Below are 70,339 nucleotides of genomic sequence, written 5' to 3' on the forward strand. Positions count from 1 at the left end.
CGATAATGGTGCTGTCACTGCACATCCACGGCCATTGGTGTGCCTCACCCTTTTGTCATTTCCATTATCTAGAGCTGCATTGCTGGACTTCATGATCTATGGTCAATATTCAAATCCTGCAACACCTTTGACTCTCTCTACTTCTATCTTTTATATCCAATCTCTATCATAAGGACCTTTGTGATAACAATGTGCCCATGTGATAATAGAGAATATCATCATAGTTCTCCCAGGTCAAGGATGTGTACATTGATTGAGCCATTATTCAGCCTAGCATACTTCCTTCCTGTCACCCAATCTAACCATGTATATCTCTCCTAATATCTATTATCTAAGCCTCTTTGTCTTTTCTCCCTCCTGCATAAAGTTCACAAAGTTGGATATAGTGTCTGTCTTTCCTTAAAAGGTGATGGAGGGATGGGAAAAGAAAAGAAAAACGTCCCTTCTGAGGTAGAAGATGATATCTGCCTGGCCAGACGCAGCCCACCCACTCCAAGTGGCTTTGTTCATGGGACCTTCTCATGTCACACAATTGCCCATTGGTTCCATGTAACTGATCTTAGAACTCCCTGGTAGTTCAGCTACAGAAATTCACATCTTTGGGGTAAAAGAATAGGCCTACACTCTATCCAAGGGTTAATACTCCTCATAATTGAATCTTCTAAATATCAAGACAGAGCCTGAAATGAGCAGCAGTGCCACATGGTGGTGCCTTGCACCCTGAATGGCCATCCCTCAGCCATTCCTAGCCTATGGACTCAAACCATAGACTGAGGTCTGTTTGTAGTGTGACACCACCTTCTATTCTCTAAATGGGCTTCTCCCCCAGTGGTGCCAGCAGCCAGGGTCTTCCTCCCAGGTTCCTGGCTGCCCAGGTCCCTGGACAAATTCAGCCCTGAACTAAGAAGGAACCAGAGAAGGCAGGCTGGACATGAAGTGCCTGGTTCAAAATGAAGGAGGAAGAGTGAGGTGGGAATGTCCTGGAGAGGCTGAATGGCAGTCTTCTGGCATCATGTGGGACAGGAGGGTTCATGCTAACCATGCTCAGAGATCAGAGGTCAAGGGGAGCTAACTACCATCATGACACTCAGTCCTGTGGAAGCAAAGGAGAAGCTGTACATGAGAGCAAGTGTCAATGTCTGAGTCCAAGAAGTCGAGACCTAACCCTGACCCAAGAGCAGGAGAAGGTTAGAAGAGGGAGAAATCTGAATGTCCACATGTAATGAGTGACTTGGGTACTTATCACTTCCATACACATAAAATAGCCAAAATCGATTGGAGAGTTAAAAGAGCCCACAGAAAGGCAGAAAATGTTTCAAATTAAATGAAGATATCAGAAGAACTCCTGTATTCAACAACAAAAACACAACCATCACATGCAAAAAAATAGGCACAGAACTTCAATAGACACTTCTTTCCTCTGAAGAATATGGGTATGTGGCCAAGAGAAGGACATAAAGATATGCTCAACATCATTTGTTGTTAAAATAATTATGTAAATTAAAGCCACAATTAGACACTCCTTGAGGTGTGCATTAAATTAAATTATTATATAAGGAGAACAAGAAATGTTGAATAGAATGTGCACAACTTTGGAAGTCTTATGCATTACAAGTAAAGGTGAGTTGGTACAGTCAACTAGGAAACAAGATACAAAAAAAATCAGAAAAAAAGAAAGCTTGAAATAGAATTAGTATAAGATTCAGGAGTTTCACTACCAGGTGTTTACCTCAAGTAATTGAAAGTGGCTACTAAAATAGATACTGGCAAGTTTATTGCAGTATTGTTCACAAGAACCTTATGCACACCCAACTGTCCATCAAAAAATAAATGGATACCAATAAAATATTGCCTATGCAGTTAAATATTATTCAGTTTTGGAAAGCTATATAGTCTGATACCTGGTATAGCATGAAGGGTCTTGACAAGACTATGCTCAGTAAAATAAGCAGTACACAAAAAGACAAATATTCTAGGCTTCCAGACATCTCTAGTAGAATAGGTAATTTCATAAAGCCCCAAAGAAAGTTAGAAAATGTAGATTAGAGATTATGAAGGATTGGGGAAAGGGAGAATGGGATGTTAATGCTTAATGATTACAATATTTCTGTTTGAGGTGATGAAAAAGGTTTTGAAATAGAGTTTATGGCTGCAAGACATAATGAATGCAATTAATGTCAGTGAATTTTAGAATACAAATTGACCAAATTATCAAAATTTCATTCTGTATATTTTACTATTAAAAATTAATGCCAGAAATTATGGAGTGATAAAAGGGTAAATTTTAGAGTATGCAAATTATATCTCAATCAAGATGTTAGTCTTAACCTATAAAAAGAGAAAAAACAAATATTTAAAATTAGTGATGAAAAAGGAGACATCACAACAGAGCCACAGACATATAAAGGATATTTAAGGTCTATCACAAAATGTTCTTGGGAAAAAATGGAAAATCTAGAAAAAATGATTACATTTCTGAACACACAGACCAAATTGATTGTTGAGGACACAGAAATCCTGAACAGATCAATAAAAATTCACAAGATGGAATTAATAATAAAATGTTTCTCTAAAAGGAAAAGACTTTGGATGTTCTCACTGATGAATTTCATCAAACTTTTAAGAATAACTAATGCAGTTCTTCTCAAACTATTCCCAAGTATTTAAAAAGAGGAATCCTCCCTTCTAATTTCATTCTAAGAGGAAGAATTACTGATACCAAAATCAGATACATACTTGACCAAAAAAAAAAAAAACAGAAAGAAAAATACACACCAATATCACTGATGTATATAGATCCAAAAATTTTCTACAAAATACTAGAAAACCAAATTCAACAGCATGTAAAAATATTATATATTGTGAGGAAATGGGCTTTATTCTTTGGGCACAAGAATGTTTCAAATCAATGTATGTAATGCATCGACAAAATAAATATGATTCATATAATTGTGTAAATAAATGGAGAAAAAACATTCAAAAAAGTTCAACTTCCCTTCATGACAAAAACATCAAGTAAATAGGGAGGAATGTGCCTCAGTACAATAAGGACTATATATTATAAACCAATAGCTGAGATCAAACTGAGTGGGGGAAAAGTTACAATTATTTCCTCTCAGATTAGAAATGAGACACAGATGTTCACTTTCACCACTGTTATTCAATGTGCTACTGGAAGTCTTGGCAAGATCGAAATACAAGAAAAAGAAATAAAGAGCATTGTAGTCAAATTATCCCTGCTTGCAGATGATACAACTTTATATGTAAAAAAAAAAATATATAAAGTCTCTACCCCAACACTGTCAGAACAAACAAATGGATTTGGGAAGGTTGTAGGATACAAAATCAAAATAGAAAAAATTAGAACCTTTTTTAATACATCAATTATAATCTTCCTGATAGAGAAATCTAGGAAGAAATCAGATTCACATTAGATACTAATATTAATACTAATAAATGCAAGAAGGAAATTTAACCAATGAAGTGAATGATTTCTACAGTGAAAAATGCAAGTCATTGTTCAAAGAAATTGAAAGCGAGGGATCCAAGATGGCAGAATAGAGGAGGTACTGTTTCTGGCTGCTCTGTGGAATTAAACCAAGAAAGCAGTCAGGCGGCGTCTGCACAAAGTCTCACCTAGATGGAATACAACATCTCAGAGAGTGTGATAGGACCCTTATACAGCGGATTTTCACAGAAACCATCAGAGCTGCGACCACCTGCACAGAAATCAGAGCCTCTGTGTTCCAGTAAGACTTCTGACTCCCGGACCCAAAGCCCGCAGTTCTAGTTCACACACAGCTCTCAAGCCACCTAGCACAACCACCTAATCAGCTGCGCTCAGCTCCCATGCAGGCCACACAGCTGTAATATAGCCATAGCACAGGCCATCCCAGCTCTCCCCACCTCACTAGACACCCCAGTGCTGGAAGCAGACTGACTCCATCTTGGAAAACCTTTCTTGACATTTTTTTGGTGGGTGTGGCTATCAGTGGGACCTCCTTTTGAACAGGTACCTGGTTTCCAGCTTCCTCCCCCTTCTCTCCTCCCCAGCTGTGATTCCTCAGCACAAAAACCATTTTCAGTTGAACAGGGAGCACAGTGTGACCAGGGCACTGCCCACCTGGCACGAGTCTGTGGGCGAGAGGTCCCGCAGTTGGGACCTGATAAGCAAAAGAGGGGAGGGTTCTAAAAACCTGAAGCAAAACAGAGAGATCAGGATTGGGAAGCTCCAGGCAGGAGAGGGAGACAATGTTGTCGGCGGGGTGGGGAGCTCGAATCTTCTCAACCTGATCCTACACCACCCTGAGGATAGAGACCCCAGCTTAAGATAGACAACCCCATCTACTGGAAGAGAAGAGAAGCAGGAAGGAAACAGAATTCTAAGTATTTCTTTTAAATTTTTTTTCCTTCTGATCCTTCTTCTTTCTCCTCTACCCTCTATCCTCTGGCCCTCACAACCCCAACATATGTGAAACTAAGAACTTTACATGAAATAGAACTTTCAGAACTGAGTCATCTGAATAATATAATATAGAGGAATTGCATAAGACCCCCTTTTATTCTCTTTTTTCAATTTTCTCTCTTTTTCTTTCTTTCCTTTTTTTCTTCTCCTTATTCTTCTTTCACCCTCTAAATTTTACTATTTTAACATCCTATAATTTTCTAAATACACATGTGTGTTTGTTTTTATGTACTTTATTGTCCTCCCATGTACTTGTCTACTCTAAATTACCTTCTTTCTATTCCCCTGCTACTAACCCTCTTCATTAGAGTTCTCCAAATTTCCTAAGTTATATTAACCCCATACCCTCACATCTTTCCCCCTTAGCATATTGTCCTATGCCTGACCCTCAGTTCACTGTCCACCACCAGAAACTGTACATCTTTTATGAAACTACTGATTATATTTTAAATGATAATTGAATCCAACATTTCTGGACATTGAGACTAATTATAAATGTCTTAATAACAATAATTTGTTCATAGGTGATGTACTGTTGATATTAGGATCTGTTAATATTGCCCTTCACCACAAAACAGAGATCTTGAACCATACAAGAGCACTACAAATCTATAGAGTTAAAAACAATAACACCAGTTCCACAGAGCTAGAAAGAAAAACACAAGCAACATGAAAAGACAAAGGAAGAAAGCACCACAAACAATTCAAGACAACACATCATTAGAAGAATTGACAGCCAAAGCAGAAAAAAATGACAGAGAAAGATTTCAGGATATACATGATTAAAATGTTTTGGGATCTCAAAGAAGACATTAGAGAAAAAATACAGGCAATGAAAGATCACTTTGACAATGAGCTTCATAAACAAATCCAAGAATCAAAAGGTCACCTCAACAGGGAGATAGAGGTTATACAAACAAACAAACCAACAAACAGAAATCCTTGAAATGAAAGAAATAAAAAAATTAAAAACTCAAATGAGAGCATAACCAATAGAATAGACAACTTAGAAGATAGGACATCAGACAATGAAGATAAGGTTAAAGTATATCATCTTGAAAAGAATGTAGACAGTACAGTGAAAATGATGAGAAATCACAAGCAGAAATCCAAGAAATATGGGATAGCATAAAAAGACCAAATTTAAGAGTTATTGGGATAGAGGAAGGCATAGAGGTCTAATCCAAAGGAATGAGCAATCTATTCAATGAAATAATATCAGAAAACTTTCCAGGCAGGAAGAATGAAATGGAAATCCAAATCCAAGAAGCCTATAGGACGCCAAATGTGCAAAATCACAACAGATCCACACCAAGACACATCATAATGAAAATGCCCAACAAACAGAATAAGGAGAGAATTTTAAAAGCCACAAGAGAAAGGAATCAGATTACAAATAGGGGTAAACCAATTAGGATAACAGCAGATTTTTCAACACAGACCCTGAAAACTAGAAGATCCTGGAACAACATATTTCAAGCTCTGAAAGATAATGGGTGCCAACCAAGAATCTTGTATCCAGCAAAATTAAGCTTCAGATTTGAAGATGAAATAAAAACCTTCCACGATAAACAAAAGTTAAAAGAATTTATAGCTAGAAAACCAGCAATACAAAATATCCTTGGCAAAATATTACATTAAGAGGAAATGAAAAAAACAAACAAACAATGAAAACCAGCAGAAGGAGATAATACACTAAATGAAAAACTAATCAAAGAGGAAAACCAAGTCAAGTTAAATAACAAAAATAAACAAATATGGCTGGAAATACAAACTATGTCTCAATAGTAACCATAATTGTTAATGATTTAGACTCACCAATCAAAAGACATAGGCTAGCAGATTGGATTTTAAAAAAAGATCCGACAATATGCCACCTTTAGGAGATTCATCTGTTAGGAAAAGACATACACAGACTGAAGGTGAAAAATCATACACTCACATTGACTATGGAAACAAGCAGGGGTTTCCATACTCATATCAAATAAAGTAGATTTTAAGCCAAAGTTAATCAAAAGGGATAAAGATGGACATTACATACAGCTCAAGGGAACCATACACCAACAAGACATAAAAATCATAAATATATATGCCCCAAACAATGGTGCAGCTATGTTCATCAAACTCTTCTCAAGTTCAAGAGTCAAATTGACCACAACACAATAATAATGGGTGACTTTAACACACCTCTCTCACCACTGGATAGATCTTCCAAACAAAAGTTGAATAAAGAAACTATAGAGCTCAATAACACAATTAATAACTTAGACTTAACTGACATATATTGAATATTTCAACTGGGTTCAAGCAGATACACTTTCTTCTCAGTAGCACATGGATCCTTCTCTAAAATAGGCCACATACTATGCCACAAAGCAACTCTTAGCAAATACAAAAAAGTAGAGATACTACCATGTATTTTATTAGATCATAAAAAATGGAATGAAATTGGAAATCAATGACAAAATAAAAATTTATGCATCACATGAAGACTGAACAATATGCTACTGAATGAACAATAGGTCACAGAAGACAACAAAGAGGAGATTAAAAAATTCTTAGAGGTAAATGAGAACAAAGACACAACGTATTGAAATTTTTGGGATACTATGAAAGCAGTATTAAGAGGAAAATTCATTGTATGGTGTTTGTTCCTTAAAAGAAGAAAAAGTCAACAAATAAATGACCTCACACTACATCTCAAAGCCCCAGAAAAAGAAGAACAAACCAGCAGCAAAAGTAGTAGAAGGCCAAAAATAATTAAAATTAGAGCTGAAATCAATGAAATAGAAATAAAAGAAACAATTGAAAAAATTGACAAAACAAAAAGTTGGTTCTTTGAAAAAATAAATAAAATTGACAGTCCCTTAACCACATCAAAGAACAGAAGGAGAGAGAGTACTCAAATTACCAGCATACATGATGAAAAAGGCAATATCACAACAGACACTACAGAAACACAGAGGATAATTAGAAATTATTGTGAAAACTTATACTCCAATAAAATAGAAGACATTGAAGGCATCAACAAATTTCTTAAGTCATATGATCTACCCAGGTTGAATCAGGAAGATATACACAACTTAAACAGACCAATATCAAGTGAGAAAATAGAAGAAGCCATCAAAAGATTACCAACCAAGAAAAGCCCAAGGTCGGATTAATACACAGCCAAGTTCTACAAGACCTTTAAAAAAGATCTAATACCAATACTCTTCAATTTATTTCAGAAAATAGAAAAAGAGGGAGCACTTCCAAGCTCATTCTATGAGGCCAATATCACCCTGATTCCAAAACCAGACAAAGGCACTTCAAAGAAAGAAAACTTTGGACCAATATCTCTAATGAACATGGATGCAAAACTTCTCAATAAAATTCTGACAAATCGAATACAAAAACATATCAAAAAGATTGTGCACCATGTTCAAGTGGGTTCACTCCAGGGATGCAAGGTTGATTCAATGTATGGAAATCAATAAATTTAATTCATCACATCAATAGACTTAAAGATAAGAATCATATGATCATCTCAATAGATGCAGAGAAAGCATTTGACAGAATACAGCACCGCTTTATGTTCAAAACACTAGAAAAACTAGGGATAACAGAAACATATCTCAACATTGTAAAGGCTATCTATGCTAAGCCTCAGGACAACATCATTCTAAACTGAGAAAAACCGAAGGTATTCCCTCTCAAATCTGGAACAAGACAGGGATGCCCTCTTTCACCACTTCTATTCAACATAGTTCTTGAAATTATAGCCAGAGCAATTAGACAGATGAAAGAAATTATGGGATGTATAAGAATAGAAGAACTTAAATTAGCTCTATTTGCAGATGATATGATTCTATAACTAGCTGACCCAAAAAACTCCACCAGAAAACTTCTGGAAATAGTAAAGGAATTCAGCAAAGTAGCAGGATATAAAATCAACACCCATAAAACAAAGGCATTTCTGTATATCAATGACAAATCCTCTGAGAAGGAAATGAGGAAAACCACCTCATTCACAATATCCTCAAAAAAAAATACTTGGGAATCAACTTAACAAAAAAAAGGTGAAAGATCTATACAATGAAAATTACGGAACTCTTAAAGAAAGAAATCAAAAAAGACCTTAGAAGATGGAAGGATCTACCTTGCTCTTGGATAGGCAGAATTAATATTATCAAAATGACCATATTACCGAAAGCACTATACAGATTTAATGCAATTCCAATCAAAATCCCAATGGAATTCCTCATACAAATAGAAAAAGCAATCATGAAATTCATCCAGAAAAATAAGAGATAATAGCTAAAGCAATCCTAAGCAGGAAGAGTGAAGAAGGTGGTATCACTATACCAGACCTTAAACTATACTACAGAGCAATAGTAACAAAAACAGTATGGTATTGGCACCAAAACAGGCTGGTAGACCAATGGTACAGAATAGAGGACACAGAGACTAACCCACAAAATTACAATTATCTTATATTAGACAAAGGTGCCAAAAACATGCATTAGAGAAAAGATAGCATCTTCAACATATGGTGCTGGGAAAACTGGAAATCCATATGCAACAAAATGAAATTAAACCTATATCTCTAACCATGCACAAAAGTTAACTCAAAATGGATCAAGGACATAGGAATTAAACAAGAGACTCTGCATCTAATAGAAGGAAAAGTAGGCCCTAATCTTCATCATGAGGGATTAGGCTCCAACTTCCTTAAAAAGACCCCTATAGTGCAGGATTAGGCTCCAACTTCCTTAATAAGACCCCTATATTAAAACCAAGAATCGAAAAATGGGACGGAAACAAACTAAGAAGTTTCTTTTCAGCAAAAGAAACAATCTGTGAGGTGAAAAGAGAGCCTACATCCTGGGAGCAAATTTTTACCCCTCACACATCAGATAGAGCACTAATCTCTAGGGTATATAAAGAACTCAAAAAGCTAAACACACACACACATACATACACACACACACACACACACACACACACACACACCAAACAACCCAATTAACAAATGGGCTAAGGATCTGAACAGACACTTCTCAGAAGAGGATATACAATCAATCAACAAATATACGAAAAAATGCTCATCATCTCTAGCGATCAGAGAAATGCAAATCAAAACACTCTAAGATATCATCTCACTCCAGTAAGAATGGCAGCTATTATGAAGACAAACAACAATAAGTGTTGGCAAGGATGTGGGGGAAAGGGCACACTCATACACTGCTGGTGGGACTGCAAATTGGTGAAGCCAATTTGGAAAGCAATATAGAGATTCCTTGGAAATCTGGGAATGGAACCACAATTTGACCCAACTATTCCTCTCCTCGGACAATACCCAAAGGACTTAAAATCAGCATAATACAGGGACACAGCCACATCAATGTTTATAGCAGCACAATTCATGATAGCTAAACTGTGGAGCCAACCTAGATGTCCTTCAGTGGATAAATGGATAAAAAAAATGTGGCATACACATACAATGCATACACATATACATACATATACTCAGCATTAAAGAAGAACAAAATCACGGCATTTGCAGGTAAATGGATGGCACTGGAGAAGATAATGCTAAGTGAAGTTAGCCAATCCCAAAAAACAAACGCCGAATGTTTTCTCTGATATATGGAGGTTGACTCATAGTGGGGTAGGGAGGGAGAGCATAGGAGGATTAGATGAATTCTAGATAGGGAAGAGGGGTGGGAAGGAAAGGAGGGGGGGCAGGGGATTAGCAAGGATGGTGGAATGTTATGGACATCCTTATACAAAGTACATGTATGAAGACTTGAATATACTTTATATACAAACAGAAATACAAAAATTGTTGGATATATGTGTATTAAGAATTGTAATGCAAACAACAACAACAACAACAACAAAGTACATGTATAAAGGCAAATAAAAAAAAAGAATAGCATTACCTTAGATTAGGTAGAGGGAAGTGAAAGGAAGGAAGGCAAGGGATATGGGGATAAGAAAGATAGTAGAATGAAACAGACACTATTAATTTATGTGTATATGTGACTGTATGACCAATATGATTCTACAATATGTATACTCAGAAAAATGAGAAACTATATCCCATCTATGTATGACATATCAAAGTATATAAGTGTATTCTACTGTCATGTATAACTAATTAAAACAAATATAAAATTAATTTAAAAAAGAAAGAAATTGAAAGAGGAACAAAAATGCATAGGCATCCCATGTTTGTAGATTGGAAGAATTAATATTGCTAAATACCTATACTACCCAAAGTATTCTGCAAATTTAATGCAGTTCCTATAAAACACCAGCCACAGAAACATAAAAATCATTCCTAAACTTTGTATGCAATCACAAAAGATCCAAACAACCAAAGCAACCTTGAGGAAAAAAAGCTGGAGGCATTATAATAGCTCACTTTATAATGTATTATGTTTTTTAAAAATTTTTATTGTTGGTTGTTCAAAACATTACATAGTTCTTGACATATCATATTTCACACTTTGATTCAAGTGGGTTATGAACTCCCATTTTTACCCCGCATACAGATTGCAGCATCACATCGGTTACACATCCACAGTTTTACATATTGCTATACTAGTGTCTGTTATATTCTGCTACCTTTCCTATCTTCTACTATCCCCCCTCCCCTACCCTCCCCTCTTCTCTCACTACCCCATCTACTGTAATTCATTTCTCCCCCTTGTTTTTTTCCCCCTTTCCCCTCACTTCCTCTTGTATGTAATTTTGTATAACCATGAAGGTCTCCTTCCATTTCCATGCAATTTCCCTTCTCTCTCCCTTTCCTTCCCACCTCTCGTCCCTGTTTAATGGTAATCTTCTTCTCATGCTATTCCTCCCAACTCTGTTCTTAGTTACTCTCCTTATATCAAAGAAAACATTCGGCATTTGTTTTTTAGGGATTGGCTAGCTTCACTTAGAATAATCTGCTCTAATGCCATCCATTTCCCTGCAAATTCTATGATTTCGTCATTTTTTAATGCAGAGTAATACTCCATTGTGTATAAATGCCACATTTTTTTATCCATTCGTCTATTGAAGGGCATCTAGATTGGTTCCACAGTCTTGCTATTGTGAATTGTGCTGCTATGAACATTGATGTTGCAGTGTCCCTGTAGCATGCTCTTTTTAGGTCTTTAGGGAATAGACTGAGAAGGGGAATAGCTGGGTCAAATGGTGGTTCCATTCCCAGCTTTCCCAGGAATCTCCATACTGCTTTCCAAATTGGCTGCACCAGTTTGCAGTCCCACCAGCAATGTACAAGTGTACCCTTTTCTCCACATCCTCGCCAGCACTTGTTGTTGTTTGACTTCATAATGGCTGCCAATCTTATTGGAGTGAGATAGTATCATATGGTGGTTTTGATTTGCATTTCTCTGACTGCTAGAGATGGTGAGCATTTTTTCATGTACTTGTTGATTGATTGTATGTCCTCCTCTGAGAAGTGTCTGTTCAGGTCCTTGGCGCATTTGTTGATTGGGTTATTTGTTTTCTTATTGTTTAATGTTTTGAGTTCTTTGTATACTCTGGATATTAGGGTTCTATCTGAAGTGTGAGGAGTAAAGATTTGTTCCCAGGACGTAGGCTCCCTATTTACCTCTCTTATTGTTTCTTTTGCTGAGAAAAAACTTTTTAGTTTGAGTAAGTCCCATTTGTTGATTCTAGTTATTAACTCTTGTGCTATGGGTGTCCTATTGAGGAATTTGGAGCCCGACCCCACAGTATGTAGATCTGAGCCAACTTTTTCTTCTATCAGACGCCGTGTCTCTGGTTTGATATCAAGCTCCTTGATCCATTTTGAGTTAACTTTTGTGCATGGCGAGAGAAAGGGATTCAGTTTCATTTTGTTGCATATGGATTTCCAGTTTTCCCAGCACCATTTGTTGAAGATGCTATCCTTCCTCCATTGCATGCTTTTAGACCCTTTATCAAATATAAGATAGTTGTAATTTTGTGGATTGGTTTCTGTGTCCTCTATTCTGTACCATTGGTCCACCCGCCTGTTTTGGTACCAGTACCATGCTGTTTTTGTTACTATTGCTCTGTAGTATAGTTTGAGGTCTGGTATCACTATACCATCTGATTCACACTTCCTGCTTAGAGTTGTTTTTGCTATTCTGGGTCTTTTATTTTTCCATATGAATTTCATGATTGCTTTATCTATTTCTACAAGAAATGCCGTTGGGATTTTGATTGGCATTGCATTAAACCTATAGAGAACTTTTGGTAATATCGCCATTTTGATAATGTTAGTTCTGCCTATCCATGAACAGGGTATATTTTTCCATCTTCTAAGATCTTCTTCTATTTCTCTCTTTAGGGTTCTGTAGTTTTCATTGTATAAGTCTTTCACCTCTTTTGTTAGGTTGATTCCCAAGTATTTTATTTTATTTTTTTTAGGATATTGTGAATGGAGTGGTTGTCCTCATTTCCATTTCAGAGGATTTGTTGCTGATATACAGGAATGCCTTTGATTTATGCGTGTTGATTTTATATCCTGCCACTTTGCTGAATTCATTTATTAGCTCTAATAGTTTCTTTGTAGACCCTTTTGGGTCTGCTAGGTATAGAATCATGTCACCTGCAAATAATGATAATTTAAGTTATTCTTTCCCTACTTTTATGCCTTTAATTTCTTTCATCTGTCTAATTGCTCTGGCCAGTGTTTTGAGAACTATGTTGAACAGAAGTGGTGAGAGAGGGCATCCCTGTCTTGTTCCAGATTTTAGAGGGAATACCTTCAATTTTTCTCCATTCAGAATGATGCTAGCCTGAGGCTTAGCATAGATTGCTTTTACAATATTGAGGTATGTTCCTGTTATCCCTAGTTTTTCTAGTGTTTTGAACATAAAGGGATGCTGTACTTTGTCGAATGCTTTTTCTGCATCTATCGAGATGATCATATGGTTCTTATCTTTAAGTCTATTGATGTGGTGAATAACATTTATTGATTTCCGTATATTGAACCAGGCTTAAATCCCAGGGATGAATCCTACTTGATCATGGTGCACAATTTTTTTGATATGTTTTTGTATCCGATTTGCCAGAATTTTATTGAGGATTTTTGCATCTAGGTTCATTAGAGATATTGGTCTGTAGTTTTCTTTCTTTGAAGTGTCTTTGTCTGGCTTCGGAATCAGGGTGATGTTGGCCTCATAGAATGAATTTGGAAGAGCTCCCTCTTTTTCTATTTCCTGAAATAACTTGAAAAGTATTGGTATTAATTCTTCTTTAAAGGTTTTGTGAAACTCTGCTGTATACCCATCCAGTCCTGGGCTTTTCTTGGTTGTTAGTCTTTTGATTGCTTCTTCTATTTCATCCATTGATATTGGTCTGTTTAAATTGTGTGTATCCTCCTGACTCAATCTGGGCAAATCATATGACTTAAGAAATTTATTGATTTCTTCACTATCTTCTATTTTATTGGAATATAGGATTTCAAAATAATTTCTAATTATCTTCTGTATTTCTGTAGTGTCTGTTGTGATGTTGCCTTTTTCATCCTGTATGTTAGTAATTTGAATTCTCTCTCTTCTTCTTTCGTTAGCATGGCTAAGGGTCTGTCGATCTTATTTATTTTTTTCGAAGAAACAACTTTTGGTTTTGTCAATTTTTTCAATAGTTTCTTTTGTTTCAATTTCATTGATTTCTACTTTGGTTTTAATTATTTCTTGCCTTCTGCTACATTGCTGTTGTTTTGCTCTTCCTTTTCAAGGGTTCTGAGATGAAGTGTGAGCTCATTTATTTGTTGTTTTTCTTTTTTTTTCTTTTCTTTTTCTTTTTTTTTTTTTTTGAGGAATGAACTCCAGGCAATGAATTTCCCTCTTAGAACTGCTTTCATTGTGCCCCATAGATTCAGATATGTTGTGTCTGTATTTTCATTTATCTCTAAGAATTTTTTGATTTCCTCCTTTATGTCTTCTGTAACCCATTGATCATTCAGTAACATATTGTTTATTTTCCAAGTGATGTAGGATTTTTCCTTCCTTCTTTTATTGTTGATTTCCAGTTTCATTCCATTATGATCAGATAAGATGCATGGTAGTATCTCTACCCCTTTATATTTACTGAGGGTTGCCCTATGGCATAATATATGGTCTATTTTTGAGAAGGATTCATGTGATGCTGAGAAAAAAGTATATCCACCTGATGATGGTTGATATATTCTATATATGTTGGTTAAGTCTAGGTTATTGATTGTGTTATTGAATTCTATAGTTTCTTTATTCAACTTTTGTTTGGAGGATCTGTCCAATGGTGAGAGAGGTGTGTTGAAGTCACCCATAATTATTGTGTTGTGGTCTATTTGATTCTTAAACTTGAGGAGAGTTTGTTTTATGAATGTTGCAGCACCATTATTTGGTGCATAAATATTGAAAATTGTTATGTCTTGTTGGTGAATAGTTCCTTTTAACAGTATAAAGTGTCCTTCCTTATCCCTTTTGATTAACTTAGTCTTGAAGTCGATTTTATTTGATATGAGTATGGCCACCCCTGCTTGCTTCCGAGGACCATGTGTGTGGTATGATTTTTCCCATCCTTTCACTTTCAGCCTGTCTATGTCTTTTCCAATCAGATGTGTCTCCTGAAGGCAGCATATTGTTGGATCTGTTTTTTTAATCCAGGTTACTATCCTATGTCTCTTTATTGGTGAGTTTAAGCCATTAACGTTTAGGGTTACTATTGATATATGGTTTGTACTTCCAGTCATGTTTGGTTATTTATCTTTTTTTAAATTTGGTTTGTTTCTCTATGATTAGCTTTTTTCCCCCCACCACTCTCACTTTACTGAGGTGCTTCCCACTGTTGGTTTTGGTTGTTGTTTTTCATTTCTTCCTCGTGTAGTGTTTTGCTCAAGATGCTTTGCAATGCTGGTTTTCTGGATGTGAATTTTTTTAACTTTTGTTTATCGTGAAAGATTTTTATTTTGTTGTCGTACCTGAAGTTTAATTTTGCTGGATACAAAATTCTTGGTTGGCATCCATTGTCTTTCAGTGTTTGAAATACGTTGTTCCAGGATCTTCTTGCTTTCAGCATCTGTAATGAACAATCAGCCATTAACCTTATTGGTTTACCCCTGAATGTAATCTGCCTCCTTTCTCTTGTAGCTTTTAATATTTTCTCTTTGTTCTGTATATTGGATATCTTCATAACAATGTGTCTTCACGTTGGTCTACTGTGATTTTGTATGCTCGGTGTCCTGTATGCATCTAGAATTTGTATATCCATTTCCTTTTTATATCTGGAAAGTTTTCTAAAATTATTTTATTCAACAGTTGCTCATTCCCTTGGTTTGGACCTCTATACCTTCCTCCATCCTGATGACTCTTAAGTTTGTTTTTTTAATGTTATTCCATATCTCTTGGATGTTTTTCTCATGGTTTCTTACCAGCCTTTCTGAGTTGGCTAGACTCTTTTCAAGATGATATATTTTGTCTTCATTGTCTGATGTTGTGACTTCTACTTGCTCCACTCTGCTAGTGATACTCTCATTTGAGTTTTTAATTTGGTTTATAGTTTCCTTCATTTCTAGGATTATTGTTTGATTTTTTAAAATAATCTCTATCTCCTGGTAAAGTTGCTTATATGCTTCTTGAATCTGTTTATGTAATTCATTTTCAATGTGTTCTTTCATTGTTTGAATTTGCTGTCTCATGTCCTCTTTAAGATTCCATTCCATCTGTATAAGGTATTCCTTGAGTTCTTTATTTGACTATTTTTCTGATGCCTCTAGGTTCTCCTGTAGATTTAGGCTTCCTGCATGGTTTTTTTTTTTAAGAGAGAGAGAGAGAGAATTTTTTAATATTTATTTTTTAGTTTTTGGCAGACACAACATCTTTTGTTTGTATGTGGTGCTGAGGATCAAACCTGGGCTGCACGCATGCCAGGGGAGTGCGCTACCGTTTGAGCCAGATCCCCAGCCCTTCCTGCATTGTTTGTACTCCTTTTCTTCCTTGCTTTTTCATACTGCTCATGTTACTTCTGGTTCTGTTTGACTGCTGAGTTACTGTTTAGTCCTACAAATTTATTTTGGTTTTGTGTATCTCCGGGGTCTCTCCTTTGTGATGGGAGACTATGACTAGAGATGATGAATTTTATTGCACTTTAAAGCAGATTCATTAATTTCATAAAATGTATATGGATTCTGATGGCATATAGCAATCTCTGGTTTGGTCTTGAGACTTATGTTTACGTCAAGTGATGTGATGGTGTAGAGGTTGGTATTTCTTGGCAACCTTGTAAGATTGCTCTACTGTCGAGGGATATTAACAGGAGAATGGTCCGGAGTATTTGGAGGTAGCTAGGGAATTGGTAGCACTATATAACGCCTTGGAACATTTACCTATACACATTTCGTAAATTACACATAAACAGCATCGTAATGCTTGGGAGGAAAGGTATTAGAAGGGGAGGGAAGAAGTCGCTAAAGAGAATGAGAGTAAATAGGTAGAATTCAAGAAAAGGGGAATAAGGAAATTGAAAAGAAATGAAAAGACAAAATAAAATAAAATAAAATAAAAAATAAATAAAAATAAGAAAAAATTTAAATAATGCAGTCTTAGAGTTCGATTAACTTCTCTTCCAGTAGGTGGAGCTGTGCCCACCGCCAAGCTTCTCCCCTCATTATGCAGGTACCAAACCCTATGAGGCGGCTCCTCCTCCCCCACTGGGCGGCTCTCCAATCCTGGGTGCCCAGGGCCTTTCCTGGTCTCCAGTCACTTCCCCACTTTTCCTCCAGCCAGGCCCCTCTCACCGGTGATGTTCACCATAAAACTGGCTACACGCTGAGTCTGCTGCTCCCGGGAGCCCTATTTTCTTGAATGACTGGGCGCACTCTCTCTGTTTGCCATTCCCCCAGACCCTAAGGTTGTGGAGCACTGGGCTGGGAACCCTCAGCTTATTCTGCTTGCCCTCTGGTAGCCAGGCCCCCGGGAGCTGGCCAAGAGACCTCGGTTGTCAACGCTGGTGAGAGTGGTAGCCAGGGGTCAGGCCCGCTCTTGACTCCCTCGGTCTGACAATCGCTGTGTGGAGAGGAGGGGCCGGGGGTCACACACCTGCAGTCGCTGGTTTGGATGAAGCTGTCCCCTCCGCCAAATTCTGGTGACGTCAGTTCTCTGCTATGATGGTGTCCAATGCGAAGGGCAGCCGTTTGTTCTCTTTGCCAGGTGTCTGATGCAAAGAGTGGGTCCAGTCTGACTCTTCCAGGTCCCGTCTCAATTCTGGGCCCGCTGCCTATGAAGGCTTGGTTGGTATCACCTCAAAAGGTTCACGGAGGAACCGAAGAGTTGTTTCTCTATTCCACGGGAGCTTCTGTATTGCTGAGTCACAGCGGTTTGGCGGCAAGACGCAGACAATCAGCCAGAAACTGCAAACGGGGAGCCTGAATTCACCCGTTCTGGGCTCAGTGTGGTTTCTGAGGGGCGCAAACTGCTCGCCTTAGGTCCACCTCAGCATTGCCATGTGATCCCGAGCAAACAGCATTCAGTCGGTCTAAGACTCCCTTTGCCCATGCAGCTGAAGAGAATTGATTTCTCAGCGCCCCGCCATGTTGGATCTCACCTGGCGATGATGCTCCTGGCCCTGCTCCCTGCTCCCTGCGTTGTCCATGCTCAGAGGGCACAGGACAAGGTGAACTCATTCCCATTATGACCCCTAGTCCTGTGAAAAGAGGAAGCTGAACCAAGTAAAGTGTATTAGTCTGCTTGGGATTCTATAACCAAATGCCATAGACTGGCTACTTACAAACAGAAATTTTATTTCTCACAGTTGTGGAGGCTGGAAAATTCAAGATCAAGTCACCAGCTTCTCAGCTCAGTATTAGTGTCTTCTTGTTGTGTCCTTATGTAAGAACAAGGGAACAAGGCATCTGGTGTCTCATTTGAGAGAACATGACTCCCTTTCATGTCCTCAGTTTCTATTTGCCTCTCATAGATTCTAATTCTCACTATTATTACATTAGTGATTACATTTCAATGATGAATTTTGGAGTGACATAGACATTCAGACTATCAAGCTAAGATACAGAAAGAGATTCTGGAAACAATGACATGTACTGATGATAGAAGACCATTGTGATGAGAATTCGCAAACAGCAGTAAACTATGTGCATATTCCCTTTGCAATAATGCACTGTTCCCAAATAAATATCATTATTATTTGGAGAATATCTCTCTGTATATAATTTAGGTTGACATATATGATGTCCAGAAATGGGACGAGAAGCAAGAGCACTCTTGGAGGGAATCAGCAACTCTAAGACCCAGCATAGTACTTATTTTGAACCCACCTTTTTTGCTTTGGTGAGCCTTCTCTCAGGTTGAGTGCCTGCTGGTAGAGTGAGATTATATGGGATCTGGTTTAGATAAGGCTGCACTGCACAAAGGACCTGGCATCAGTTTAGGGGATTATAAAAGAATTTTGTCTTTTTCAGCAAACCCTTTGTGGTATATAAGGACACACTCCTGGGTTGACTACTTAGATTTCACAGAACTGCCTGATATTCTTTGACAATCTCCCAGGTTTCTAGGTGCATAGTTTCATAGTTGTTTTGATTTTTGTAGTCAGCTTTTTCACTGCTGTGAGTACAGGATCTGACCAGAACAAATACAAGGAGGAAAAGTTTATTTGAGGGCTCACAGTTTCAGAGGTCTTAGTCCATAGAAGGCCAGCTTCATTCCTTGGGGCTCAAGATGAGGCTGAACATCATGGTGGGAGAGTGTGGCTGAGGGAAAGCAGCTCACATCAGGAAGCAGAGAGAGCAACTCCACTCTCCAGGTACAAATATACCCAAAGCCATACCCCAATTCCCACCCCTCCAGCCATACCCTTTCACTTCAGTTAATCCCATCAGGGATTGACTCACTGATTAGGCTAAGGCTATAACTCAATCATTTTTCCTCCAAACTTTCTTTCATTGTTTCATATGTGAGCTTTTGGGGGGCACCTCACATACAAACCATAACAATATTCATGCCTAATTTTAAATTTCTGTTAGCACCTTTATTTTGGTGTCTTAGATGTATTGATACAGTTTCTACACGCCAGAACAACCTCTCTTTGAGAGTCCAGTCAACTGTTATGGTCCATTCTTGTGTACATTTTTAGTGAGAAAATTACACTAAAGATAATTTAAGACCATTTTAGTGATCATTCCAACACCTTAAGCCTTTTCTAAGAACTCAAAATTTGTCTCTGCACACACTGTCTCAAGGCTTAGCTGAAATGTTCCCATTCTCCAGTTATCCTACTCCGAGCAGACTTCTCAACCCCACAATGCTCCTCAGTGGCTAACCTGATTCTGTGATGGATATGCTAGCTCTCAGTCTGCTGAGGTGAACAGAGTTAAAAAGTGGACCAGTCTTTAGGGCTATGGGATGAAGCAACTGAAATAACAATCAAGGCTCGTCGTCGTCGTCGTCAGAGAAAATGCCTGTTTATTGAGGAACAGCTCTACATATTTATAGAGCCGGGGGTGGTTTGACAGTTATGACAGTTTAATGGTTGAAGGGTTTGATAGTTGGCATGGGGTGCTTCCTGATTGGTGGGTAAGGATCATGTGAGTCAGCAGGGCTAGTCTGATTGGTGGGTAAGGATCATGTGAGCCAGCAGGGCTAGTCTGATTGGTGGGTAAGGATAGTGTGATCCAGCAGGGCTAGTCTGATTGGTGGGTAAGGATCATGTGAGCCAGCAGGGCTCACCATTGGACAGCTCTTCTTGGGGGATGGGGAAGTTAGTCTTTGGAGCCAGGGCGACTCCCAACAGCAACACTCTAGGAGATGGGGGGCTGGGAAGTCAGCTCAACCTCCTAAAGCTATGTGGTCAGCAGTAATACCAAGAAGCCAGAGGCGGAAGGTCAAGGCATAAAACATCAAACTCAGAATGATAGTCTGCCCTCTTCTGAAAATGATATACTTTATTTTATTAGCATAGTAAAATTCCACACCGTAAGTGGAGACTAAGATGGTAAAGAGGCAGGCATTGCTTGAAGAAGCTTCTTGAAGAATAATGTGGGTGCAACTAACTCCCCCCCCCTTCCATATGATGAAATCAAGGGACTGGGTTCCTGCCTACCCTCCAGATGCCATCCAAGCTGAACACCTTTGTCCTTTAAGCCAGTCTGATGCTCTTGGTCAACACTACATCTCCCTTACTGCTTCTGCAGAAGCCCCCAGTGAAGAGCCTTGGTCCTGTTACACTGTGCATGTGCCTGATTATTCTAGAAGAAAGCACAAGAACCCATCATGCTTGGGATACTTTGGTGTCCAACACCCACCCCTGCTTCAGAGACCCCAAAGGTGAGTCTCAATGGCAGACATAGTTGACCTGGACCTACCTTCAACTGTTTGAACAAACACCTAAACTTGTTTCTGGGTCCTAGCTTTGGTGGGTTTAGAACCCCAGCTATTCTGTCAGTGAGGTCATCCCACAAGAAAACACTCCCTCCCCTGCCTTTGTACTTTTGTGTCTCCTCCTTTCTACTGATCTCTTTTCAGCAACAGGGGATAATTTTCACCCACCCATTTGAGCTATAGCTCACCTCTTTGGAGGGTGACTGGGAGACTCCAGAACCACGTGCATCTAAGAGACCAGTGGGCAAATCCTACCCAGGATTTGATGGAGACCCAGATCCCCAACGATATGCAGGAGCCCATTTGGTCTTTCCTTTCACTTCATTTTTGCTGTCTCTTCCCTTTTTTTCTCTCCTTTCTTTCTGGAAAGGGAAACAGAGCATCTGATGGGTTATTCTCCCCACCCATCCTGTGACTTGGGTGTTACAGGTAGCAGGGGAATGAACTAGTCCAGCTTTGAGTCTCTTGCCTAGATGGTCCTTACTTTTCCAGTAATTTCACAGAATCAAAGTCCTCGAAGAATTTATGGGGTTGAAGTCTCTAAACCTCCCTGGGATTGAAGCCCCTATTGGAGTTATCAAATGAACATCTTGCATGCTCTGAGTCTTCAGTTATAACTACAGTCTGAGGTTATCAGTGTTGGAAACCCCAGAGGTGAGGTCTTAATTTGCAGGTGAAGGGTTGGAGGTCCCCATCTCTTTCTGGCCAGTCAGATGTCCTTTTCATTCAGTCTCTATTTCTTTCTAAAAGAGTTCTTTCTTCCTAATGTTTCTCCTTGTCCTATTCTGTATCTTCCTATGACCTGTCTCATCCCTGGGGAGTTCATAGTCTTGAAACCTTCATAAGCTTGAGTTCAACATCTTCTCTGGGTTTGTAATCTATTCTCTTCTTTGGTTTCTCTTTTCTACCTAGTATTTAAAGGATTTTGAGAGATTTGGTTCAAATGATGGGTTGGAATTTTTCTCACTGGGTATATAAAGGCTTGTACCCATCCCTGGGACAACTGAAGTGAGGCCACCACCACTATGAGCAGAGACAACATCTGACATGATAAAGGGTAAGTCTTGGATACAACATGATACATTAACTGTCGTTTTATAAACCGGATTTGTTTTACTATCCTACCCTGTCTTGTGATCAGAATTTTAGCATAAAGCCCTACCTTTTTCTGAGAAAGCCTTCCCTTCTTTTGGGGTCCTAACAGCTTGTAGCTACCTCATCACATGACTTCCCAAGTCTCTTCCACATGCCCTTTCTGTACAGTATGGTGAGCCCAAATAGATTTCAAATCCCCTCTTCTGGGAGCATTTGGAGACCTCTTTTACCTCCCCTTCTATTGCTCTTGCCCCAATCAAGATGTTAATGCTACTATCTGAACTTCACCTCCTTTAGGGCATTCTGAGAACCTATTCTTTCTTCTTCCCATTAGGAATCTATAGATATCCTATCTAGTTTAATCCTAATTTCCCTTTTTCAATGAGTGATATCCCCTATCTCTTGGTCCTTTAAAAGTCACTGGGGGGTGGTGGTGGTTAGTAAACATCCAATGGCTACCACTCCACTCTTCCCCCAATCCCTTGATGAGCCCCCTAAAAAATCTCTATAAAATCAGAGGCTTTGAGAGGCATTAGACTTGCAAACATTTCTTGGGTTTGGTTTAATCAAGGACAAGCCCCTCTGTGCAATCAATGCTTTAATTAAAAGGGAGCTCCCTTGTCTATGGCCGTACTACCCTGAACACACCCGATCTCATCTGAAAGAGAGCTCCCATCTGACACCATGGCTTTTTATTCCAGTGGGCTATATTGATAACTGCTTAATATGTTTTGGTTGTCTCTTGTGAATGCCTTTGAGATGGTTCTTATGCCTCAATTCAGGGTTAACTATAGAGGCTTACTTGTTCTATGACCCTCTACCTGATATTTTTCTCTCTTGTGTTGTCTTTACCAAGATAATTTGTTATTCAGGGTCATTTCGAGTGTCTCTTATATCTTAACTAACATTGACTAAAATGTAACATCTGCAAGTTAACTCTTAGATTCACTTGAGGACAAAGGGAAGGGAGGTCAAGTGCCTTTTTAAAATTCCAGCTGCTGTAGAGAGGCTTGAACAGGTAGCCTTCAATTATTTCATTTCTGTCATGAATATTATTTGGATTCAACTCTCTTTTTATAAACTGAATTTGTTTTACTATCCTACCCTGTCTTTGTGACCAGAATTTTAGCATAAAAGCTAGATAAACTTCATTCGTGTATGTATGTGTTTTGGGTACATGTTTTATGATGTGTTTGCATAATAAAACCTACCAAGATGTTCTATTCAGATTGACTTACAGATAAGTGAGGGCTCACATACACTGACACTGTAAAATTGATTCAGCAGAATTGTAGTTCACACACTATAAATCAACTTTTGGCAAATGGGTTAATTTAAATTTGTTGGTTAAATACAGAAAAGAAGATATCTTCAGAATTGTCAACATACATTTTTTGCCTGTTGCTTGTCGGCAAGGATTGTGTTGTCTTTGTTAGATGTTTAATATGTAATGCCTGTTGCTTTCTATATATTTCAAGTACAGTGAATTTTGGTTTTTTTTTTCACAAAGAAACAACTAAAAATAATATCTTTGCTTATCTGATATCTTGGTTTTCACAGGTAATCTAAATTTAACTGTTAAAAACAAATTAAGTAAATGTTTATAAGAATCCTTTTTAATATAAAGTCTAAAGTTATATGATAGAGATAAAACATCTCAGTTATTATAAGTAAGTTGAAATACTAAAGCATCAATGACTAAATACAAATCCAAGCATTCTTATTTTGTTAAAATCTCTAAAAGGATGATAAACTTTATTTATTTGGGACTGTTAAATGTGTTTTCATAAATTGTTGATATATGTAAAAACAATTCAAGACTGCTTTCTTCCTAGATGTTTACTGAAAAGTAAAGTTACCAAGAGTTAAAATTTTAGTTAGCATTCATAATCCCATATAGGAAAGGAAATTAAGCTGTGTTTTGATATAGTATAAAATAGAATAAAGTATTTTATCTTATTGAGTAAAAGCATGATTTATCTGAATTCAGAAATTTTGTGAGAATTGTTTCAAAATGTAAATTTAGGGAATCAATAAGTAGGAGAGAAGGAAATATGAAGAGAGTTGTGGGTATGAGGACAGATTTGTGGCAAGGAAGGTTAAAGAGAGAAGAATATTCTTTGGATAAGAAAGGATAAGAAAAGATTTTATCCTAAAACAGAATGTCAAAATGTAAAAATGAAGATAAGGGCAAAACCCCAGAGGTTAAAGCAAGTCACCAGGGGTCTGAGCACATCACAGAATGTTTATGAGCCTGACACTTAGGAAAGGATATTTTTTATGTATGATGAGGTTGGATCTCATTTTAAAGGTTATGTAAGGAGTTTTCTACAAATCATTTTTGATGCATAGATATAAAAACAAAAGAGAATTTTCTATGTTTAAAATAGTTAAGATTTTCTTAAAATATTGACCTGCTCTTAGATGCATTTACAAAGACCTGGCTTAAAGTACAAAGATTATGTTTTATTGAGATCATTTCTTGTGTCTTCTGCCATTGTTAGGCTTTAATTACTTAGGGAAAAGAACGTTAGCAAAGTCACGGTTTACTTAGATATCTGTTTTTTAAAGTTAATTTTATTAACACATTAGAGTTATACATAAACTAATAAATTTTGACATACTAATAAATGTATGTAACATAATTTACTCCATTGTGAACCCCAAGACTATTTCCTTCTTTCTACTGCTCCTTTCCCTAGTCACCTTCCTCTACTCTATTGGTCTTCCTTTTATTAATTTTTAAATTGTACATTATAACTTATATATAAAAGTGGAATTCATTGTGATATATTCATACATGCACACAGCATAGTTTAGTCAATTCTTTTTTTAAGACAAAATTAAAACATAGATGTAACTTTATTCACCATTATTATTTAAAGCTTGATTTGTAAACTATTTAAAATGTGTAAGAGTTCTGTATTACAAGAATTAAATAGTACAATTAACCATTGAATCATGGGTTTAAGTTATATATATATTAAAACCATTTTTTCCATGTGGGAAATATACGATATAACAAATGTCAAAGGACCCAATAAAGCAGTTTTTCATTACTTTCAGGATCTAAACAAAGATTCTGAATATCCAGAGCTCTTTTGCTGTATTATTTTATATTCAAATATCTCTCTATCTATATTCTGAGTCAAGTACCTTGACCAAAACATTTGGAATCATTAGCTTTGTAGCAAAAGATTTTCCATCTACACTATCATGTTCAGAGGAATTCTTGTTGCAACACTGATAAAATCTGCTGGCTGCTCTGGGATGACATTCAGTGTACTCACTACTTAACTCTGTGGCAGGTAACACAGGTACAAACATGAAATAGTTGTACACAGTTCATCCAGGACGCTGCTGCTCCCCAGCTAAAACTAACCAATGAAATACAACACATCCACTGAGGTTGACGTGGTTTTAGAAAAAGCACATTTGAGAATTATCAGACATTATCTTCTTCATCTCACCCCCAGTCACTGACAGGAGTTTTGTGGGCCACCATGCTGTTTACTTTGTGGATTGTGGTAGTAAATGAGCGGGGACTTCCTCAGAATTGGTAATGAACTGTGGTTCCAACTCTTCCCATTTTTCAGGTACAACCAGATCTTTGTATAAATCAGTAGATCAAATGAACAGGAAACTTCCCACAATGGTAGAAATGTCACTGTCACTGTGATCTGTCTGATCATTGAGCGAATTTCATCCTGGATAGCTTTCGGAGAATTATCTCTGGGAGTACTGTCATCTTTTGCAGATTTGTCACACTCCATGTCAAATTGCCACCTTTAGAGGACCTCCCCATTTTGAATTAATCAGATGACCACCAACAGCTTCTGAACTGAGCACTTGTACAGCCAATCTTTCAGCTGTTCCAAATCACTGTTGAGGTACTTTATGAGCTCAGGGTCAGTAGTTACCAGCAGGGTTAGTCCATACTTCTGAAGGTTTCAGAGGGATACATGCCACATTGATATAGAATAAAAAGAACTTGGCCATCATCTCCAAACTCCTGCACAGGGTGATGCCTTGCTTCTGGGACAGCTGTTGTGCCATGGTGAGGCTCCTCCCACAATGAGCTCCCAGTTTGATTAATTCTTTTTTTTTTTATCTTTTATTGGTTTTATTTTTTTAAATACATGTCAGCAGTGGAATGCATTACAATTCTTATTACACATTTAGAGCACAATTTTTCATATCTCTGTATAAAAAGTATGTTCTCGCCAATTCATGCCTTTATACATGTATCTTGTTTTTCATGTCTCTGTTTGTATATAAAGTGTGTTGACACCCAATTCAAGTCTTCATACATGTACTTTGGATAATGATGTCCATCACATTCCACAATCCTTGCTAATCCCCTGCCCCCTCCCTTCCCCACCCACTCCTCTCCCCTATCTAGAATTCATCTAATCTCCCATGCTCTCCCTCCCTACCCCACTCAGTTTGATCAATTCTTAAATAACATGTTCTAAATCTGGTTTATAATATGGTTAAATGAACAACTATTAATTTAGGTTACTATGATGTATTTGATACCTTATCATATCTCTGACTAAAAGGTTTACATATTTGAGGACTAAATATGCTATATATTTGGACTTTGTATAATTATTATGTAAAAGTTTGTGGAGTTAAAGCTATATAGGTATAATGCATGAAAATGACTAATGAATGCTCTTTTATGTAATGTGGATTATACTTGTATCTTAAATACATAAAATGCTCAACAAGACTTTTGGCATTTCTGCCATTTGTATTCAGGACCCTCAAATGGAAGGGAAAAGCCCTGCTGTTTAAAACCTGGTTTGCATCTGTTTGCTTAGATTAAATAAGCATTTTATTATTGTGTATATATGAGAGGCACTTGTACATCCTAATTAGTCTATTTGTGATCATGAGCACTATTTCTTAAACTTGTAAGAGGTCTAAAGCTATCCTTCGATTTTCTTTCATGCTGCAACCTTATGTAGACCTGCTGGAGGCAGAACCACATATTTGCAGGTATCTTTCTGAGCTATGAATTTTGCTTCCAAAGTAAAAGTAAAAATATATGAGAGGCACTTGTACATCCTAATTAGTCTATTTGTGATCATGAGCACTATTTCTTAAACTTGTAAGAGGTCTAAAGCTATCCTTCGATTTTCTTTCATGCTGCAACCTTATGTAGACCTGCTGGAGGCAGAACCACATATTTGCAGGTATCTTTCTGAGCTATGAATTTTGCTTCCAAAGTAAAAGCTAGGTTATTATATAAAGGACTTTTGTGAGGCTGTGATGCTAATTATTACTGGCTTCTTTGTATGCCAAATGTATTTGTGTTCCCAAAGCGTACAAGCCTTCTAAAATACAAAGCTTACAAGAATACTTCTAAATACAATTTTTCCTCTAAACACAAATTATCTTTTTCCAGGTTGGGTTTGTATGTTCCTAATTATATTATGACCATAATCTGAACAAAGATTAATTAGACTTCCTAAATATTTTGCATTATAAGGAATGCCACTCTGATAATTAAAAGATTGGACAGTATTTATCTAGGGAATCATTCATTAATAAGAACATTCTACTTCATTTTAAAAAAAAGTTTCATTTATCTTTTTTTTTTTTTAGTCTTCATAAATTTTTATTTGGCATGGCATTTAAGACTTTCCACAAACCATAGAGAAGAGAGTTCATTTGCATCAGTTATTACAATGGCTTCTAGAGCATTTTAACTTAGTTTCAATCTTTCCATCAGCACTTAACTATGAAGTATTTTGAAAGTAATTTAAGTCTATTAAGAAAATCCATATGCTGTAAGTTTTAAAACATAGCCATAAAGACTATGATTGTAGAAACAATGAATAATATTTTAAATAGTCCCTTCAAGGATTATGAGATCAAGAACTTGCTTAGGTCTAGTTAATTGGCATGCACCTGTTTCAAGCCCTGAACATTAACTTCAGCATGCTAGCATAGGACAAAGGAACATTGATGGAGGACCAATCTCCTTTCCCCTACTATAACTAGTGCTAAAATTAGGCAAGTTGTACATTTTATAGGTTATAGGACATTTAACCATCCTTTCTCTCAATTCTCACATTTAAGGAGTCTTTTAGATCTGTCAGTAATGTAAATATTCTGAAGGCAGAAGTGAAACATCAAAACATCCTTTGGGATGCCATCTCACTGAGGGTTGAGGTTTATAAAAGTTATGGCATCCTCATGTGATTCTTGGAGACGAGCCTAAAATATATCCACCATTTCTAGACACTTTGAAGAACAAGTTCAAATGGGGATGTATTTATGTCACTTAACATTTTGTAATTGGGTAAAAGTAGCCTGTTGTCGATAGGTTATATATAGAGGATTGTGTTATTTTTTGACTAGAATGAAGATTTGGAATATTTCTGGAGAGATAATAAGGAAAGTCTAATGGTTCCGGAATAATATTATCAATCATGATTATTATCTAAAATAACCAAATTTTCTTACATTTGTTGAACTTTCCTCAAAATTCTAACTGTGATGGTACTGTTTGTTAGTTTTCATCATCCACAGTTTTTTACGGTTTCTTTTTTTATTGGTTATATTAGTTATATATGACAGAGTATATTTTGATATATTTATACAAACATGCAGTGTATCTTATTCTAATTAGGATTTCAGTCTTGATATTCACTGTGGCATATTCATATATGTACCTAGGAAAGTTATGTCCAATTTATTCTACTCTTTTTCCTATTCCTTTTCCACTCCTTTCCCTTCATTCCCCTTTGTCTAATCCAATGAACCTCTATCCTCTCTCCCCCCAACCTTTGTTGTGTGTTAGCATTCACATATCAGAGAGAATATTTGACCTTTGGTGTTTGGAGATTGGTTTATTTCACTTAGCATGAATTCTTTTTATGGCTGAGTAATATTCCATGGTGTATACATATCACTTTTTCTTTATTCCTTCTTCTGTTGAAGGGCACCTAGGTTGGTTCCATAGCTTAACTACTGTGAATCAAGCTGCTATAAACATTGATGTGGCTGCATCACTGTAGTATGCTGATTTTAACTCCTTTGGATATATACAGAGGAGTGGGATAACTGGATCAAATGGTGGTTTCATTCCAAGTTTTGAAGAATCTCCATAATTCTTTCCAGAATGGTTTCACCAATTTGCAGCCCCACCAGCAATGTATGAATGTACTCTTTTCCCCACATCCTTGCCAACATTTTATGTTACTTTTATTCTTCTAATTGCCATTCTGACTGGAGTGAGAGCAAATCTCAGAGTAGTTTTAATGTGCATTTCTCTAATTGCTAGAGATATTGAACATTTTTTTCACATATTTGCTGTTTGTATTTCTTCTTCTGTGAAGTATCTATTCAGTTTTGTGCCCATTTATTGATTGGGTTCATTGTTTTGGTGTTAATTTTTTTAATTCTTTGTATATCCTGGAGATTATTGCTCCCTCTGAGGTGCAGGTGGTAAGGATTTTCTCCCATTATGTACATTTTCTCTTAACTTTCTTGATTGTTTCCTTTGCTGTGAAGAAACTTTTTAGTTGGTTAAAATCCCACTTATTGATTCTTGATTTTACTTCTTATGCTTTAGGAGTCCTGTTGAGAAAGTCGATTCCAAGCCAACATGATGGAATGTTGGGCCTACATTTTCTTCTACTAGGCACAGCGTTTCTGATCTAAGGCCTGAGTCTTTGATCCACTTTGAGTTGAATTTTGTGCAGGGTAAGAGACAGGGGTTAAATTTCATTCTGTTACATGTGGATCTCCAGTTTTCCCAGCACCACTTCTTGAAGAGGCCCTCTTTTCTCTAAATGTATGTTTATGGTGCCTTTGTTTAGTATGAGATAACTATATTCATGTGGGTTTGTCTCTGTATCTTCTATTCTGTTACATTGGTCTTCATGTCTCTTTTGGTGCCTATACCATGCTATTTTTGTTTCTATAGCTCTGTAGTATAATTTAAGCCTGGGATTGTGATGCCTTCTACTTCACTTTTCTTACTAAGGATTGCTTTGGTTATTCTAGGCTTCTTATTTTTCCAAATATGAGGAACATCATTGGAATTGCATTAATTCTGTATAGCACGTTTGATAGTATGGCAATTATATTAATAATGTTAGATATTAGAATAATGTTAGAATTAGATAATATTAATTCTGCCTATCCGCAAACATGGGAGGTCTTTCCATCTTCTAAGGACTTCTTTAATTTCTTTACTTACTGTTTTGTAGTTTTCATTGGAGAAGTCTTTTACCTCTTTTGTTGAATTGATTCCCAAGTATTTTATTTTTTTAAGGCTATTGTGAATAAGGATAGTCTTCCTAGTTTCTCTTTCGTCTGATCCATCATTGGTGTATAGGAATGCAATCGATTTATGGGTGTTAATTTTATATACTGTTACTTTACTGAATTTGTTTATGAGTTCTAGAAGTTTTCTGGTGGAATTTTTTTTTGGTCTTCTAAATATAGAATCATATCATCAGCAAACAGGGATAGTTTGAGCTCTTTTTTACCTCTTCTTCTTTAAATGATTTCTTCTGTCTCATTGCTCTGGCAAGAGTTTCAAGGACTATGTAGAACAGAAGTGGTGAAAGAGAGCATCCCTGTCTTGTTCCAGTTTTTAAAAGGAAAGTGTTCAGATTTTCTCCATTCAGATTAATGCTTTGGGCTAAATATAGATAGCTTTTACAATGTTGAGGTATGTTCCTATATCCCTAGTTTTTGTAGTGTTTTGAACATGAAGAGGCAATGCTTTTTCTGTACCTATTGAGATAATGTAATTTTCTTCAATTCTGTTGATGTGGTGAATGATGTTTATTGATTTCTGTATGTTGAACCAACTTTGCATCCTTGGGTTGAAACCCACCTGATCATGGTGTAGTATTTTTAACTTTGTTTTTGTATGTGATTTGCCAGTATTTAGAATTTTTGCATTTATGTTCATCAGGAATATTGGTCTGAATTTTGAAGTTTTCTTTCCTTAACATGTCTTTGGTTTTGGTATCGAGGTGATACTATCTTCATAGAAGGAGTTTGGATGGTTCCTTCCTTTTCTATTTCATGGAATAATTTGAGGAAGATTCACATTAGTTCTTCTTTGAGAATCTGGTAGAACTTGAATGAGAATCCATCCAGTCCTGGGCTTTTCTGTGTTGGTAGGATTTTGATGGTATCTTTAATTTCCTTTCTTGAAACTGATCTGTTTGAGTCTTCTACATATTTCTGGTTCAGTTTGGGTGATGCATGTGTCTCTAGAAACTTGCTGATAGCTTCAACATTTTCTATTTTATTGGAGTATAAATTTTCAGAATAATTTCTGATTATTGTTTGTATTTTAGTGGTATCCCTGGTGATATTTCCTTTTTCATCACAAATTTTAGTAATTTGAGTTTTTTCCTCTTCCTTGGTTAGTGTGGCTGAGTATTTATAAATTTTATTTATTTTTCCAAAGAACATAATACTTCTTCCATTGATTTTTTGAAGAATCTTTTGTTATTGTTTTAATTTCATTGATTTTAGCTCTGATTATAATAATTTCCTGTCCTCTACTGCTTTCAGTGTTGATTTGTTCTTCTTTTTCTAGGGCTTTGAGATGTAATTTTAGGTTATTTATTTGTGGCTTTCTAATCTTTTAATGAATGAGTTCCATGCTATCAACTAAGAATGGAAATTCCTCTTTCTTAAAGCTCTATAAGCTGAAGATGAACAATTTGATATAAATTTCAAGGAACAAGCCTCATGTTTGATGAGTGAGCCCCAAAGAAAACTCCTCAAACTGCCTGATACTATAGCCATAAATATTTGAACTGCAGGATGAGAAACTGATATCAAAACAAGACTCCATGTCTCAGTGAGACTCTTGCTCCTCTCAATTTTTCCTTGTCTTTTTTTTTCACTTGGCAGGATAATGGTGTAGTTAAAATTTCACAATATAGATTTTTGAACAAAAATGGCAGATTAGAGAAAGGCTGCACTCTCATGTTTCCCTGCAGCTTGGAATTGAAGCAGTGAGAAAACTGTTTCTGTGTGAGGTGGGCAACGGAGGGAATACCCTGAAATTCAATAGTGGACACTCAGAGACTCAGACCTATAATTTCTGGTGCTTCCAACAGAGGACAAGAAAGAATACATGAGAGTCAAGCCTGTGGCGTCAGTGTTGCTGAGTCACCACAGAAATGAGAGGTCACATGAAGGGAAAGAGAGAAGCATAGCAGAAAAATTTGGCACAGGACCCCTGTAGACCAGAATAGCTTTGTGACCTTAGCTGATACAAAGTCGGCTTGGTGAGCTGGTGGTTGAAAATTGCTCCATCCAATCAGTGTCAATCAAGAACCAAGTTCAACCACCAGTAGCACTCTGAGGGGAGGGAGTAACTGCCAGCTACAGAGGTAACTTAGGAACAAACTATAATCATCTATGTTTTAAAAAATGATTATTAATGATCTCTAAACTCTCTTAACCAATGAGAAAAGTGGCTGAGAAGTAATAGGGAATAGACTAAAAACGAAGGCGTTAATGATAGCATACTCAATACTAACTTGTATTGGAAGAAGAGGGAAAGTGAAGAAAAACAGAAAAATGCATGAGGCAGGGAAGGGAAACAGAAGGAAAGCTGAGAGAGGGAAGGATAAAAGAGAATGGAGTTGAGAAAGAAGAAAAAGAGATTGAGGCAAAAATCCAATTAATTGAAAAATACATAAAATTAGATAAAAACCATGAAAAAACAAATAATGAGAAAGACATTACAAAACACTTTACACAAAATGACTAATATAACAGCAATCATAGAAAGATTCAATTTCTCCACTGTGGATTTTACAGTGGGGCAACTTTTTTCTAGGTTTGCAATTTTAGAATCTTCAGATATGAGAATGTTTGTGAGATACAATTTTCATACTATTTGCTGGATCTTAGCTTTTAGCCAAACTTAGTAGGGGAGTCTTTTGTGCCGGGCTCTACCTGCTGCTTGCCTGCCTGCCTTTATTGGGAAAGTGTTGTACCTTTACAGGAAAATTCACCCTCAATATGACTGTGCTTTTCCATCAAGAGTTGGGAGTGTAACTTTATCAGGAGCTGTTGGCCAACCCTCTCACTGAGAGTCTGTGGTCAATCTTGATTGCATTGCAATCCTCATTTCAAAAACCTCAGACTATATACTAGAGACAGTGTGTTGAAGGAGCCCAGGTAATGTCAGCAGAGTTTACAGTTACTTCTGGCTATGGGAGAGGTGACAAGACCCGTAGTAGTATGCTGCAGGTAGAACTTTCTACCCAACTCACACCTGACACACTTTTACACCCTGTCAGTCCTGTTCTTAGAAAGTTCAGAACATCAGTTTCAAACGAATGCACCCTTTACTTCTCTTCACTCTGAGACCTGACAACTCATAGTCCCTGGTTCTGTCCCTTTTGCATTAGCTACCGCTGTACTTGGACTTCACTGGAAACCCTCCTGTCCCCAACCTTCTTTTATTCCTTTTTCTTTTTTTTAACATTAGACCAAGATTATATCTGTTACCAGCAACAAGAATTTCAACAAAGATTCATTCTTCCAAATGAATTGATTCCTTCATGCACTTAATTTCTGTAAAACTAAGGCATGATTACGTGAGCCACACTGTAAGCTGGTCTCTAAGAACATATAGATGACAGATAATGAAGCCAAGTTGCCAGCACAGGGCCAATGATTAAAACATTGAATTGAGATATTGTAGTACAGAGATATTGGGAGGAATGAGACCCCAGGGAAAGAACATTCTGGGTCAGCATGCTGGGGTTTAATTCAATCACATGGGCAGATCTTCTAGCATTAGTTTGCTCATTCTTTAGTAAAACAGGAAAAACTAACAATCCCTTCTTGACCACAGAATTGCCTTGAGCAGTATGTAATTGTACCAGTTTGTTAGGACTTCTGTGAAAAAGGATGCTTTATGTAAGAAATGTATTGTCTCACAGTGTGAAGACTGGAAATCCCATGATTTCCTGAATGAGGCACCTGGTTTTTTGGTTTCTATATGGCCATCTTCTCTCTATGTCTCTTCACATTGTCTTCTCTCCATGATTATCACCATAATGACCTGACTTTACTTTGATTACTTTTATAAAGATCGTCTGTTGAAATAAAGTCACATTCTGGGGAATTAAGGGTTAGCCCTTCAACATATAAATTTGGATACAACATAACCAACCCATAATTCTAAAGTAAATGTGTAAAAGACTTGTAAACAGGGAGGCCATCACTGAACATTTATCAGGGTAGTTCTGAGTATAAGCTTCTAGAAGTCCAGCAGGGTGAAAGAAACTGACCTTAGGTCAGGTTCTAGAATGCTAGCTGGAGTCTGGACCAGAATACAACAATGTGCATGATTGAACCTGAGAAACCAGTTAGGAGTGATGGAGGATTAAGAAATACACACACACACACACACACACACACACACACACACACAGATACTGAGGGAAAGCTAGGATCAGGTGGAACACTGTACTCTTCAGACACTGTTTCTGATGGAGAAACAGTGTATGGAGTGCTAGTCCAGACCCTATATTTATTTATAGGGTCTCCTAACCAAAAATTTAAGGACTATAGAGGCATTGTTCTTTATGCACTAGAAAGTTACAGGGCTAGAAACATTCTTGTAGCTATTTCACTGTTGCAATGCTTGGGGATTCCTGTGGCACCCAGGAAGTCCATTGTTCAAAGTATCTACCAAGAGGGCAGGCTTGAAGTTTACAGCACTTGTGAAACATTGTTGTTATCTTGCTGTGCTCAAAATCCTCTATTCCTAGGAGCTGGTGTTTGAACTCAAAGCTATGAGTTAAAGTCTTCTATTGCAAGCACAGGATGCTCCCTCTTAACAGGGGTCACCTTCAACTGGGCAGTTTTCAATCAGTGGCTTCCTGAGGAGAAATTCCCAGGAGCAGTGTGTCGCCTCTGTCCAAATTTTGATTCTTTTTTTTAAAATATTTTTTATTTTTTAGTTATCGGCGGACACAACATCTTTGTTTTTGTATGTGGTGCTGAGGATCGAACCCGGGCCGCACGCATGCCAGGCGAGCGCGCTACTGCTTGAGCCACATCCCCAGCCCCCAAATTTTGATTCTTGACTCAAAAATTAAGCACACACATTGACTTCTGTCTTCACTTTCATGTTTTTTGAAAACATTCTTTATATTTGATAGAATGTGTAGGTAATTCCATTGTGATACATGAAAGAGGACATACACATCAGTTAACACCATCATGACTCAATCCTCGGAACCTTTTCCACATGGATATTCCCAGTCTTGGGCTATGGTTTCAGGACTTGAGCCCTAAAATTCTCATTCCTTGAGAAGTCGAGGTTTGGAGAAAGAATCAGACAGGGACAGAGGGAGACATGGTTCTTTCCTTGGGGCAAAGCAAATGAGTAAAATCAGGAATCTCATGACATAAGTCAGATATAGTCTCATCTCTGAGGAGCCCTCAGGTGGTTGGCAGAGACCAGCTGATGGCTACATCTGAGTCCCCTCCCATAGCAGAAAGACACTATTGCCTCAACTACCATTGGGTCTGACCTCTGCCCTGACCCACCCTAGCTGAGTGGTCATAGAAATGTCACTCAGCATCTCCAACTCTATGGTCCCTCCTCTGAAAGATGAAGATGTAAAACAGCTTTCCTTTGTAGGCATTTGTATTGAGTGAATTCATTTATGTTCCAAAAGATTCATGGAAAGTATTTGATGAATGTGAGTGGTCAGTTGAGTTATTATAAACTGTGAGTCTCCAATATTCTCTTGTCTATCATTCCTGAATGGTAGTCTTCTGCTTCTAACCTTATTTACTTTGCCAAGCCCTCCCCAATTCCCTGAAACAGTATTGTTCTGCTCAAAGTCATGATTTATGGCCCCAGATTTTTAGGGCATGTTGCCCTCCTGCTGGCTGAGGGAACAGAGAGTTACTCCACGTGCATGATCCGTCTTTCTGTCTCCAACCTGGGCCACAGGAATTATGCTCACCCTCTTTATTTATGCCTTTCACCAGAACCTGAAGATGTGGCCAAACCCAGAGGTATGGCATTCAGGAGGGAATGGGATAATCTCTGGGATAACCCCTCATTCCATTCCCACCTCAGGGCCATGTCCCCTCAAGGCTTGGAAGCAAGGGATTGATCCCGACTTGTCCTGGCCCTGCTCCTTTCTCTGCAGGTGCTTGACCCTTCCTGATTTGCACCTGGTTCTGCTTGACACAGCCCCTTCTTCCTATTCTTCTCAGTAGGATGTATATAAGGCGTCACACATTGGTAATGCGGTAGGGGAAAGAGAAGGAGTCTCTGGAAGCATACTTGATGTTTGTCACCCCCTAGGTTTCCTTGAGGCTTCTTTTAGATGGTGGTTGTGGAAAAGAAGCCTTGGGTGGGTGTATTTGTGCCACCCAAAAGGTGACATTTCAAATTATGCCATGGAGTCATTGGCCCACTGCCCTTTCTAAGGGCCAGACAAAGTTCAGATCAGTGGGTGCTCCATACTTCAGTGTGTCCTGGTGTTTTCCTCACTTCAGGTGCATGACGTCATGAAGAAGAAATTCTCTTATATATTTATCTTCAGGTATTATGCCCCTTGGTTGCCAGGATTCTTATAGTTCTTCTCTCCCACACATTCTTAACCCCACCCACTGCCCTTTAAGTTAAATTGCTAATCCTCAGATCAGGGAAGCAAGGGATTAGTTGACTTGGGTTTGTTTTCAAAAGCTTGGCATGTGCCAACTGTGCAGATACCTTAAAGGTTACTGTTGCCCTTTGAAGACAGTTTATAGCCATAGGCATTCTCTCCACATTTGCAGTCTCTCACAACACAATTTGTGACTGCATGTGAGTGTTCATGTTCCTCTTTTCACTTCCCAAGTTGTAAAAACTTGAAAAGCCAAGCAAGCACTCACCTTAAAATTACACTTAGAGACTATATAATCTAATTTCAGACAAAAAGAATGAAAATTAGGACAATAAACTGCCTTTAAGGGAAAAAAAATCCACTATGTACTCTGACACGTTGCTTGAAAGGTTCCCAGAGAGTATAATATAAAACCCACCTGAAGCAGCTGCAGAGCTGGACAGGCACACTCCAAAAGGCCTACTGTGCTTATCCATAATGACTCATGTTCACTTTCAGTGTATTCTAATGAGTGATTTCAATTTAATTAAGACAATTCAAATAAGAAGATTGAAAAGGCATATTTCCCTGTACCAAATGCTATGCTAAGACATGGAAACTCAGATGTAGAATAATCACTCCTGGTCCAGGGAGAAGCAAAGAAGTACAGAATCAGATACCTATACCTGCAATGGACATCATACTTTCCTTCATTTTCCCCCTTACTTGTCACTCACCTAGTAGTTCGTAGAATATTTCATATTCCTGGCACCATAAGAGACCCTGAACTGTGGTGAGTGCTAAAATAATGACACCTTGGGGAAATGGGAGGGAGAGGAACAGCCAGCAGAGCGGTGAAGGTCAGCTGGTCATTGACATGAGCCTAGAGGATGTGCAGGCAAAGATGGAGAGAGGCCTCATCACTAACCTTAGGAACATGAGCTTAGCTTGGAAGAGGGGTGGCACAGACAAGAGGTGGGCAAAGCATTAGCATATAGAGTGTCTGCAGGGAGCTGAGGCATGGGAACACTATCCTAACTGCTTGAAAAGCATGGTAGTTGCTTCAGTGTGGAGGAGGGGAGGCGGAACACAAGAGAAGTCCAGGAGAGAAGGCTGAGTGATGGCAACTAGGGACAAACCAGAGTAGAATTATAAATGTACGTTCACTCAACAACTCCAAATGGCCAGCCTGCTTCTAACTGACACTTGACACCAACCACCTCTCTGCATTGCATCCAGGGAGAAGTTCCTTCTCATCATGGAAAAGTTTTCCATAACAACAATAATATTTGCTTATTGTGAACCACAGAAACCATCTAGATCCTCCCTTTTGTGTTATTCAATACGTGTTTAATAAAAACCTTAAAAAGACAAAGCTCAAGTTTAACCATCTTGAGAGGGAGGAGGATGAGAAAGACCAGGTCCTTCCATTTCATTTTATGTGAAAAGGGAAAAGAGACAGGTAGATAATTAAGTGTAATTGTCACAGACAGCAGGAAGCTCAAGAAGAAAATAAAGATGCTTTCACCAGAGAGGACCTCCTTGAGCAGGGTAATCTGGAAGGCTTCTTGATGGAGAGGATGTTTAAGGTGAACCTGGAAGATGATAAGGTCTGACTGGGTGAAGAATAAGGAGAGGGCATTCTGAGAGAGGGAAGCAAGCACAAAGGCTCTGGGGTGGGAAGGCTCTTGAAGTCTTTTAGGAGCTGCCCATGAGGAGATTCTCATCTGAGAACAGGTTGGAAAGACCAAAGGGGGGTCTCCGTGACAGGGCATCACTAAGGTGAAAGGAGATGAGATAGAAAAGCCGTCGTCTGCTGCCCAGAACATAGATAGTATTGCACAAATAAATGACAGTGCAATTATCGCAGAAAAAAAGGAAGTTCAGGAAGGAATAAAGAAGGTGTTACCAGAGAGGCCAATAGGGAAGACCTGCTTGGGAGGCCACCTGGGGAAGGCTTCTTGTTGGAGGGGGCATTTGACATGTTGAGCCTGGAAGGAGGATAAGTATCTGGCTGTGTGAAGAGTAAGGCATGTACACTGTGGGGGAGGGACAACAAGTTCAAAGGCTCTAAAGTGGGACAAACCATGGTATCTCACAAAGCAGCCCCATGATGAGACAGACACCTGAGATGAGGTTGTGAGGTCAGGGCAGGATGGGTGTGCTCCATGACAGGATATCAGCAGAATGAAGAAAGAAAATATATGACAGTTCTTGTCTCCATGCTCTGCATGTTGCTGGTGCTAAACTAAATAAATAAACTCAAGTAGTAGAAAATGAGGAGTTAGATTTGATATGATGCCCTTGACTCTGACACTCAATTCTTTTGTGACTTTGAGAAAATCAATTAGCATTTTGGAGCATGAGTTCCCTTGTCTACAAAACAACATTAACAACACCTGGTAAACTGAGGCATGGATATGTTTTGCAAAGTCTAAGCACTATGCAAATATAAAGGAGACATTTTTGAAGCTTCTCTGTGTGCCAGCACTGTGCAGGGTCCTGAGGTGAAGGAACCTTCCTTTCTCAGACTCACCTGTATCTGTCATGCCAAGGAGAAGCAAAGGTAAAGGACATCCCAGCAAAAAAAAAAAAAAAAAAAAAAAAAAAGAAAGAAAGAAAGAAAAAAAAGAAAAACAAAACCACAGAGTTCTGTGCCTTCCTTCAGTCAAGAAAAGCAGCAACCATTTAGATTTCAAAGGTGAATGTCTGGAACATTCAGCCTTTGTAGATGAATAAATGTAAGTGAGAAATGTAAAATGGTATCAGTATCAAACTCAACTTTGTGAAAATTCTGAAAGTAAGAAGGGCCTGGGGTAAACTACACACAGGAGTACCTGTTCCAAGCTGCCACCTCAGGATCCATGGCCTCTTCTCTAATTTCCCTTCACTTATAAACTGAAACAGAAAGCACCAAGAAATATTAAATAATATTTTAAATATTTCAAATGTTAAGAAATATTTAAAAAGTGGCATCCAAGCCTGATGTGGTCAGAGGATGTTGATCTAACCAGTACCAAGTTACTCACTCCCTCTTTCACTCATCAAATCAGTAAGTATTAATTGGGCATCATCAGTAGATACAGTTCTCTTCCTCATGCTATGGGGAAAACTAGGAAACGCAATGTCTAGCAACCCTCCAGGAGACTTTGGTTGGGGGTGTACATATACAAAAGCTTGGAAATAATATTTGCTGGTAAGAAATCTTGACATGCCAAACATAGTTCGACTAAACCATCGGCTCACACCACACACACAGCTCTGTATTCTGCTCTTGTCACTGTTTTGGTAAGCATTTCTCATATCCTGCTAAGTTCTCCAAAAGAATCGTTTCCATTGACTACAAGGATCTAGCCACAGGGTTGGCCCTGTGTATACTAAAAGGATCTTCCCTGGGTTTCATTTGTGCCAATATGTGGAGTAGATCATCTGTCATGTCTTCCTGCTACTTGGAAACACTGGATAAAACATGGTGGGCAAGAAATGCTCCCTGTGATGTTGGGACATGCCATAGAACTGCACCTCCAGCTAATCATTAATTCACATTAGTGGTCAACAGCAATGTTTCTGGGTCTAGATGGCCTGAGTTAGAATCCTGGCTATGCTTCAGACCAGCTGGTTGAACCTGAGCAAGCAGCTAAACCCTTTCTTCCTTAGGTTTCTCATCTATATTAAAGATGTTTTGCTTTAAAAAAAACTGTTTTGAGGGTAAAAGCAGGTAAAAGATTTGAGCATTGCCCTGAAAGAAAGCAGGTAAAGATTTGAGCATTTCCCTGAATATAGAGTGCTCACTACTCTAAAAAAGATCCAGGAATGGAAATTAACCTCAGAATGAAGAAAAAAGTCGAGAGAAATGTGGTGTAAATAGTTACATGCTCCTCTGCCCTTGGGTTCTGAGAGGACACAGGATCAGAGGAGAAGGAGAAGAACTCTGGCCCCTTCTTGATTAATGAATCACCCTTCGTGGGTGTCTGGCAATGAAGGAGGTGGTGGAAAAAACCATGTGGATGAGTGAAGGGGTCAGGCCAGAAGGAAACTTGCAGCCCCAGGAGAGCCAGCTTCCACAGAATTCTTTCGGAAGTATCTTTTGTGTTTTACTCTCTGAATTCTGCATGTTTGGTTTGATCTTGGAGAATTAGGTGAAGTAAGAGTGAGGATCTTCAAGATGAACAATCCCTTCTCTTATTCTCCATTGTCTGTTGGAGACTGACCTTTCATAGATCACCCTCACCTCAGGTGGTCTCCTATTCCTTCCCCACATCCCATTCTTCTTAGGGTTTTCCTCACCTGGTGGACATTTCATTGCTCCATGGCAGCTTTATCCCATTTTCCTATACTGATGTCATTTTCTACATTTACTCACAAGACAGCAAAACTGAGAAGTTTTCTTGAATTTGTTGAAAGATTGAAAGAATGAGCTGCACTCAAGGATAATTGAGAAAAGGATTAATAGCCACCTTAAAAAGAAGACACTGAATTCAGAGAGGATAAGTTACTGGCTACATAAGTAATTAGGCGGCTCTAGGGTTACAGGGTCCTGAGTCCCACTCCAGTGCTCCATACAGAGCATGGTCACCCTGTATCATCAGAGCACAATGGACAGGGTGTGCCCAGGGAATATTTCTGGGATCATTGGGACTCAGACATTGGAGTCCAACAATTGGGCTCAGATTTGGAGGCCAATAGGAAAGAATTCCAATCCCACCACCCACTTTCCCTGGACATTTTCCTCTGAATACCTCAATTTACCTCTTTGGATTAAAAAAAATTTCATCACTAACATCATAGTAGTAGTTCATACAATCACACTTACTAAATGTTTAATGAACTAGCTATGAATTTTTTGACGTCTGAGATCATGTGAGTTCTTCAAGCAGCTTTGCACCACTAACTAGAGTATTGCCTATTGTATAGTTAGTGCCCAACAAATATATGTAATCAATATGGAGAAGGAAAAATGGGTGTGTGCATGGCCATTGCCTTTGTCCGCTGATGATGTTTTGACTTTACTGTTTCCCAAGGTGAAACTTTCAGGTTAATCAATTCTGTACTCTGAGATCAAGCCCTGCTCTCATACTTCACGCTCCACCATGTGGGTCAGGTAGTCCTCTCAGACTTAGGCAGGGCTGGCTAGGTGCCCTTAGTGGCAGTGAGGGGAGAATGAGTAACCCAGAAGTTTCTGCAGCATAAGCATCTCTGCACTGGGCTCCAGTAAATTCCTTGACAGCAAATATGGACTCCTCCAAGTGACCAACCTGTTTGGCTTGCTTCTGCTGTTGTTCAATGCAGTCCAGTTCCTCCCGCGTAGGCAATGGCTGCTCAAAGCCCTCTAGCGGTTTCCATCCCCACCCTCTCATGGGTTCTTTGGCCACAAGGTAGGCAGTAATGGAAAGGGGAGTAGGAGGGAGGGAGGCCATAGCCCAAAGACTGGCCAGGTAGTCCACAGGACAAAGCCTCTTGCATGCACTAGGCATCTGAGGACTCCCACATTACCTTTCACTCCTTCAAAAGAAGCCTGTCCTGCTGTTACCTCTGTTGATCACTCTATCACCATGCAGATCTGAAATCTGTCCTGACAACCAGGCATTTAAGAGGACTATTATTTGTTTTTCCTGAGTCTTCTCAATTCAAAGCTAAGCCCACCTAGACCCTTCCACTTCAGAACCAGCCTTCTACATGCTTCCCTGCTCCAGTCACTGAATGTGATACTATGTCTGGTCCTGAGTTTGCTCTGAAACACAGATATCAATGTGCTGGAGTCACTACCCCGAGGAGATCATGCTGGGTGGCAACAAGAGACATGAGTATCAGGATGTGTCAGGACACAGTAAATCAGCTACCTCTGCTCAGGTGGAGGGACCAAATATCTAGGTTTGTCCCAAACTGAGGATGTTTACGAAATGTGTGTCATGGTATCAGAGAGGGAAATGGCAGCACATTTTCTGCCACTGAGGGTGACTGATTTAGAGTCGCTCCGTAAACAAAATGTTTGGCTCATTGTCAAAAAAACTTACACTATGAGGTCTTTGAGGTTGGGCACACCAATACTTTCTTGTACCTCAGTGTCCGTAGCAGAGCCTGGCACCTTGTATAGAGTCAGAGGAAGGAGGGAAAGGAATAGCCTGAGGGCATGGAGGGAGAGGGTCAACTTCCTGCAATTCCAGCCCTGAGGTGGGGCACAGAGCAGGTTAAGGGGCAGTAGGAAGGGAGCTCTGCAAAGGATTGTGTTTTGAACACACTTAAAAGGAGGTGGGGGATATGAAGCTCATGCAGAGAGCTGAGGCTCTGACCCCCACAGCTCTACTGAGGCACACAGCTCTATTCTCCAGGGCCACAGGATCCAGCTTAGGGAAAGTTCTGGGAGACAGCAAAGGTTTGGTTCTAGAAAAACACAGATAGGTTCTAGAAACACTCCAAATCCCTAAGTTCTGCTGAAAGGTCCAGGAATATGGACCCTGTGGATATGCTGCCCTTCACTGCAGTCCCTAAACCAGAAATAAATGATGGTTTTTAAAGATGTGTCTTTCCCAAAGGACCAGAAAGAGCAATACATTCTGACATGGGTTAATGAGTCCCCAAGTTGCTGCTCACTGTGACTATGGCACAGCAAAATGCACTTCCTTGTCTATGACCCTGACTAAATGAAGGTGATTCTGGGAAGAGTGAAATTCCATCTCAGAACTTTTAGTTCTTCTCTTCTAAGAATGGCATGTATGCCCTCTGACTGGGGACGTTCAGAAAAAAAAGGCGATTCATTAATAAATGTCTAAATGGACTATGTGCTGTTCCCTTTGCATATGGGCGTCAGCACTTACTTCATAGAGGACGTTTACAACAGCTGTGGGTCTGATTTTTTTTCTTTTATTTTCTTTTTTTAATTATTTTTATTGGTTGTTCACAACATTACAAAGCTCTTGACATATCATATTTCATACATTAGATTGAAGTGGGTTATGAACTCCCAATTTTACCCCGAATGCAGATTGCAGAATCACATCGGTTACACATCCACAATTTTACATAATGCCCTATTAGTAATTGTTGTATTCTGCTACCTTTCCTATCCCCTACTATCCCCCCTCCCCTTCCCTCACATCTTCTCTCTCTACCCCATCTACTGTAATTCATTTCTCTCCTTGTTTATTTTCCCATTCCCCTCACAACCTCTTATATGTAATTTTGTATAGCAATGAGGGTCTCCCTTCATTTCCATGCAATTTCCCTTTTCTCTCTCTTTCCCTCCCATCTCATGTCTCTGTTTAAAGTTAATCTTTTCTTCCTGCTCTTCCTCCCTACTCTGTTCATAGTTGCTCTCATTATATCAAAGAAGACATTTGGTATTTGTTTTTTAGGGATTGGCTAGCTTCACTAAGCATAATCTGCTCTAGTGCCATCCATTTCCCTGCAAATTCCATGGTTTTGTCATTCTTTAGTGCTGCGTAATATTCCACGGTGTATAAATGCCACATTTTTTTATCCATTCATCTATTGAAGGGCATCTGGGTTGGTTCCACAGTCTAGCTATTGTGAATTGTGCTGCTATGAACATCGATGTGGCAGTATCCCTGTAGCATGCTCTTTTAAGGTCTTCAGGGAATAGTCCGAGAAGGGCAATAGCAGGGTCAAATGGTGGTTCCATTCCCATCTTTCCCAGGAATCTCCAAACTGCTTTCCAAATTGGCCGCACCAATTTGCAGCCCCACCAGCAATGTACAAGTGTACACTTTTCTCCACATCCTCGCCAGCATTTGTTGTTGTTTGACTTCATAGTGGCTGCCAATCTTACTGGAGTGAGATGGTATCATAGGGTGGTTTTGATTTGCATTTCTCTGACTGCTAGAGATGGTGAGCATTTTTTCATGTACTTGTTGATTGATTGTATATCCTCCTCTGAGAAGTGTCTGTTCAGGTCCTTGGCCCATTTGTTGATTGGGTTATTTGTTATCCTATTGTCTAATTTTTTGAGTTCTTTGTATACTCTGGATATTAGGGCTCTATCTGAAGTGTGAGGAGTAAAAATTTGTTCCCAGGATGTAGGCTCCCTATTTACCTCTCTTATTGTTTCTCTTGCTGAGAAAAAACTTTTTAGTTTAAGTAAGTCCCATTTGTTGATTCTTGTTATTAACTCTTGTGCTATGGGTGTCCTATTAAGGAATTTGGAGCTCGACCCCACAATATGTAGATCTGAGCCAACTTTTTCTTCTATCAGACGCAGAGTCTCTGATTTGATATCAAGCTCCTTGATCCATTTTGAGTTAACTTTTGTGCATGGCGAGAGAAAGGGATTCAGTTTCATTTTGTTGCATATGGATTTCCAGTTTTCCCAACTGCCGCAGTCTTGGCTGGGCACAGAATCATGAGCCACTCAAGCAGGAACAAAACTTTATTTTGAAAAAGCCGCCAACACTCTCAGCGCCAGCAAGCCAAAACCGGTCCTCCCACGCGGGCGTCTGACCGGAACCGCGCGTCTCCCGGAACCGGGGTCCCCCGGACCTCCCCCGGAATTTCCTCCTACTATCCTTCCCCAACCAATGGGAACTCTCCAAGAGTCTGGTAACATGAGTCCGGTAGCAGGCCAAGGTGAACAGCGGGAGTCCAATTTCCATATGAATGTAAATCTTAACATAATCATCTCAGTGGCTAGCTGGCGTCACTTTACAACCAAAGATGCCATACATTGTATATTTGCTTGTGGCTCCTAGCATCTGCCCCCTTCTGTTTAATTAAGGAACAAGCAATGTGGCTAGGGACCGTGCCTGGTAGGTTGTCCGATTTAACATATGGTTCTTACCCGTCATGGGAGAACTGACCTTTAGGCGTCAGCTTCCTGTCTTAGGTTGAATCCACTGTAATCAGAGCAACCCGTCACTGACTACCGGTCCAGCATTCAGCCATGCTTGTGGATAGGCCTATGCACCAGTGGGGGGGTGAGGTTCTTGCCTCACCTCTGTTGGCCCCCAAATTTTGTCTTGGTGCCAGTGGGGGGGGTGAGGTTCTTTGCCTCATCTCTGTTGGCCCCCAAATTTTAGACCATCACTAGTAGAAGGGAGGAGGATACAGAAATGCCACGACACCAAGCCAATTGATGGCTCCTATGGAAAAATTGCGTCACTGGTGACACCATCAGCAAAGATATGCCAGTATTACCACAATAAACATGGGGTGAGCTGGCAAGGAAATTGCATCACTGGTGACACCATCAGCAAAGATATGCCAGCAGTACCATAATTCGGTGCACCAGATGATATTTTACAATGTATGCAACTGATATATAGTCCAGGCAAGTTCTGCAAGCAGTTCAAATTGGAGGAGTCTATCAATATGTCCATTTCCTCCCAAAGTAAATCAAGTCCTTGATTGAGCATTACTTGTTGAGTTATATTCATTGATGCATCAGTTTATACAGTTTACTGTGATAGCTATCATAGAAGCTGTAGTTTGGTTTTATCTCAGTCTTCACCGGAATTGGGATGGAGATGGAAATTCTGGCAATGATGTTAAAGAGACATTATCCTGAACAGAATTATTAAATATAATGAAAAGGAAAGGTGAAAGTAAACAAACAGATCTGTTAAACTCCTTTAAAAACAATCCTTAACAGCTGTTTACCTAATTTAAATTAGTAAACAAACAGATCTGTTAACCATCTTTAAAAACAATCATAAACAGCTATTCACCTAATTTAAATTAAACCATATAAATCACGTGAATAAAGAAAAAATTCGGATCCATTTTTTCATGAGCGCTCCTCATATAAGAAATATGGACATACACACATACAGACATACAACACAAAACAGAAGTGTGCACACAACATACAACACATAAGACAATAGTAAATAAAGGCCTTGTAACTATACTTAGATGAAATCTCCATTGCAATGTTTAAAAACTCCACAGTCAAAAAAATAAAACACAGTCAAAAAATAAAACTGATCAGAAAAACATTAACCTAGGTTTGTATGAGCTCAAAAAATAAATAAATAAATAAATAAATAAAATAAAATAGAACTTTATGATGTGGGAAAAATGCAATAATAAAATAGATATTGAGAAAAAAAAAAACACCTTGGTTAATCACTGTCGCAGATGTAAGAATAGCCAAGCTGGAGCTCTGGATGTCAGATGTTATGGATTTGAGTCAAATCATCTTCTTTTTCTGTAGAAATTGTTTTAGTTAATCTCTCTGGAATCCAAATCGGTTGCTATTCATCCTGTGGGAAAACACAGACAGCGCCCCGATTCCAGACTATCACTGGATCCGGGCCTTTCCATTGTCCTGTTAGAATATCTTTCCAAAGTACCTTAGGCTTATGTACATTTTTGGGGTACAAGTGTCTTTCGGCAGCACTAAGTCCCGATGAATCTAAATTTAAAAAGTTTAGAGTAAAAAGGGTTATTTTAAGTTTATCTTTGGGGGATATATACCCCTTTCCAATTCCCTCCTTTTGTTTTAATAAGTACATTTTAATAGTTTGATGAGCTCTTTCAACTATGCCTTGTCCTTGTGGATTGTATGGAATTCCTGTTATGTGAGTAATGCCAAATGATGAGCAAAATTGTTTAAAAGAGGTGGAAGTATAACCAGGACCGTTGTCCGTTTTTAACTGTTTTGGAACGCCCACAGTGGCAAAATTTTGTAAGCAATGAGCTATAACATCTTTAGTTTTTTCTCCGGCATGAAGGGAGCCCATCAAAAATCTGGAAGAGGTATCAACTGTAACATGTAAATATTTTAATTTTCCAAATTCTGGCAAGTGTGTGACGTCCATCTGCCAAATATGGTTAGGTATCAGTCCTCTAGGATTGACTCCAAGATTAACTTGTGGTAAAAATGTCACACAATTTTGACATTGTTTTATTATATGTCTGGCTTGTTCTTTAGTTATTTTAAAACGCTTTTGTAAAGTATTAGCATTGACATGGAACCTTTTATGAAAATTTATAGCTTCTTCTATTGTGGAGAAAATATGTATGTCATGTGTAGATTTATCTGCTAGTTCATTGCCCATACTAAGGGCTCCAGGCAATCCTGTATGTGCCCTGATATGACCTATGAAGAATGGATCTTTTCGGTCCCAGATTAGACTTTGTATAGCGGAAAACAAAGAGAAAACAGTAGAAGAAGGTGAAATCCTACCAGCATCTTCAAGGAATACTATAGCATTAACTACATACTGACTATCAGAAAATAAATTAAATACAGAATCTTTAAACATCATAAAAGCTTGTAATACTGCATTAAGCTCTACCTTTTGAGCTGATTGTTTGGGTACTAAAAATGTAAAAGTTTGATCAGGAGTAACTACTGCTGCTGTACCATTGTTTGACCCATCAGTGAATATATTTGGAGCATTTATGATAGGGGTTTTTCTTGTCATTTTTGGAAAAACTACAGGATGCTTAGACCAAAAAGACAATAAAGGATTAGATGGTAAGTGATTATCAAATGAAACACTAGTTTTACACATGATTATTGCCCAAGTATTTAACTCATTAGCTAACTCATCAATTTGATCCATAGTATATGGAGTAATAATTTTATTGGGAGAAATCCCAAACACTCCCTTTGCTGCTTTTATTCCTTTGAGTATTAATTGTCCTACAGCCTCAGGATATCTAGTAAGAATAGTGTTAGGAGAATAAGATAAATGTATCCACAATAATGGACCTTCCTGCCAAAATACTCCTGTAGGAATATTTTTTGTTGGTAGTACAATAAATAATAAAGGCAAACTTATATCAATTCTATCCAAATGCATATTTTCCATATATGTTTCAATGATTTTTAATGCTTTTCTTGCTTCAGGCGTTAACATGCGGGGTGAATTTGGATCTGATGGACCTTTTAGAATATCAAATAAAGGTCCTAACTCTCCTGTTGGTATGCCTAGATAAGGCCTTATCCAATTTATGTCTCCCAATAACTTTTGAAAGTCATTAAGTGATTTGAGTTGATCTACTCGTATTTGAATTTTTGGTGGACGGACCATGGTTGAGGATAATAGAACTCCTAAATAATTAATTGGAAGATTTAATTGTACTTTATCTATTGCTATCTCTAGATTATAATTTTTCAATAAGTTTGTAAGTGTGGCATAACATTCTAGTAATGTGTTTTTATCTTTATGTGCCAATAACACATCATCCATATAGTGAAATATTTGTAGTTCAGGATTTTGGTTTCTAAGTGGCTGGATTGCTTTATTAACATAAATTTGACACATAGTTGGGCTGTTAGCCATCCCTTGAGGGAGTACTTTCCATTCATATCTCTGATCAGGACCTTCATGATTTAGTGCAGGGATAGTAAATGCAAAATGTGGACTATCCTCGGGATGAATTGGAATTGAAAAGAAACAATCTTTAATATCTATAGCTAAAACATGCCAGGTTTTTGGTAAAGCAGACAATTGAGGAATCCCTGATTGAGCAGGTCCCATAATAACCATCTCATTATTAATGGCTCTTAAATCTTGTAATAATCTCCATTTACCAGATTTCTTTTTAATGACAAAAATGGGAGTATTATGGGGGGATACGGAAGGTTGTATATGTCCTTCCGCTAATTGTTGTCTGACCAAGTCATGGGCTACTTGTATCTTTTCTTTAGTCAGGGGCCACTGAGGAACCCACACTGGTCTTTCTGATTTCCAAGTAATTTTGATTGTCTCAGTGGCCCTTTCTGAAAACCCAATTCATGTCTATTTATTTCTTGTTCTATTTGAATAGGTGCTGTCATGCCTTGTTCTTGTTCTCTTAATCTTTTTTCTTTCCTAAAGACTTGTTTAGCTCTAGTAGTGGGCGCGTTAGGATTGATGTTATTTGTTAATGTCAATCCTAATTGATCTAGGACATCTCGTCCCCATAAATTTACGGGAAGATGATCCAATACATAGGGCTGTATAGTTCCTTCACATCCTTCAGGATCCCTCCAATCTAATACCATAGCACTTCTATGGGGATTAGTCGCCACTCCTAGGCCTCGAAGCGTTTGAGTGGCTTGTTGTAATGGCCAATGTTTTGGCCATTCTTGACGAGAGATGACACTAAGGTAAGCTCCTGTGTCCAGCAGCCCATTAAAGTCATGTCCTTGAATATTTAATTTTAGCATTGGGCGAGAATCTAAATTCAAAGACAGCATAGCCCAATCTACACCTGTGGAGCCTAATCCCTTGGAACCTCTTTCTACATTACAACTGGAAAATTTATCATGCAGGCTGGGTATTATTAATAACTGTGTATTCTATCTCCTGGTGAAATTACTGATATACCTCTTGGAGAACTAGCTATAATTTGTTGAAGATGCTATCCTTCCTCCGTTGCATGCTTTTAGCCACTTTATCAAATATAAGATAGTTGTAACTTTATGGATTAATCTCTGTGTCCTCTATTCTATACCATTGGTCCACCTGCCTGTTTTGGTACCAGTACCATGCTGTTTTTGTCACTATTGCTCTGTAATATAGTTTGAAATCTGGTATCGCTATACCGCCTGATTCACACTTCCTGCTTAGAATTGCTTTTGCTATTCTGGGTCTTTTATTTTTCCATATGAATTTCATGATTGCTTTATCTATTTCTACAAGAAATGCCATTGGGATTTTGATTGGCATTGCATTAAACCAATAGAGAACTTTTGGTAATATCGCCATTTTGATAATGTTAGTTCTGCCTATCCATGGACAGGGTATATTTTTCCATCTTCTAAGATCTTCTTCTACTTCTCTCTTTAGGGTTCTGTAGTTTTCATTGTATAAATCTTTCACCTCTTTTGTTAGGTTGATTCCCAAGTATTTTATTTTTTTTGAGGATATTGTGAATGGAGTGTTTTTCCTCATTTCCGTTTCAGAAGTTTTGTCGCTGATATACAGAAATGCCTTTGATTTATGCGTGTTGATTTTATATCCTGCCACTTTGCTGAATTCATTTATTAGTTCTAGTAGTTTCTTTGTAGACCCTTTTGGGTCTTCTAAGTATAGAATCATGTCACCTGCAAATAATGATAATTTAAGTTATTCTTTTCCTATTTTTATGCCTTTAATTTCTTTTGTCTGTCTAATTGCTCTGGCTAGTATTTCAAGGACTAAATTAAATAGAAGTGGTGAGAGAGGGCATCCCTGTCTTGTTCCAGGTTTTAGAGGGAATGCATTCAACTTTTCTCCATTCAGAATGATGCTAGCCTGAGGCTTAGCATAGATAGCTTTTACAATGTCAAGGTAAGTTCCTGTTATCCCTAGTTTTTCTAATGTTTTGAACATAAAGGGATGCTGTACTTTGTCGAATGCTTTCTCTGCGTCTATCGAGATGATCATATGGTTCTTATCTTTAAGTCTATTGATGTGGTGAATAACATTTATTGATTTCCGTATATTGAACCAGCCTTGCATCCCAGGGATGAATCCTACTTGATCATGGTGCACAATTTTTTTGATGTGTTTTTGTATTCGATTCGCCAGAATTTTATTGAGGATTTTTGCATCTAGGTTCATTAGAGATATTGGTCTGTAGTTTTCTTTCTTTGAGGTGTCTTTGTCTGGTTTCAGAATCAGGGTGATGTTGGCCTCATAGAATGAATTTGGAAGAGCTCCCTCTTTTTCTATTTCCTGAAATAACTTGAAAAGTATTGGTATTAATTCTTCTTTAAAGGTTTTGTAAAACTCCGCTGTATACCCATCCGGTCCTGGGCTTTTCTTGGTTGGTAGTCTTTTGCTGGCTTCTTCAATTTCATCCATTGATATTGGTCTGTTCAAATTGTGTGTATTCTCCTGACTCAGTCTGGGCAAATCATATGACTTAAGAAATTTATCGATGTCTTCACTATCCTCTATTTTATTGGAATATAGGTTTTCAAAATAATTTCTAATTGTCTTCTGTATTTCTGTAGCATCTGTTGTGATATTGCCTTTTTCATCCCGTATGTTAGTAATTTGAGTTCTCTCTCTTCTTTATCCTTTTTTAAAAAAATTTAGTTTGTTTCTCCATGATTATCTTTCCCCTCGCCCACTGTCTTTACCGAGGCACTTCCCACTGATGGTTTTGGTTATTGTTTTTCATTTCTTCCTCGTGTAGTGTTTTGCTCAAAATGCTTTGCAATGCTGGTTTTCTGGCTGCAAATTCTTTTAACTTTTGTTTATCATGAAAGATTTTTATTTCATTGTCATACCTGAAACTTAATTTTGCTGGATACAGAATTCTTGGTTGGCTTCCATTGTCTTTCAGTGTTTGAAATACATTGTTCCATGACCTTCTTGCTTTCAGCGTCTGTGATAAAAAATCCGTTGTTAACCTTATTGGTTCACCCCTGAATGTAATCTGTCTCCTTTCTCTTGTAGCTTTTAATATTTTCTCTTTGTTCTGTATATTGGATATCTTTATAACAATGTGTCTTGGCGTTGGTCTACTGTGATTTTGTGTGCTCGGTGTCCTGTATGCATCTTCAATTTGTATATCTGTTTCCTTTTTTATTTCTGGAACGTTTTCTGTAATTATTTCATTCAGCAGGTTACTCATTCCCTTGGTTTGAATCTCTTTACCTTCTTCTATCCCGATGACTCGTAAGTTTGGTTTTTTTATGTTATCCCATAACTCTTGGATGTTTTTCTCGTGATTTTTTACCAGCCTTTCTGAGTTGGCTAGACTGTTTTCAAGATGATATATTTTGTCTTCATTATCTGACGTTCTGGCTTCTACTTGCTCCACTCTGTTAGTGATACTCTCAATTGAGTTTTTAATTTGGTTTATCGTTTCCTTCATTTCTAGAATAATTGTTTGATTATTTTTTATAATCTCTATCTCCTGATAAAGATGCTTAACTTCTTCTTTTATCCGTTTATGTAATTCATTCTCAATGTGTTCTTTCGCTGCTTGAATTTGCTGTCTCGTATCCTCTTTAAGGTTCCATTCCATCTGTCTAAGGTGTTCCTTGAGTTCTTTATATGACCATTTTTCTGATAACTCTAGGTCCTCCTGAATATTTAGGCTGTCCTGCATTGTTTGTTCTCCTTTTCTTCCTTGCTTTTTCAAGTTGCTCATGTTACTCCTTGTTCTGTTTGACTGCTGAGTTACTGTTTACTCCTATAAATTTATTTGGTGCTTGGGAGGAAAGGTATTAGAAGGGAAGGGAAGAAGTCACTAAAGAGAATGAGCATAAACAGGTATAATTCAAGGAAGGGGGAATAAGAAAATTGAAAAGAAATGAAAAGACAAAAGAAGAAAAAAATAGGAAATAAAAAAAGAAAAAAATTTTTAAAATAATAATAATAATAATAAAATTAAAATTAAAATTAGAAGAAAAAATTTTAAAAAAATTGTAAAAAAAATTTAAAAAACAACAAGAAAGAAAAATGAAAATGAAAGAAAAAAACCAAATCAAAAAAAAGAGGAAAAAAAAACCTAATAAATGCAGTTTTAGAGTTTGATTAACTTCTCTTCCAGTAGGTGGCGCTGTGCCCACCAGGCCAAGTTTCTCCTGTCAATATGTGGGAACCAATCACTGTGCAGCAGCTCCTCCTCCCAGACTGGCGAGTCTCCAATCCTGAGTGCCTAGGGCCTCCTCTTGTGTCTAGTCACTTCCCACTTTTCCTCTAGCCAGGCCCCTCTCACGGGTGCCGCTCACCACAATACTGGCTACACGCCAGGTCTGCTGCTCCCAGGAGCCCTGTTTTCATGAATGACTGGGCACACTCTCCCAGTTTGCCATTCCCTCAGACTCTAAGTTTGTAGAGTTTCGGTCTGAGAATCCTCAGCGAATTTTACTTGCCCTCCGGTAGCCACGCCCCCGGTAGCTGGTGCAAGAGACCTCAGTTGTCAGCACTGGTGTGAGCGGTAGTCGAGAGTTCCGCACCGCGGGTCCCGCGCCATGTCTGATTCCCTCGGTCTGGCTATCGCGTTCACGGGAGAGCTGGGGGGGGGGCCCTTAAGGTTTCCCCAATGTGTGGAGAGGGAAGGCTAGGGAATTACACACCTGTAGCCGCAGGTTTCAATGAAGTTATCTCCTCTGCTGCAGTCTGGTGACGTCAGTTCTCTGCCATGGTGGTGTCTCTTGATTTTTTTTCTTTTTGGTCTTTTCTCCCCCTCTCTCTTGTCTATACTCAGTGGAGGAGATCTGTTAGGTACACTGGCCTGTATCCATGGAGGTGATCCATTAGATATATTAGCCTGTATCTGAAAAGCAAACTTCATATCCAGTGACTTTTATTTGAAACCTCTGATTTCTCCCTGTTTAGGTAATGGGCTAACTAATCCACCACTCATTGTGAAAACACGCCAAGGCTCACTCATATTCTTTGGCGTTGAGAATGTGGCCTATGTTCCTTTCCACCTCCTCACTGCAGTCTTGCTATTCCAGGAGCCTGTCTTTCTGAGCCCTTTGACTGTCCTAGAAGAGACAGAATGGGATGGGAAACTGTGGGAGGTGACATAGGACAAAATGCCAACTGACAGTCATCAGGAACTCATGACATTCCATGGCCTCAACCACAGTTGCCCTGGGTCTTCATTATTTGTCTCCTTCTTGCAACTAATCCCATTACTTACTTTTCAGGTCCAAAAGCTCATAGTATGTACAGACTGTGGCTCCCTGGATTGGTATGTACATCTGAAAGTAGGCACTCTGAAATTAGGGTTGGCAAAATCTCTCTCTGGGGGCTGAGGTGGTGGCTCAGTGGTAGAGTGCTTGCCTACCATGTGTGAGGCACTAGGTTCAATTCTCAGCACAGCATATAAATAAATAAACTAAAGGTCCATTGACAATTAAAAAATATTTTTAAAAAAATCTCTCTGACTCACAGAGAACAAGATTTGATGGGTCACTACCGTGACTGCCCCTAAATGAAGCCTCATTTCCTATCTTCTATCCAGAACCCCACCCCTTCTGCAAGCTCTTGTGAGCCCTCCTGAGGCTCACTCCTTCCATCTCTCCTTCTAGGTACCTCCAAACAAGCTCAGCCTGACATGGACTTGGGTACCTCTTTCTCCTGCCCACAAATCCTTTCTACATCTCCTTTGCAGCTGTCACAATCATATCAGATATACCAGCCCAACTGGGAAATCCATATTCCTGAAAAGAGCCAGTCATTACTGTCTTTGTCCAAAGAAATTCTGCCCTCTGGGTTCTCTCCCCAAGAGTTCCACTATTTGTCTATCTTAAATTGTCCCCACTCTCCATCTCTCATTGCCCACTCACTGATGCACACAACCATATATGACCCAGGGTACGGTTTGCTCCTGTTGAATGGGGAGACATGGTTCCAGCATCGCTGGATGTTGACCCCAGCCTTCCACTATGACATCCTGAAGCCCTACGTGGGAATCATGGCTGACTCTGTCAGAGTGATGCTGGTGAGTCTCTCTCTCTCATTCCCATTCATCACCTGGTGAGTGAGAGCTCAAGAGGTGGGAGAGCCCTGCCTCTGGTAGGGGCAAGGTGCTGGTCTTCCTGGGCCCTTCCTGTCCCTCAGGATGGCCTTCACTTCAGGGACCACCTGGACCGGATGCCCTACATCACCATGTGCATCAAGGAGGCCCTGAGGCTCTATCCACCAGTACCAAGTGTGAGCAGAGATCTCAGCAAACCTCTCACTTTCCCTGATGGACGCTCCTTACCCAAAGGTATGAGCTTTCTATACTTCCCTAATCACTTCCCAGGGAAGTGGCAGTTCAGAAATTCACCTGTTTTAGCTTTTATGAACTTCTCTCAGTCTCCCTTTCCTCCTCTATAGAAAGCATAGTTACTCTGAAATTTACATGAGTCTTATGAAATGCTGGACATGGGGCTTGAAATCAGAAAAATCTCAATTAAAAAATGCCAACTTCTAGATTAAATGTCAGCCTCCAGATATTATCCTTGTGATTATTAATACTTGAGAAGAGCTGGGTAGAGAGAGAGAATCATACAGGGTTGAAGAGGTGTGTTTGTGTATACGTATTGGCATATGCATGTTTTTAATGTCAAGGCAATGAAGGTGATCTTGAAAACCCACATTACAGGTCAGAAGTTGTTCAGAATCTAAAGAACATTCAGGGTAATAGAGGATAGAAGCTGTATTCTTCCCTGTTGGGAAGCCACACATTGGCTCACCCAGCATTGAGTCTGAACCTTGCTCTGTCACATGCCAACAGTGTGAATGTGGAAAAGATAACCAACCTCACTGAAACCCCCGTATGTCTTATGAAAATGGGTGTAAACCAGTGTATTCTGTAGGGTGCTCATGAGGGTTGGGTGAGATCATGCCCACTCTCCACTGTTTCATGGAAGGTATTGGATGGCTGTATGTTGTCACTTCATTTAGTGTAAGCAGTGAGTCTTCCATATTTTCTTGCTCTCATTCCTAGGCTCACAGTTTCCTTTTCTCACCTTCGCTCAGGTACTTTATATTGGCAACATTACTTTCGTGCACTAAAATCATCCTGCTCAAAGTGATGGCTCCTGGGACCCAGGAAACTTGTTCATGCATGTTTCCTGGTGTTTGAGGGACCAGAGCTCTAGCCACTGTCATAACTTTTCTTTCCTCTTAACTGTCCCACAGGTATTATGGTCACACTCTCCATTTATTGCCTTCACAACAACCCAAAGGTGTGGCCAAACCCAGAGGTATGAGTCCCTGTGGGGAGGGAAGGGGATCATCTCTCAGGACCAACACCTCCTCCTGTTTCCACCTCTGCGGATCCTGTTCCCCCATGGCTGGCAGGCGGGGGCTTAAGCCTGACTTTTCCTGGCCCTGCTGCTCTCTCTGCAGGTGTTTGATCCTTTTCGATTTGCACCTGGATCTTCTTGACACAGCCACTCCTTCCTGCCCTTTTCAGGAGGATCAAGGTGAGATGTCCTCTGAGTAGCAATAGGGTGTGGAGAACAGGGAATCTCTGTCACACACTCAGTATTTGTGATCCCCTAGTTTTCTATGTGGCTTCTTCATGGAGGCCCTTGCTTGTTGGTTTTTGTGGGTAGAAGGTGTTGTGCGTTTGTGTCTGTGTCCCAAAGACAGGAAACACTGTAGAGTGTTTGACCTACTTCACCTTTTCAATGGCCAGTCTTTGGTGAATAAAACACCAAAATATATGGAAGTTTGAAACACAAGTATCATCGTTTCTTGGTCTTTACTCATTTTGGAGTATGAATTTTTAGGTTTTTGTACACAAACTACCCTTCAGGTGTTTTCCTCAATTCTCAGGTGTTTTAAGAGGTGGATTCCTCTTTCTTCCACATTTTCAATGAACTCGTCACCTTTTCTACTTAATTCCTCAGTGGCCACTGTGATGAATCTTGAAATGTTTTAATATATTTAAAATTACACCTTGTTGTTCTTACTGTAAAGCCATCCGTGTAAAGTTTGCAGCCTGTTATACAGGGGTGGATACCAGTGTTATTTCATGCAATTTTGGCTTCTGCCCTCCAATTTTTGGTCTCATTTTAACATTCACAATGGGTGTCCATATTCCCAGTCTGCAAAATTCTGCATTTGGAGAGAGATCTCTACCCATAGTTCCATGGTATAGGATGAAGAAGCTAAATGCCTCAGAGAAAATTCACTATTAAGTTGACACAGAGCACACACTGTCTTATAAAGTAAGACAAACTCACCTGAAGTAGCTGTTGAGCTGGAGAGCCCCACACCATAGGGGCTGCTGTGAAAGCCCAGCAAGGCTACAGGAATCGGCCTGTGAAATACACATTGACATAAACCTACTAAATGATTAGTAGGAAGTTTTTCTGAGTCAAAAAAATCTGTGAATTTTACAATGCTAAGTCAACTTTAACACACTGGCATTGAATAAAATTATCCATGGAGAAATCATATTTTTCAGATTAAATTTATCCTGGAATTGATATCTTCCATTAGATACTAGCTACAAATCATGGTGCTGACATTGTAGGGCAGGACACTATTAAGTAGCTCAATTTTTTGGTAGAAAAGCTTACATTCTGTGTTGCATTGCATTTCACTTTATTTTTGTAGTTCAACATATTTAAGTCAAATACAAAAGTACTGAAAAATATGTTTCTCTGTGCCAAGTCCTGTGCTCTGAGGCAGGCTGTTGCTCTTGGTTCAGTGAGAACAGAGAGCTGTTCTTCAGAATCAGACACCTACAATTGAGACAAATATCACTCTTTCCATAACTTTTTCACTTTCTCATCACTCATTGAACATTGATGCAATTTTCTTTGTCCCTGGCACTGTTGGAGGCCATTGGTTGTGGTGGATACTTGAATAAAACACTGATGGTAACTTGGGAGAGAGAGGGACAGCCAGCAGAGGGTTAAGGGTCATCTGGCCATTGTCCTGAGCCTTGAGGATGTTCAGGCAGAGTAGAAGGAGGACATCCTCAGCAACCTCAAGAATATGAGCGGAAGCAGGAAGTGGGGCTGGACAGGTGAGAGGTGGGTGAGGCAGTAGCCCACAGAGGGTGAGCAGGGAGGTGAGGCCTTGGATACTGCCCTTACTGGTGGAGGGCGTGGGAGTAAGGAGGGAGGGCAGTCAGGGAGACCAGTGAAGCCAGGAAGAAGAGACTGAAGATGGCAAGAGGGATATTTCTGGAGTAGAAGTCTAGAGATGCTGGTGGACCAAGGGTGTGAGGGGAGGCTGGAGCCTGACCACTGGGTGGGAGGCAGATGGAATCAGAGCAAACAGATCCCCAGCACAATGTCCTAATCAGGAGATGACACTGACATCTGATTCTGCCATTAGACTATTTTGTTGCCATAGATGTGATCCCAGGGAGTGTGGTCCACACATTCCCATGTGACCCAGGCCAATTATAGCCACACCAATGAGCCAGAAACCGTTAGTAGAGAGACTCAACTAGCCAATGATTATTCTTAAAATGAAAAGTGTTACTACACCTGATTGTTCAGTGTGTGAGCCTTATCTTAGCAGAGATTTCATGTCTATAAATGTAGAAGCAGAATAATAGCTTCCCATGGAAGAGTGGGGGCCTTGTCAAAGGGCAGGAGAGTGTGAATCCAGGCTAGAAGCAGAGCTGTATGCCACCTCTAATTAAAGGAGGTTTCTGAATCTTCGTTCTTATCAGGAGCTCAGGGCTCAAGGCCTCCCCAGCTCAGAGTGGGGCCTGAGACCACTTTCTTTGTCCCTGCCTGGTTCAGGAACTGCATTGGGAAACAATTTGCCATGAATGAGCTGAAAGTGGCTGTGGCCCTGACTCTACTTCATTTTGAGCTCTCACCAGATCCCACCAGGATTCCTGTCCCAGTGGCACTCCCTGTGACAAACTCCAAGAATGGAATCCACCTGCGTCTCAGAAAGCTCCAATAATTCTGGTGGAAGAGAGGACATGTCTGTGGGTCAGCTGCTTGACATTTTATGATTCTGTCACCTGTTCTTGTACACCTTCCATTGCCCCAAAACTGCTTTTAATCTTTTCACTTACCCTCCTTCCCACCTGCCTGCTCTAAGAAGAAACTACAGAGGTCAGGCTGAACATGAAGTGCCTGGTCCAAGGATGAAGCAAGGAGAGTGAGATGGGAGGGTCCTGGACTGGCTGAATGGCCGTCTTGTGGCATCAGGTGGGACAGGAGGGCTCATGCTGGCCATGCTCAGAGAGTAGAGGACAAAGGGGAGCTAATTACCATTATGACGCTGTCCTGTGGAAGCAGGAGGAGCTGCACACGAGAGCAAGTGTCAATGTCTTAGTCCCAGAGGTGGAGACCTGACCCTGACCCAAGAGCAGGAGAAGGTGGACAAGAGGGAGAAATCTGAATGCCCACATGTAATGAGCGACTTGGGTTCCTACTTCTTCCACACACATAAAATAACCAAAATGGATTGGAGAGTTAAGAGAGCCCACAGAAAGGCAGGAAATGTTTTTAAATTAAGTGACAACATATATATGTAATATGTATATTCTTTATATTCAATATATATATATATTTGAATAGAAACAAAACTAGAAAAAGTAGATTAGAGATTATGAAGAATTGGGAAAGGGGGAGTGGGCGGTATTGCTTCATGGTTACATTATTTCTGTTTGAGGTGATGAAAAGGTTTTGAAATAGTGGTGATGGCTGCAAAACATAATGTAATTAATGCCTGTAAACTGTAGAATTTGAATTGATCACATTGTCCAGTTTATGTTCTATATATTTTACTCTTCTTTTTTATTGGTTCTTTTCAGTTATACATGACAATAGAATTCATTTTGATATAATTATAAAAGCATGGAATATAATTTGTTCTAATTCAGTTCCCAGTGCTTTCCCTTCCCCTTCCTTCTGCCCAACCCCTGTTTTCTTCCCTCTGCTTTACTGATCTTTCTTCTATTGACTTATAGGTTTTGTTTAAATTAGTGTCTGTAGGATACACACAATGGTGAGATTCCTGTGGTGTATTCATATATGTACATAGGGACGTTAGGTCAGATTTATTCTACTGTCTTTCCCTATCCCATATTACCTCCCTTCCATCCATTTCCCTTTGTCTACTCCACTGATCTTTCTTCTACTCTTTTTAAATTCCCCCTCCTTATTTTGAATTTGCTTCTGCATATTAAAGAAAACATTCAAGGCTAGGACTATGGCTCAGTGGTACAGTGCTCTACTGGCATGTGTAAGACACTGGGTTTGATTCTTAGCACCACATAAAAATAAAATAAAGGTATTATGTCCACCTACAACTGAAAAATAAATAAATAAAACATTCACCTTTGACATTTGGGATTGTCTTATTTCACTTAGCATGATAGTCTCCAGTTCTATCCATTTATCATACAGTCATTATTATTTATGGCTGAGTAATACTCCATTGTGTATATATACCACATTTCCTTTAACTATTCATTTGTTGAAGGGCACCTATGTTGGATCCACAGCTTGACTATTGTGAATTGTGCTGCTATAAACATTGACACGATGGTATCACTGTAATATGCTGATTATAAATCCTTCAGATAGATACCAAGCACTGGGATAGCTGAGTCAAATGGTGGTTCCATTCCTTGTTTTTTGAGGAATCTCCATATTGCTTTCCAGAATAGTTGCACCAATTTGCAGTCCCACCAACAATGTATGAATATACCCTTTACCCTTTCCCACATCCTCACCAACATTTACTGTTACTTATATTCTTGACAATTGCCTTTCTGACTGGAATGAGATAAAAACCTCAATGTAGTTTTAATTTGCATTTCTCTAATTGATACTGATAAATACTTTTGATGTATTTGTTGACAATTTGTATTATTTTTGAAAAGTGTTAGTTCCTTTGCCCACTTATTTATTGGGTTGCTTTTTTTTTTTTTGGTGTTAAGTATTTTTAATTCTTTGTATATCCTAGGTATTAATGTCCTATCTGAGTATCAGGTGGCAAAGATCTCCCATTATGCAGTATCTCTCTTATGCTTTATTCTTTCCTTTGCTGTGCAGAAGCTTTTTAATTATTGCCTGTTTGTTGATTTTTTCGTCTTACTTCTTGCATTTTAGGAGTCTTGTTAAGGAACATTTTCTGAGTCAACATGCTGAAGTGTTGAGCCTACATTTTCTCCAAGCAGATGCAGGGTTTCTGGTCTAACGTCTAAGTCTTTGATCCATGTTGAGTTGAGTTTTGTGCAGGGTGAGAGATAGGGGTTAAGTTTCATTCTACTACATATGGATTTGTAGTTTTCCCAGCATCATTTACTGAAGAGGCTATCTTTTCTCCAATGTATGTTTTGGCACCTTTGTGGGTTTGTCTCTGTGTCTTCTATTCTGTTCCATTTGCCTTCGTGTCTGTTTTGGTGACAATACCATGCCATTTTTGTTTCTATAGCTCTGTAGTATAATATAAGGTCTGGTATTATGATGTCTCCTGCTTCACTTTTTTCCACCAAGGATTGCTTTGGCTATTCTGGGCCTCTTATTTTTCCAAATGAATTTTATGACTGTATTTTCTATTTACACGAAGGACATTATTGGAATTTTATGGAAATTGCATTGAATCTGCATAGTGCTTTTGGTAGTATGGCCATTTTGACAATATTAATTCTGTGTATGCAAGAACATGGAAGACAATTCCATCCCTAAGGTCTTCTTCAATTTCTTTCTTTAGTATTCTGTAGTTTTCATTGTAGAGTTCCTTCACCTCTTTTTTTTTGTTAGATTGATTCCCAAGGTGTTTTTTTTTTTTTTGAGGCTATCATAAATGGGATAGTTCTCCTAATTTCTTTTTTCAGAAGATTTTTTTATTGGGGTATAGAAACACAATTGATTTATGGGTATGGATTTTATATCGTGCTACTTTGCTAAATTCTTTTATGAGCCCTAAAAGTTTTGGCAAACAGAGATAACTTGAACTCTTATTTTTCCTATTTATATCACTTTAATTTCCTTCTCTACCCTAATTGCTCTGTTTAGAGTTTCAAAGCCTATGTTTTATAGGAGTGGTGAAAGTGGGCATCCTTGTTGTGTTCCTTTTTTTAGAGGAAATGCTTTCAGATTTTCTCCATTAAGAATAATGTTGAGGGGAAGGGGGATAGGAAGGGCAGCAGAATAGAATAGACATTATGATTGCTGTATGTATATTGGTGACTGTATGACCAATGTGATTCTGCAATCTGTACAATCAGAAAAATGAGAAATTATACCCCAATTGATTCAAATGTATGAATTGCCAAGATCATTGTAATGTCATGTGTAGCTAATAAAAAAAATACAAAAAAAGAATAATGTTGACCTTGAGTTTGTCATGTATAGCCTTTACAATATGGAGTTCAGTTCCTATTATCCCTTGTTTTTCTACTGTTTTAAACATGCATGAGTGCTATTTTTGTCAAATGTTTTTTTCTTCGTCTATTGAGATAATTATGTGATTCTTGTCTTTTAAGTCTATTGATATAGAAATCAATTTCAGTTCATGATTCCTTTCTCCCATCCTCCCTCCTGTCTCCCATTGTCCTTCCTCTAATCTACCAAACTTTCTTTCTCTCATCTATTAATTTATATTTGATTGGTTCTTTATGTAATCTTAGGCTTCTTTTCCCTTTCCTTTATTTTACTAGCTTCTATGCATGAGACAAAACACTTAGTCTTTGAGTTTCTGAGTTGGACTAATTTCACTTAACATGATATCCTCCATTTATATCCATTTACCAGCAAATGCCATGACTGCATTCTTTTTAATAGCTGAGTAGAACACTATTATTTATATATGTACACACACATATACATATCTTATAAAGTTATATAACAATATATATAGTTATATATGTTATATATTGTTATATATAATTTAGTTATTGAGCTGCCATAAATATTAATATGGCTGTGTCACCGTAGGATGTTGATTTTAGATATTTTGGGAAAATACCCAGGAGTGAAGTAGCTGGGTCGTATGATGGTTCCATTCCTAATGATTTGAGAAATATACAGACTGCTTTCCAGAGTTATTGAACTAGTCTGCAGTCCCACCAACAATGTACAAGTGTTTCTTTCTCCACACAACTTTGCCAGCTTTTATTATTGTTCATGTTCTTGATCATTGCCATTCTGACTAAAGTGAGATTAAATTTTAGTGTAGTTTTGATTTGTATTTCTCTGATTTTTAGAAATGTTGAACATTTTTTCATATATTTATTGGTCTTTTGGGTTTCTTATTTTTAGAAGTTTCTGTTTAATTATTTTGCCCACTTATTGATTGGGTTATTTGGGGATTTTTTGGTGCTAAGATTTTTGAGTTCTTTGTATATTCTGGATATTAATCCCCTATCAGAGGAGTAACTGGCCAAGATTTTCTCCCATTCTGTAGGCTTTCTTTTCATATTCTTGATCATTTCTTAATTATGCAGAAGCTTTCTGTTTAATGGCATCCCACGTATTGATTCTTGGTTTTATTTCTTTAGTTTTGGGGTTTTGTCAATAAAATCAGTGTCAACACTATGTGATAGAATGTTAACTCTATTTTCTTCTAGTAGTTGTGTGGTTAGTGGCCTAGTTTCTAGTTTTTGATCCATTTTGATTTGAGTTTTGGTCAGGATGAAAGATAGGGATCTAGTTTCATTTTTATATATATAGCTATTCAGTTTTCCCAGTACCATTAGTTTAAAAGACTGTCTTTTCTCCAACATATATTTTTGTCACTTTTGTCAAATATCAGACAGCTACAGATTTCTCCTTGCTGTTTTTTGTTACTACAGCTCTATAGAATAAGTTCACATCAGATATCATGATGCCTTCTACTTCAATTTTCTTGCTTAGTAATGCTTTGGCTATTCTGGGTCTCTTATTCTTCCAAATTAATTTTAGTATTATTTTTTCTAGTCAGTTGAACAATGTCATTAACATTTTGATTGGAATTTCATATATTGAATCTATATATTATTTTTGGTAATATGGCCGTTTTGACAATATTATTTCTACCTATACAAGCACATGGGATGTCTTTCCATCTTTTAAAGTCTTCTTCAATTTCTTTCTTTACTGTTTTAGAACTTTCATTTAGAGCCCTTTAACCACCTTGGTTAGATTAATTCTCAAGTATATTTTTGAGGTTATTATGAATGAGATGGTTTCCCATTCTTGATTTCTTCCTTGGCTGAATCACTGCTTCAATATAGAAAAGCTATTGATTTATGGGTATTACTCTTGTATCCTGCTACTTTGCTAAATTCACTTTTAAGCTCTAGAAGTCTTCTGATGGGATTTTTGGATCTTCTATATATAGAATTATTTTGTCAGGAAACAGTAATGGTCTAAATTTATCTTTTCCTATTTGTATTCCTTTAATTTTCTTTCCTTGCTTGATTGCTCTGGCTAATGTTTTGAGGCTATATTTGAATAGGGGTGGTGAGAGTAGAGTCTTTTCCAGAATTTAGTGGAGGTGGTTTTAGTGTTTCTTCAATTAGTATGATGTTGGCTTTATGTTTGCCATGAATGGGCTTTATGATGCTAAGGTAAGTTCCTTCTATTCCTATCTTCTCCAGTGTTTTTAACATGAATGAGTGTTAGATTTTATCAAAGGCCTTTTTTTCTTTTGCATTTATTTGGATGATCATGTGATTTTTGTCCCTAATTCTGTTTAAGTGATGAATCAAACTTATTGATTTGCATTTATTTACATTTATTGAACCATCATTGCATTCCTGGAATAAAAGGAACTTGAGCATTGTGTATTATCTTCTTGATGTGTTTTTGAATGCAGTTTTTAAATATTTTACTTAGGATTTTTGCATCTATGTTTACCAGGGATATTGGTCTGTAGTTTTCTATCTTTGATGTGTTTTTGTCTCATTATACTAGCTTCATAAAAAGAATTTGGGAGTGTTTCCTCTCCATCAATTTCATGGAATAATTTGAGAAAGACTTCTGTTAGTTCTTCTATAATGGTCTGGTAGAATTCAGCTGAGAATCCATGAGGTCCAGGTTTTTTATTTTTTGGAATGCTTTTAATTGCTGATAAATGCATGTTAACATATGCATTATATCTGAAATAGCTATTTTATAAAAAGACTTGCACCTGAGACATTCAGCCTTGGTATAGGATTAGAAGTAAACAATATATGTAAAATTACATCCCCATCAAACTGGCTTAAAAAAAAAAACAAGAGTCTGGAGCAATCTACCCAGAGGAATAACTGATTCAAGATCTTGCCTTGGGAATACATTGCCTCTCCTTTGCTTGCATTTCCTTATGAACTAACCCAGGAAATTTCCAGGTATAAATACATTAATCTCATTTTTTAAACTATGGTACCCAGTATTGAACTTAGTCTGTTCAAGATGAAGATGCAACTACTTCAAAGTTTTATTCATTCCCTCTCTCCATCATTTATCAAATTAGTCAGACTTTACTGAGGCATTATCAGTAGGCACAGCCTCTTCCCCTTTATGGGAAACATAAAGACATACACTGTCTAGTTACAACCTGCCAGAATCACTGATTGAGTTGTCTAAATAGCAAATGAGTGGGGAAAACATTCCCTGGTAAATAAACCTTGATGATGACAAACATTTTTTCTAAGACTTAAGATACTTCTCTACATACAGTTTAATATTGTGTTTTTATTATTTATTATAAGCTTTCCTCATATCCTTAAAAATTCTCAACAAATAAATCTCATTTTCAGTGGCTATGTACATCTAGCCACATGCCGTGCTATACACCTTTTCAAAGGAGCTTCCTGGAGAGTGAGACTTGCATTTATGCAGAGATGTGGAGTTGATAACCTGTCACATTTTTCTGCTACTTGGAAGCCCTGGATGAAACACAGCAAATAAGAAATGCTCCCTGGAAATTTTGGGGACTGTCATTTTAACAGTAAGTTTTTAAAAAAACAGTATGATCAACTTATTCACCACATCCTTTGCATTAATTGTTAACAATGAAGACTCTGGAGCAAGATTCACTGGAGTAGAATCCTGGCTATCCCTCTTACAAGTTTGTAAAGAATATCTGTGTAGAAAACCTACACAGGTAGGTTCATCTCTGATAAGAGATGAACAAAAGGATAGACACAGACACACAGATACAAGCAGGCAGGCAAAGGTGGCAGACAAAAGGGGTGGTTGCTCCTCTCAGCTGCCACATTTATTAAACCTCCCCAAAATTACATATTACCCATCAGCATGACTGCACTCTTGCTAGTATTCCTTTAACCTTGAGTGCCAGCTGAGAAAAGGTCCAGGTTAATACAAACCCAGAGCCTCTCTCCACCAAGGACATTACTAAGGAAACCAGGTAGTGCACCCGCATAGTTATCTTAATAGCCTCAGGGGGAATCAGGGCCCCAGTTACTCCCCAGGAGTTTGTTCACGGGGAACGCTTCCCTATTTCCATGGCCAGAATACCTACACCAGCTGGATGAGTCAAAGCAAGCAACTAACCTCTTTCTACCTCAGATTTCCCCTATATATTATGGATAAATTTTTAAAACTGTGTTTTTTTAACTTTACATGGAATCATGCAAAGTTCTTTCTTCAGTGCTCTAAGCATACTAAATACTAATTAATGCTAACTAAATGTTAGCTATTACCACATTATGCAACTACTTTATCAAACAACTCAGGATTCAGGGAGGGAAAGAAATAGTCAAAACCCAATTCAAATCCTGGTTCTGAGAACAAAGCTCTTTCCAGTATTGCCTCTCAGGCTGTGAGTGAAAAACAGGTGCTGAGCCAGGTAGGGCAGAGTTCTGGTCCAAGAGTCCCAGATGGGGAAAGAGGAACACAAAGTAGGGATAGAAAGTAACAAAATACTGGGGAAAAGTTCAGTGGAATAGGATGTAAATTATTGCACACGTCTTTACTTTGATTTTTTAAAAATATTTATTTATTTATTTTTGTTGTAGTTGGACACAATACCTTTATTTAATTAATTAATTTATTTGTTGTTATGTGGTGCCGAAGATCAAACCCAAGGCCTCTCACGTGCTAGGCAAGCACTCTATTGCTGAGCCACAACCCCAGCCCCTTTACTTTGATTTTTGACATGGCCCAGGATTTAGGAGAGATAAACCAAAAAGACCTCTGGCCCCAAGGATTATGTAAGGAATCCCTTGTTATTAGGAAAGACAAAGGTGAAGGCTGTTGGGAGCATTTTGTAAGCTGCTGAGGGAGGCAGGTTTATAGTCCAACAGAGAAGGAGTCCGGTCCCACCATGGATCCTCAATGAATGTGTGCCTCTTAAAAACACCACTTTGCCTCTCTGTCATCTGTTTATATCACAGAAATAAGAGCAACGGCACAACCAACCACATCTGTTGAACAGTTGGTAAACTAGACTGTGCATTCTTCTGAGTCTGGGTTTATGTCTGTTTTCACTGCTATTGTGCCTACCACCTGCCAACCTGCCTGGTACACAGGAAGGGCCCAGTGGAATGTCATTAGCAAGATGCCCGACTAGAGGGACCTGACACATTCTCTCTACAAACAAGGACCAAATCAAAGAAAAAATTATTATTATATTGGAGTGTTTGAGGGAGAGTACCAAAACAGTAGGGCAGTAATATAGAGCACAGACACCCAGGAAGGCTTTCTAAAAAAATGGTACTAAGCACAAAGCATCCACCATCACATCTTCCCAAAGGAGATAAAACCTAAGCTTCATGCAGTGGGGAATGAGTAAGTAGGAGGCACCAGCAAAAACAAACCCACAGACGCCTGAAGTACTTGCTACTGAAGAAGCCTGAAAACCTCACTGGCCCTGAGGCCAGTTTACCAAGGTACCAGGGCATCCAAACTGCTTCATTAACTCAAAGAAAGAGCCCAGCCCATGTTGTGCCCTCCATCACCCAAGCTTCTGCTGGACAGCCTCATCTTGAGGCCCACCCTTCTGTAGTTCCCTAATGCAGTCAGTCAGCCCAACCAAAATCCCATTTAAGAAGCAGCTACGGGGCCTGACCTGAGCAGCTTAGCCCACCACAGCCACAGGTGCTAGCTGAGTGGCTCCTGTCATCTATTCACAGTCCTAGGAAGCAACTTGGCAGTCCACTCTGAGAAACTCAGTGAGCTAAGTTCCCATGAAATTTAACGTGCAGCCAATGGACTTTGACGGGCATCCCATCCAGGCTGACCAGTGTGTCTCAGCCCCTGCATGGCTTCTGCAAAGCCCTCAGACACTGACTACACTCACTATTGGGCAAACAACATTGTACCCTCTGGGACCCACCAGGGTAGGCCTGCCCCCTTGAAGCCATCAGAAACAGACCAGCACCCTCCCTCCACTTTGGTTCCAGCCATACCTTACCTACCTTGACCCATCAAATCAGCCCTGCCTGAGGCAACCTACACAAACTAACAGATACTCTGCACATATGCAATAGCATGCACTGCCTCCACAGCTGCAAGTGTACCTGTCCTCCTAAGAGAGCTGCATCCAACTGTCAGAGAAATCCCACAAATCCCTGCAGCCTGGGCCATTGACATACCACAGACATCACAAAAGTTGGTACCACTGAAGAAGCTACATGGAGATTTCACTATTGTTCCATCCTGGAACCAAATCCAGTGTAACCTGTCCAACTGAAACCCTAGGACACATCTCCAGAACAAAGTCATTTACCACAAAACACACCCTGAAGAATTGGTAGAGGAAACTGATATACCCATATACACAAATGTCAACAAAGAGCCACAGGGGGAAAAAAGAGCAAGGTAATATTGCACCTCCAAAGGAATATACTATCTCTCCAGCAAGAGCCCTGCAGAAAAGTAAATGATAAATAACCTGAAAAAAATCAAAACATTGATTTTAAAGAAAATCAACTAGATACAAAAGAATACAGCCTATTGGTTTTAAAAAAAATTAGCAAAACAATTTATGATCTGAATGAAAAATTCAGCAAAGAGATATAGATCATGAAAATAAACCAAACACAAATCATGTAGTTGAAAAACTCAATTAAATGAGATGAAAATATAGTCAAGAGTTTAATAACAGGCTAGATTAAGAGGAAGAAACAATTTCCAACCTTGAAGACATGTCCTTTGAAGCTACCCAGTCAGACAAAAGGAAATGAGAAGATAGGAAAAACAAAGCCAAAAACTTATGACAATGAATCCACATATCGACAGTGACATTAGTCAGCTTTTTTGTTGTTGTTGTTGTTATGACCAAAACAACTTAGAGGAAGAAAGGTTTGTTTTGGTTCATGGTTTCAGCAGTTCAGTTCATGGTTGGTCAATCCCATTGCTCTGGGCCTGAGGCTGAGGCAAAACATCATGGTATAAAGGCATGGTGGAAGAAAGCTACTCAGTTTGACAGCTGGGAAGCAGAGATAGTGTGCATAGAAGGAGATGGTAAAATACATAATCCTCAAGGCATGTCCCCAGTGATCCACCTCCTCCAGCAACACTCCACCCATCCACCTATAGTTACCACCCAGTCATACACTCAAATTACTAAAACATCAAATGAATTAATCCAGATTAGTTTGTGGTTTTCATAATCTAATCATTTCACCACCTGCATTAACATAGGAGGTTTGAGGAAGTACCTCATTTCCAAATCATAACAACCTCCAACTCATCTTCAGCTAAGGTGCCAGAAACATACATTAGAGAAAGGACAAGCCTCCTCAATAAATCAGTCTAGGAAAACTGGATATACATAATCATAAGAATGAAATTAAATCCTTATCTCCTAACAGTTACAAAAAAAAATCAACTCAAAATGAACCAAGGGTCTAAGTGTAAGACCTGGAACTATAAAACTACTGCAGAGATTGCTGCTGCCTCTGATTCCACTGCTGCCAGCCTGAGATCACCTGGAGGTCTTCTTTCTGGGTGCTGCTGCAACAGAAGAAATTGCTGCCCCGGATGCAACTGAAGCCAACACTCCTGCTGACCCCAGAGATCACCTGGTGGTGCTGGCCCACAGCTGCAGTTGTAGCTACCACTGCAGCTGCTGCTACTGCTGGCCCACTGCCTGCCGCCAACCACCACCACCACTACTGCTGCCATGGCCCAGAGGACTGCTTCAGGGTAGACTCCAGGTTTGGTTGCATGTGGCTGCACCCATTTTGGGACACCAGCCAGGGCCTGGGACCCAGATGCCAGCAGGTTTACCACCATAAGAGCCTCTGTCTGGGGACTCCAGCTAGGGCCTGCAGGTCCAATGTGGGGGTGCCTGTGAGTTTGGAGGAGCCTGGAGTCTTCCTATTGAAAGGGCTGGTGCCCCTTGTCTTGCTGCTACATCTCGGGGTTGCTCCTTTGCATGAGTGTATCCCTGGTGGTCTCTCTGCAAGTAGGAGCAGCATTGAGATCCTGAGGTATCTGAAGCCCAGATTGGTGGGATAGAGACTGGGTTTGTGAGGGCTGATCTGGGTTTGGTGAGATGTCAGAGACAGGGCTGAGAAAAACTGTTGAACAC

General features: G+C 38.8%; 1 pseudogene across 1 annotated transcript; it reads right to left on the reverse strand.

Annotated features, from left to right (window-relative positions):
• Positions 1 to 25,390: 25,390 nt before the first annotated feature.
• LOC308655551 (mitotic spindle assembly checkpoint protein MAD2A-like) lies at positions 25,391 to 41,965 on the reverse strand (annotated as a pseudogene). The gene is made up of 2 exons: positions 41,804 to 41,965; positions 25,391 to 25,936 (listed from the first exon to the last, which is right to left on the reverse strand). The product of its transcript is annotated as a mitotic spindle assembly checkpoint protein MAD2A-like (transcript).
• Between the last annotated feature and the right edge of the window lie 28,374 nt (positions 41,966 to 70,339).

This window comes from Spermophilus citellus (genome assembly GCF_964194105.1).
Source record: "Spermophilus citellus genome assembly, chromosome: 9".
Taxonomy (NCBI): Eukaryota; Metazoa; Chordata; class Mammalia; order Rodentia; family Sciuridae; genus Spermophilus; species Spermophilus citellus.